The sequence below is a fragment of the Pleurodeles waltl genome, chromosome 2_2 (assembly GCF_031143425.1).
Source record: "Pleurodeles waltl isolate 20211129_DDA chromosome 2_2, aPleWal1.hap1.20221129, whole genome shotgun sequence".
NCBI classification, from domain to species: domain Eukaryota; kingdom Metazoa; phylum Chordata; class Amphibia; order Caudata; family Salamandridae; genus Pleurodeles; species Pleurodeles waltl.
Genome location: NC_090439.1, coordinates 252,341,756 through 252,413,844, shown reverse-complemented (window position 1 = coordinate 252,413,844; position 72,089 = coordinate 252,341,756).

The following is a 72,089-nucleotide window of genomic DNA, read 5'->3' as shown; positions in this document are numbered from 1 at the left end:
TGCTTTCAGTTTTCCGCTTCGATTTCATCAAGACAGCAGTCAGGTGTGCAACAACTTTGACATAAATTCAGAATGTTCATGCTTCAGTCTATATATCAGAATGATTTAATGACTGTTAACGCTAAAGTTGTTCTTTAGAACTCTGTGGAAGACAAAATTAACCTTCTCATTTTATTATTTTCTAAATGAAATAAAGTTTTAAAACTTTGATACAATCAAGGTGGTTTCAGGAAGGCCACACATTTGTTCTACGTATGACTGATAATGCTCAACTTATTCTTTAGAACACTGAGAGACTGCAGTAGAACACAAGTGAATCAACTGACAGTCTGCTCCTGGTGGAAGTGCATGTTTACTGAGAATGCCAGACTTCATTCTGATATGGCTGAGAAAGATGGTGTCAGTTTACAGAAAATATGCTCTAATTTGAGGACCTGGAGCACCTTCCATAACATCTATGTAAAAATCATGAGAAAACAGTTTTCTGACAAACATGATTCATAAAATCCCAGTAGAGGACTTTTTTACAGGGTAAAATCATCTTAGCAACATATGATTTATATTCTAACTAAAGTCTGTTATCACTCTTTATGTGTTCTCATTTTTGTGACCCTCAAACCTGCCATTCACTACAATGTATTTCAAAGGGTGGAATCATGTATTTTGGTCCCACAATGGATGCCATCACTTTCTGGTTGAAGTGCAGACAGGAAATCAGAGCTTACTATGAGATGTGTACTTAGATTCCGCCCAGATATACAAATCTGGATTTCCATTAATATCTCAAAAACTACTAAGCGGATCTGCACAAAATAACAAAAATACTTCTTTCTGGACCAAAAGCTACCTTTCTGCCAAATTTGATGTAATTCCATCCAGGGGTTCAGGCTGTAGTCGTGTTCAAAATCCCTACGGCAAATAAAATGGGAAACACACTTTTTTTACCCACAACAGGACCCTTGGGCACACTTTTTTTGAAAAATGTTGTAAAGATTGTTCAAATGGTGCCAAAGATATAGGCAAGTCAAAAAACACTTTTTTAATGGAAACTAGGTCCTAACTATAACTGCCTATGGGCGACCGCCAGTAAGATGTGTAATTGGATTTCCATGATTGGCATATTTGATTTACTGGAAAGTCCCTAGTACAGGGCACTAGAGGTGCCCAGGGCCTATAAATCAAATGCTACTAGTGGGCCTGCAGCACTGGTTGTGCCACCCACATTAATAGCCTGTAAACAAGGCCCAGACCTGCCACTGCAGTGTCTGTGTGTGCAGTTTTAAACTGCCAATTCGACTTGGCAAGTGTACCCTCTTGCCAGGCCTAAAACTTCCCTTTTCCTATATGTAAGACACCCCTAAGGTAGGCCCTAGGTAGCCCCATGGGCATGGTGCAGTGTATGTTTAAGTTAGGACATATACAAATGTTTTTGATATGTCCTGACAGTGAAAGACTGCCAAATTCGGTTTTCACTGTGCAAGGCCTATCTCTCTCATAGGTTAACATGGGGGCTACCTTTAAATATGATTAAAGTGTAGATTCCCTTTGGGAGCAGATGGATATGTGGAGTTTGGGGTCTCTGAACTCACAATTTAGAAATATATATTTTAGTAAATTTGGTTTTGAGATTGTGTGTTTGAAAATACCACTTTTAGAAAGTAGGCATTTTCTTGCTTAAGCCATTCTGTGACTCTGCCTGTTTGTGGATTCCCTGTCTGGGTCACATTGACAGTTGGGCTGTTTGCACCTCTCTCTAGACAGTGACACAAAGGGAGCTGGGGTGTAGCCTGCATATCCTGATGAACCATCTCTGCTAGGAGGGATGGGAGGAGTGGTCACTCACACCTGAAAGGGCTGTGCCTGCCCTCACACAATGCAGTCTCCAACCCCCGTGTGTGTCTGGGGCCTGGCCTGGGCAAGGCAGGATCACACAAACAAGAGAGACTTTCCTTTGAAGTAAGCCTACTTTAAAGGCCAAAATGGGTATAAGAAGAGCAACAAAACCCCTGAAAATTAGATCACTTCTGGACATCAATAGGAACCTCTGCCAAGGAGAAGAGCTGAAAGCTGAGGAGAAGTGCTGCCCTGCCTGTGGTTTGTAGAGCTATCCTGCAGTTGCTGCTTCTGCCTGTGAAAGGGGACAAAGACTGGACTTTGTTATGTATTTCTGCTTGTGAAGAAATCTCCAAGGGCTTGACCTGAGCTTGCCTTCTGTTGTTGAAGTCTCAGGGCCATCAAAGTCTTCCCCAGCCAGGGCCTGGACTCTCTTCTGAGACTCTTGCCTTGCCAAGTGGTGCCCTATCCAGTTCCTGGGCTCTTGAAAGATGAAGCTAGGAGCAAAAGACTGCAAATCCATGCACAAACTGCCATGCGGCGAAATTGTAGATGCACCTTCCAGCTTCCAGCTGAAAAGCGACGCGCCACCGGCTTCGTAGCTGAAATGTACACTTCACCTGCATCGCAGCTGGAAGATTGACGCAATGCGGCTGGAGAAACGACATGAAACTCCCACTAAAAGAGGCTGATAATGACGCAAACCCCATGCAGCACAGTTTTGTGATTGTCGACGCAACATCGATAGGTGCAGAAAAACAACACAAAGCCTGCCCGTACCCGAGAGTGCCTGTCTGGATCGACACATTGCTCTCCTGCAGAGAGGAAAAACAATGCATGCTGCCCGGAGCGGAGGAGGAACGATGCACGGCCTCGCTTGCGAGTGAGAAATCGACACATCACTGGTCTTTGCCAATGCACACCTGCCTGTGCGGTGACTCAACCCAGGTACTTTTTCACGCTAACAGTGTTAGCTCTGTTTTCTAAGGATTTAAGACTCTTTTTGCTTATTAATTCATAACTTGACTTGTGTATGGTGGATTTTTGTTGTTTCGATCTTGTTTTGTTTAGATAAATATTACTTATTTTTCTAAACCTGTGTTGTGTCACTTAGTTGCTGTGTGCGTTGGTACAAATACTTTACACCTGGACTCTGAAGTTAAGTCTGCCTGCGTGTGCCAAGCTACCAAGGGGGTGAGCAGGGGTTAACTGAGGATGATTCTCCTTTACCCTGACTAGAGTGAGGGTCCTTGCTTGGACAGGGGGTAACCTGACTGCCAACCGAAGACCTAATTTCTAACATATAATAGATACATGTTTTCAATTCAATCGGTCTTAAACAGTGACACACTCTGGCTGCTGGTGCAGGTGAAGGGTTATGACCACAACCCTTGGAATATGAAACAGCAAAGAAGCACTGTACACCCGGAGGCGTAATCATCCAACTTCATTTTATTTCATGCAGATAGAATTCCATCAGACCCCACAATGCGTTTCAGCAATCTATCTTTTTCAAGTGGTTTCTTCTGCTGTTTGCCCACCATGTTTACATCACAGGCTTTTATACTGGATTCTGGGAGTGGTAGTTAAACACTTATTCACACCTGAGCCTGCTGGTGACTTCATTTTAGTGTTTCAGCACAATCCTTATGCTTTTATTCAGTAATAGATGAAATTCGTATTTCTTAGTGTTCATTGTTAATAGCGCTTCGTGCATTTGCAAATATCATTCACATCGCTCCCCAGACTCAAAAGTTATTTAAATTCATCTTTCATCCATGACGTGATTTATTCTACCATCCATGCACAGTTCTTAACGCAAGTTAATAATAGCATCCGAACCCCAAATGCCACTGAATCCTCCTTCAATGGCAGGGCCGCATCGGCACCAACAGTTCTTACTGACAAACACTCACCAATGTTTATTGCTGAAGTTGTCCCAATTTGTTTCAAGTTGCACCAGTCGGGATTGGAGTACAAATATCCAATTCTGAAGTCTCCAAGTTCTAAGTGCACACCCTAGAGATTAGTATCTCCTTGCCCACATCAAACTCCTTGCAAGGTGTTAAACATTCCTGTTGATGCTGGGTGTTGCCACTGTATATTATTTTCAATTCAATCGGTCACAGAATTTCACACTATCTGAGCTTTCACTGGAGGAACAAGAGTTTTGGTCTCCTGGGGTGAGGCAGGCCTCCCCCGGCAATCTCTCCAAGCTAGGAGGCAGCCTGATGGGCTGATGGACTGAAGGGAAACAGGCTTAGTGGCCTGAGTGGGACACAAAGTCCTGTCCAATCTTGTTGCCAGCTGGCCCAGCTCTCCTGAGCGTGGCTTCAGCGGACATTCCATCCTGAAGGTAATCCCTGGTTGCTACGGCAACGATGGGGGTCTGTACATGATTCCTCAGCTCACACACAGATCACGAATATGATCGGTGTAGAGCACAGGTCAATGTAGTTTGTACTTGGTGGTCAAACAGCTAACGTTGGACTCTGTAGAGCATAGTACTTGACCTGTTGGAAATAAAGTCTTTGATGGCCCTAAGAGTTTAACAGGGGTCAAGCCAACAAGCCCTTGAGTTCTTCAGTAGCAAAAAGGTTGCAGAGGGCAGTTTCAATCCTCCCTCAGTGCCAAAGGTAGCAGGGCACCACATCAGAGCAAGTTTGCAGAGTGATAGTGCCTCCTGGTAGTAGAGCAATCAGCAGAAAGCAGTCAAACGCATCAAAGCAAGTAGCAAAGTGACAGTGCCTCCTGGCTGCACAGGTCCTCTTCTTGGCAGTGTCTCCTCAGGACCGAAAAAAGAACTGATTGGATGGGATTTAGGGTCCAGGACCTATAATAAAATGTGCCTTTGAAGTGGGAGAGACTTCAAAAGAGGCATTTGAAGCTCACAAGATCCCTTCCTTTTCTTTATTGACTCCAGACACTCTCCAGGAGGTATGCAGGCCTTTGTGTGAGGAGTGGCAAATCCTATTCAGGTGTAGGTGTCAGCTCTTCTCTCTCATCTAGCCTAGGAGGACCCATCAGCCTGGTAATGGGCCATCAAGATGCAAATGTCACACCCAAGCTACCTTTGTGTGTGATTGTCCAGAGGGAATGCACAAAGCCCAGCTATCATTTGCCCCAGACTTGTATCCAGAGACAGGAAGATGCACAAAATGGTTAAAGAAAGAAAATGCAAACTTTCTAAAAGTGGCATTTTTAAAATTACAATTTAACATCCGACTTCACCATTAGTTGTGATTTTAAATTGCGAGTCCAGAGACACACAACTCCATATTTCTATCTTTTCCCAATTAGAAGTTACACTTCAAGGTAACCCCACAATTAACCTATGGAAGAGACAGGCCTTGCAGTAGAAAAAAACAATGTTAATAGTTTTTCACTACCTAGACACGTTAAGCTTTAAAGTACATGTCCAACTTTTGAAAACACACTACGTACCTTAGGGGTGACATATGTAATCAAAAAGGAAGGTTTGGGACTGGCAAATGGTTACACTTGCCAGGTCAAAATGTCAGTTTAAAACTGCATACACAGGCTCTGCAGTGGCAGCCCAGAGACATGTTTATGGGGCTACTGAAGTGGAGGCACAATCAGTGTTGCAGATCAACTAGTAGCTTTACAGGCCCTGGGCACACAGAGTGCACTTTACTTGGGTCTTACAAGTAAATTAAGTATGCCAATTGTGGATAAGCCAATGTTACAATTGTTTAGAGTACAGAGCAGCTGCACCTTAGCACTTGTTAACAGTGGTAAAGTGTCCAGAATATTGGATACCAGACAAAAATCAAGTCAGAGAACAGGATGTCAGAGGACAAAAGGTTAGGGGAAACCACGCCAAGGATGCCAGGTGTAAATCGTGTCTTCCCCCAGCTGTAAGTGGGTGAGTTACCCACCCCCTTGGGAGTTCTCTTCATTAAGACTGAAAAACCTGGAGAGACCATCATCATTGGCATGGTCTGTTCCAAGGCGGTGTTCCACCGTAAAGCCCATTCCCTGTAGGGAGATGGATCACCTCAATGGTTTGGGATTTTCATCCCTCATCTGCATTAACCATCCGAGGGGCCTGTGGTCTGTCTCAACCCGGATATGAGTGGCAAACAGGTATGGCCTTAGCTTAATCAGCATCCACAGCAAAGCCTACCCTTTCAATCATGCTCCACATCTGTTCCCTGGGAAGTAGCCTCCTACTAACAAGAGCTCTGAGTTGATCCAGGCCTTCTTCATTTAGCTGTAAGAGCATGGGCCCTATGCCATGCTCTGGGGAGTCTGTCTGGACAACAAATTATTTGGAGAAATCTGGGACCTTGAGCACATGGCTTCCTTTAGGGTGTCAAAAACTTTCTGGCGCGCCTCAGTCCAGATCACCTGACATGTCTACTTCTTGTAATTCAGCTCTGTCAAGGAGACAGCAATGGTGCCATTCCCCCTGATGAATCTACGGTAATACCCAGTGAGGTCTTGGAAGGCCCTCAAGTCTGTCAAGGTCTTGGGGGGTTCCCAAGCCAGAATAGTGTCAATTTTGTTTTTCAAGGGCTGTCCCTTGATGTCTCTTACTTGGTGTCCCAAGTAGGCCACAGAGCTCTACCCTATCTGGTTCATACTGGCGGTGATAGTCAAGCCTGCCCTTTGAGAGCCTGAAGGACTTCCCTCGGGTGGCACAGGTCATCCTCACAGCTATACATGAAGACTGCATCATCATCTAGATAGGTGCCACTAAAGTTTTCCAGTCCAGGTAGGACCTGAGTTACATACCTCTGGAAGGTGGCTGGGGCATTCTTCAGCCTGAAGGGCATAATCCGGACCTGTAAGTGCTCTTTTAATGTAGAGAATGCAGATCTCCTCTTGGCCCTATCAGTAAAGGCAATCTGCCAGTTCCAGATGTCAGGTCAAACGTGTTGAGGAACTTAGCAGCCCCAAGCCAATCTATGAACTCATCCATTCTGGGGCTAGGGTGTGCATTAATCCTGGTGACTGCATTGAGCCCACAGTAGTCCACACAGAAATAGAGCTCAGGTAGGACCTCATAGGGCCCTGACCAATGGTCTAGTAGAGCATGGGGTTCCACAGGCTTCACGGGCTCCATGACCCACACTTTTTGGCCAGACTGAAACTCCACCAAAGTGGCATTTTGTCATACCAGAGTTTCATGTCCTCTTGCCTGGTATCTAGGTTCTCATGGGCGAGCTTCCTGAAGCATGTTGTTTGGTTACGTATGGTCAGCGTGCAGCTGACTACCTCCTGTGGGGCTCTTCTAGTTTACTTCCAACCCTCCTTCACAAGAGTGAAAGGCCCTCTCACAAGGTACCCCTACAGGCCTTTAAATGGGTTGTAGCCAACCCTCTTCTGGGGTACGTCAATGTATGCATACAACAGGCATGGCAGGAGGATGTCCCACTTACACCTCATGGTTTCATGTAGACCTATAATCCTGCCTTTCAGGGTACCGTTGAAACTTTCGATGAAGTCATTGGTTTGGGGTTGGTAAAGGGCAATTAATTTATAGGTCACCCCCACTCCTTTCACATTGCCTTCATGTATGTGGGGATGATGTAGGTACCCGGGTCAGATACTGCCTCCTTGAGGAAATGAACATGGATAAATATCCCCATCAGTGCCCTGGCCACCCCAGGGGTATAGTCACTGTCCTCAGGTGGATAGCCTCAGGGTACAGGGTAAAATGGTCCACCAAGACCAGAATGAATCTGTTGTCCAGCAGCCCCACAATGTTGGCGCCATCCCACTCAAATGTGGTTGTAATGGCAGGTAAAGGTTATGGAGGGCCTTGCACTTCCTCTCGACATGCCACTCACCTAACAGGTCTGACAGGACCTTCAGTATGCAGCTGTGTCCTGCTTCATTTGAGGCCAATAAAAGTGGGTGACAAGTCACTCAAAGGTCTTGTCCTGCCCCAAATGACCTGCCAGTGGCACATCATGAGTCAGACCCAGTAGGAAGGCTCTGAAGTACTGGGGGACCACCAACACACATGTTGCACCAGGCTCCATATCCTTAGGCTCACTATATAGCAGATCATTCTCCTAGTAAATCAGGTACTTGTGAGGGACATCTCCCTCTGCCTCATTCTGCTAACGATGAAGACCCACAAGAGTAGGGTACTCTCTCTGCACCTCACAGAACTCTCCCCTGTTGGGACCCTCTTTCGCTGGCAATTAGACAGCTCAGACAAGTTCTGCAGTTCAACTATGCCTTCCCCTATAGGTACCGGGAACTCCCCCTCAGGTTCGATATCCTCCCAAACTTTTGGGAATCTAAGGAGCGGGCTTCCCTTACCCCTTACCATTTCTCTTCTTGCCAGGAATCTGGGCCGTTGTTCCAGGCTCCAGGTCCTTCTGACTACCCTTTCAAGCTGCCATGGACTCTTTGGTCAGTCACATTCACTCAGGTAACCTCATCATCTCCAAGTGTGACCTAAGCTCCACCTCTTTCCAGATGGTGTGCTCCAGGTCATTGCCCAGCAGACAATCCACAGACAACTCACAGGCATGGTTACATGGTTAGATTCACAGCTACCTTCAACAGACCTGAGACTTCCCCCACTCAAAGGGAACTATAGCCACATAGTGCAGTGGCTCTCACAGTTGTCATCAACAACTTGGTGAAACATGTTAGGGACTACCTGCTCTGAAGACACCAAATGACATTTGAGGGTTGTCATGCTGGCTCCTGTGTCTCTCAGAGCTTCCACCCTCTGCACTTTGATGGACACCCAATGACTGTACTTTCTAGTGTTATCAGGCATGTGGGTTCTCTGTGCCATCTCCCCATCACCCAGGGACACTAGGGTTAACTGTATACTCGACACAGCACTACCTAGGAACATTTCCTGCCCAAGCGCTGCGCTAGCTAGCCCTGATATCTGCCCACCAGTGGGGGCTGTGTTTGCTTGGGACACTTAACATCACCCTTGTAGTGCTCTTCTTGCTGACACTCATAACACTTCACAGTAGCCTTCCCTGTTGACTTGTTCTCAGGGGACCACTTCTTTTTCTCAGAGGGAGCCACAGATCTAGTTTCGGGCCCCTTGGAGAACTCCTTACTCTTTTTGTCCCCTCCTTCTTCTGGTGAGGACCATGCCCACCTTTGATGTGATCCCTCTCAGGGACTTTCTTGGGCACCTGATTGCTAACCCTTTAGTCTGCTTCCTTAGCAAGCTGTCTCACTTCAGTGAGTTTACTTCCAATAAGGTGTTGGTGCAGATCTGGAAAACAAAGGATCAAGTGTTCTGTTGCAAACAAATTGTACAACCCCTGGCAATCCTTTACCTCCCTGCTCTTCACCTAACCATCCAGTTCCTTGCAAACATGATCTATACAATCCACCAAGGTCTGTTGGGAAATCTTCTGATTATACCTGAATTTCTGTCTATATTTCTCTGGGGAAAACCAAACTTTCTGATTAGGGTGTGCTTCATGGGGGATTCCTCATCCAATCACTCCCTTCTAGGGCTAGTGGAGTTTCCCTCCTCCACTAGGGATATGTCTCCAGAAAATAGTTACCAAATCTGCTTCAGGGACCTTGTGCATTAGCAGATCAATTTTGTAGGTCTCAAACCATCTGCCTATGTCATCTCCTACCATGACACCAGACTCTTGGGTATGTAGACCTTCCTGTCAAAGGGTACATGAGAATTGCTGCTACTATCACTGCTGGACTCCACCTATCTGGCCATGATGTCCAGCTCTCTTGAGCTCAGTTCCTGAGCCAACATCATTTTCTTTCCTCCATGGCCAATATTTTCTCCTCCAAGGCTTCACTTCTTTTCTCCATGGCCTTTCCCTCCTCCAATTTGAGGTTACCCAGCTCCAATTTTAGTTTCCTCTCCTCCCTCCTTTCCTCCAGCTCCTCTGGGGCCAAGCTATAAGAGGACACACTGCTTTCTGCCCTAGGAGGAACCATGTCTCCTTCCAGGATGGTTATCTCCTATCCCACAGTCAGTCCCAGATTCTCTACTGAAACCAGGTACAGCTTGTTATCATACTCTAAGTCCATATCATCCTCCTCTGGGGTCTCATGTATTACATCACTTGATTCCAAACAGACCCTCAGAGAGTTTTGCAGCTTCTCCTACCTGGCAAAGCTTGTAGTAGAAACCCCAAACTCCTTGAAAAAAATCCTTCAGTTGTTGACCTGTATAATTCTCCAATTTGGGCAACTCAAACTCCAGTTTTGCAGATGTTGGTACGAATGCAGTTATGGGACCTCCAATCAGAGACATGATTGCAAATAAAAAGCAAAAATGCCAATCAGGGAGAACTGAAAAATAAAAATGCCTACTGAAGTAGAAGGGAAGAAAAAAGAAAAGAGATATGCAACAGGACAAATGACTTGAATTGGTCTAAATGTGGTTTGTAGTGTACACCAAATCACTGTAAGGTATTGTACAAACACAAGTCCTAGCTTCACTGCTGATCTCCAATGTTGGGAATTAGGGCCCTCGTTATGAACTTGGCTGCAATCACCACCGACTGCTGTGCTGACAGTGAACAAAAGACCACCAGTGGCTGTGAACTGTACACTGCCGAATAATGATGCCAAAAAGACAAACCTCCAAAAATCCTGCAACCTCCACCCACCGCCAGGGCCAACGACGACGGAAAGCCAGTACACACCACCCCACTACCGCCATGCAGACAAATCCTCCACCGACAAAATAATGATGCACACACCAGCCTGGCGCACAGTGACTGTCGAACGACCATTGGTGGTATGGGCCGTCACGGCAAGCAAAGCAACCCACAAACAACAAATTCACACATTGGCAAGTTTGAAACCCACACACCTGACACACATCCACAACACTATAAAACACACCATACACACCCCACAATACTTTGCAACACCAATAGAACAACAGATATTGACAACTTATCACGCATACACACAAGTCACACACACAAGAACACCACCAAAACCCATACATTCCCCAAACACCATCAAAAGCCACACACCCAACCACACAACAGCACCCTCACCAATACTCCTACAACACACCACCGACAACACACACCATGATACCCCCTAAGCACTCCAGCTTCACAGACAGGGAGCTAAGGACCATGATGCACGAAATACTCAGGGTCGAGCCACAAATATTCTGGGCACAGGTGGCCAGGAAGATGGAGTTATGGCAGACAATAGTCAACAAGTTCAACACAGTGAGAAGCCATCCACGCACAAGGAAAGACATCAGGAAGAGATGGAACGACTTGTGCTGGAAGGTTCGGTCCATGACATCCAGGCACAACATCGCTGTACAGAAGACTGGTAAAGGTCCCCACCTCCTCCCCCCAAATACACCGACTGGGAAGAGAGGGGCCTGGCTATCCTGCACCCAGAGGGCCTCACTGGACTCACTGGAGGACTGGACTCGGGTAAGTAAACTACAATACCTTAACAGTCGCCACATCTGTAATGCATGTATTACCCCACCCCTTTCACTACCACCAGGACCCCATCCCTTTCCCAGTCCACAACATACACACACCCACATCCCAGTCCCCTGCATACCCACAATCCCCCAAACAAATCACCATCCAGTCCACTGTGCACATTCACCTACCCCTGCATAGAATCACAGTAGCACTACAGCACCCACAATTCACTTCCACCCCCACAAAAAATGTACCAAAATGTACACGAAGGGACCTTGCATGCAACTACAGGGGAATATAACCATCAATTATTGAAGACCAGTGCTGCAATTGGCCAAAAAGTACAGGATACCCACATCTCTATTCTCTCACACACAGACACCACAACCCATGCCACCCGGATGGAGATGTCAAGGAGTGCCAGTCCTCCACCTGAAGACGGAGGCCCCACTCAGGAGAGTGCAGAGGGATGTCTGGACACAGATGAAATCCATGGCCCATCCCAGAGTCCTGGACTGTCACCCTCCAGAAGCCCCACCCAGGACACCACTGACACCCCTACCACTTAGCCACCATCATCAGCTCTGGCCAAACTTCCCCACACCAGTGTCACCAGGCCACGGACTGGCTGCCCACATGTATAGAGGCTAGAGTCTCCACCCACCAACAGGCAGGATGATGAAGGGCCCAGTGCAATTGGGACTACCAGACCTCTGCAGGGGACACATGCACAGGGGGCTAGGGCCAATTGGAGGGCATCAGAGGCCCAGGGGGGTGGCCAAAGGATGGATGCGGCAGCTCAGGAGGTGATTTCTGAAGTCCTGGGAGCATCCCACCATTCCCAGGACAGGATGGGCTCTCTATCACCCACCTAGTATGACCATGGGCCTCATTATAATTCCTCTCAGCATCTGTCCTGGGATTCTACACAGGTGTCAGGAGCCATAGCAAGTTGGGGTAGCCATAATCACCTGCAAAAGTGGGTAAAAGAGGACTTGAACACACACATTTTACTTGCACACAGCCTGCCTGTCAGCTATGTAATTGATCCAGGGTCATACACACTCACCTATGAGCCAAGCTCTGCCCCCCGTAGTTGTCCTATCATGTGTGACACACTGCTGTTTCTCAGGACAAATGATCATGGACTGATACTGGGAACGTGGCATTGACATGTGAAATGTACTGATCAGCAGTACACACCAATTGTATATTAATGGAGTGATAGTTCTTACGATTCCTATACACATGTTCATTCACTCTTGTGGGTGTGAGGGCTATATGGGTTCCATCAATGGCACCAATCACATGGGGGATATTAGCAAAGGCATAGAATCCAGATTTGATGGAGGTGAGTTCAGCCCTTTGGGGAAACTGAACAGAAGTTTGCAAGTGTTGAACGAATGCATCCAGGAAATTGGACATGATGTGGCTGAACATTGGCTATGATATCCCTGCAGCTATGCCCACTATCACCTGAAATGAGCCTGTGGCCAGAAAATGGAGCACAGATAGCACTTGCACAATTGTAGTAATGGCATGCTGATTCCAATTGGCCGGCTTAAGGAACAGAATCCATTAATGCACAGAGGTCATGGATTGTAGCTGTATTTAGTTGGTAGGTAATAATGATGTAACTCCTCCATGGTGGCAAGATCTACCAGGGGTCTGTAAACAGATGGGTCCCTCCCTCGCCACATGGGTCTGTACCTATGGGGGAAGAAAGGACACATTTTGAGTGTCAACATACATTTGCATCACATGATGTCACTATACTTTTCAAACTGCGACACATAGGTAATGCACACAAACAGAAAGAATGTGTGTTGGAAAATGGGTTATTGGTAAGGGCAGGTAGGTACCTACACCCAGCAACAAGCCACTAACCTCCACCTAGGTACAGTTAGGTCTCAGTAAATTAATCCCAGCTCAACCCTTGGTAGCTTGGCAACGAGCGTCAAGGCTTAACTTAGGAGACAGTGTGTAAAGCATTCAAATATCACAAAACAGTAATTAAATAAAACACAGGAAACAGTTTAAAAATCCAAAACTACTTTATAAAAATAGTTTATATTTTTATCTTTAAAATGACACAAAAACGAATAAAATCGGATAAAGGGAACCGGAGATATGAATTTTTAAAGAATTATTATTTTTCTAGCGCTTAGAAACAAAAAGCGCCAATCGGGTCATCTGGTTGCACCTCGACCGGGGCAAAGTCAAAGTTTCAGGCCGACCGCGATGGAGCCCTGCTCGGCTACAAGTCGCGGGAGGCCTCAGTTAAAAAGTTACCTTCTGACTTAGCGGGTCATTCCGACCCTGGCGGTCGGTGGCCGCCAGGGCCACCGACCACGGGAGCACCGCCAACAGGCTGGCGGTGCTCCTACGAGCATTCTGACCGCGGCGGTTTAGCCGCGGTCAGACGCGGAAAGCCAGCGGTCTCCCGCTGACTTTCCGCCGCTCGTAGGAATCCTCCATGGCTGCGGAGCGCGCTCCGCAGCCATGGAGGATTCCGACTCCCCCTCCCGCCATCCAGTTCCTGGCGGTTCTCCCGCCGGGAACCGGATGGCGGGAGGGGGAGTCGCGGGGCCCCTGGGGGCCCCTGCCGTGCCCATGCCTATGGCATGGGCACGGCAGGGGCCCCCGTAAGAGGGCCCCTAAAAGTATTTCAGTGTCTGCAAAGCAGACACTGAAATACGCGACGGGTGCAACTGCACCCGTCGCACCTTCCCACTCCGCCGGCTCTATTACGAGCCGGCGTCATCGTGGGAAGGGAGTTTTCCCCTGGGCTGGCGGGCGGTCTTGCGAAGACCGCCCGCCAGCCCAGGGGAAAACTCGGAATACCCTCCGCGGTCTTTCGACCGCGGAGCGTTATTTCGGAGGGGGGAAGTCTGGCGGGCGGCCTCCGCCGCCCGTCAGACTCAGAATTAGGGCCTTAGTCTTTATTTTGAAGTTTTTCTTCACCGGGACGAACCTGCCAGTTGAATCCGACCTCCTGGAGCACTTGTCCGGATACGCAATGTGGGTTTCCTCGGTGGAGATATTTACCTTCAGACTTAGTCGTTTTTTCGAGATGAAAATCCTTCGACCGGGGTAAACCTGGATCTTGATCCGACGTCCGTGGAGCCCTTCTCGGATACGATGGCTGGGAGGTCCCGGTCAACTTTTTACCTTCGGACTTAGGGCCTGATTCTAACTTTGGAGGACGGTGTTAAACCGTCCCAAAAGTGGCGGATATACCACCTACTGTATTACGAGTTCCATAGGATATAATGGACTCGTAATACGGTAGGTGGTATATCCGCCACTTTTGGGACGGTTTAACACCGTCCTCCAAAGTTAGAATCAGGCCCTTAGTCTCTTTTTTGGAGGTTTTTCTTTACCGGGACGAACCACCAAGTCAGGCCGGGTCGCGGTTGAGGCAAGCCGGCTAGAATTTCCGCGGCGGGTCGGTCCCTCTCTGGAGCTTTTTTACAACATTTTTCAAATCTTCTCCAAACTTCTGGGTCTTCACCCAGATGTTCTTTAAAGGTTCTTTTGGGGTCCCCAGCTCACCCCAAGGGTCCAGAAGTTCTGTGATGGTCCTTGGGGGGTGCGGACTTCAACTCCCAGAATGCACCTGGCGCAAACTCCTTTTTGGCCACTGGACAGTGGTCAGCTGGTCACTTTTCAGGGGTTGGTGCAGGGGGACTCTGGCTAGCAATTTTTCACCTGTAGCAAACAGGGAGTCCCTCCTTGAATCAGTTGAAGCCAGGCAAAGTCCTTCTTGTGGTGAAGCCCAAGTGTGCAGCTGGTGCAGTCCTTCTGAGTGCAGGTTCCAGGTGCAGGCCAGGGGTCCAGCAGGGCAGTCCTTCTTCTCCTTTAGTTCTTTTCTTCTTCAAATCTGGCGGGGATCTGAGGTGTGGGGGCAGGTCTGCCAGTTTTATCCTTGCTCCTGGGTGAAAAGCAGGGGGGTCCTGGTCCTCCAATCAGGTACAGGGTCGTTCCCCTGTGATGACCACTTCCTGGGAAGTGTGGCAAAAATCCATCCCAAAAGGCAACAGTCTCTAAAAATCCAACATGGCTGAATCAGATTTTTGGAGGTTACATCTGGCTAAGCCGACCCACTGGTGTGGCTAAAAATCATAAACACACCCCTCTCCTGACCTCTCCTAATCTAATCAAGGGGGCACCTAGTTGTCTGGGGTTGCAGGATGTGGGGGTGTTGCTGGGTGCTCCAGATGTCCTTCTCTGCCTTTGAAGACCAGTTTGGCAGCCCTCCCCCTTCCTGCCTCACCATCTGCTGAGGGGAGATTCTCTCCCCCAAGCACATTCCTTTGTGTGAAGCCAGGCCACTTCACACCTCATCAAGGCAGCTTGGCAAAAGCTGCTGCAGGCTGGACAATCAGAGCACAGCAGCAAAAACAATGCAGAGCTGAAATTGGCAACTTTTTAGGTAAAGTCTAAACTTTTTACCTGAACAAGTTATATTAAATCCAACAACTGGAAGTTGTGGGATTTATTACAACAATTAATTTGATACCAAATTCTTGGTATGCAACATTTAAGGAGACTTTAAAATTTAAAATAAAGTCTCCCCATTCTAGCCTATGAAGGCCATTTACTTCAATGAGGGAAAAACGAATTTGGCTGTTTTTACCTCACCAGGGCTTATAAATCTATTTTTATAAAGTCCCTGCTTATAGTTACATGGCACCCAGCCCTAGGGGCACATAGGGCACACCTTAGGGGTGACTTATATGTAAAAATAAGATAGTTTAAGACTTTGGAAGTACTTTTAATTCCAAAGTCGAATTTGCATATAACTTTAATTTAAAAGCAGCCAGCAAGGCAGGCTTGCTTTTAAAATGACACTGGGCACTTCAGCAGTGCACCTAGGTGTGCACCACCTATGCTGTGGTCCCTTAACCTACATGCCCTACCATATACTAGGGACTTATAGGTAGGTTAACTTAGCGAATTATAATTAGCCTAATTTGCATATCCATTTTACACAGAGCACTGGCCCTGGGACTGGTAAGCAGTACCCAGGGCACAGCCAAGAGTCAGTAACCACCAGTACCTATCCAAAAAGTGTGGGGGTGATCAGGCAAAAAAGGAGGACTTTCCTACACTGCCCCCCCCAGATGAAAGGTGATGGGTACTAACCTACACCCTGGTAGTCCTCATCAGCTAAGTGGAAAAACCTGGAAAGGCCATCTGCATTGGCATGAGCAGTCCCAGGTCTGTGCTCCACTGTGAAGTCCATCCCCTGTAGGGAAATGGACCACCTTAACAGTTTTGGGTTCTCCCCCCTCATCTGCATCAACCACCTGAGAGGTCTGTGGTCAGTTTGTACACGGAAGTGAGTACCAAACAAGTAAGGCCTCAACTTCTTCAGGGACCAGACCACAGCAAAGGCCTCCCTCTCAATGGCACTCCATTTTTTCTCTCTGGGGAGTAGTCGCCTGCTGATGAAGGCAACTGGGTGATCATGGCCCTCTTCATTAACTTGTGCTAACACTGCCCCAATCCCTTCCTCTGAAGCATCTGTTTGCACTACAAACTCCTTGCTATAGTCAGGGGCCAGTAACACTGGTGCTGAACAATTAGCCTGTTTTAGGGTGTCAAAAGCTTTCTGACACTCTGGGGTCCAAATGACCTTCTTGGGCTGTTTCCTGGAGGTAAGCTCAGTCAGAGGGGCCACTATGGTCCCAAAATTCTGAACAAACCTCCTGTAGTACCCGGTCAGGCCAAGAAAGGCCCTGACCTGAATCTGGGTTTTTGGAGCCTCCCAATCCAGAATAGTCTGGATCTTGGGCAGGAGAGGTTGTACATGGCCTCCACCAACAAGGTGGCCCAGGTACACAACAGAGCTTTGCCCTATCTGGCACTTGCTTGCCTTGATAGTCAGGCCTGCTTGAAGCAGGGCCTGAAGCACTTCCTTCAGGTGGACCAGGTGGTCCCTCCAGGTGGAACTAAATACAGCTATATCATCCAGATAAGCTGCACTGAAAGATTCCAACCCAGATAGGACTCTGTTCACCAACCGTTGGAAGGTGGCAGGAGCATTTTTCATGCCAAAGGGCATCACCTTGAACTGAAAGTGGCCCTCTTGTGTGGAAAATGCTGACCTCTCCTTAGCTCTTGGACTTAAGGCAATCTGCCAATATCCTGAGGTCAGATCAAATGTGCTCAGGAATTTGGCAGCCCCCAACCTGTCAATGAGCTCATCAGCTCTAGGTATGGGGTGAGCATCAGTCCTAGTGACTGTGTTTAGACCTCTGTAGTCCACACAGAATCTCAATCCTTTCTTCCCACCTTGGGGATTAGCTTTGGGCACCAGTACCACTGGACTGGACCAAGGACTATCAGAGGGCTCAATTACCTTGAGGTCCAACATCTTAGCCACTTCAGCTTTGATGTTGGCCTTGACCTGGTCAGACAGCCTGTACAGCTTGTTCTTGACAGGCAAGCTGTCACCAGTGTCAACATCATGGACACACCAATTGGTGAGTCCTGGGGTCAGGGAGAACAGACTAGCAAACTGTCCCAAAACTTGCTTACAGTCTTTTTGTTGCTGATCTGTCAATTTGGGAGAGAGTACCACTCCCTCCACTGACCCATCTTTTGCCTTTGATGACAGGAGGTCTGACAGAGGTTCACCCTCCTCCTCCTTCCCTTCATCAGTGACCATTAGCATGGTCATGTCTGCCCTGTCGTGGTGGGGTTTCATCCTGTTTACATGCAGAATCCTGTGAGGATTCCTGGGGGTGCCAAGGTCCACCAAGTAGGTGACCTCACCTTTTTTCTCTAGAATTGGGTAGGTCCCAGTCCATTTGGCCTGAAGTGCCCTAGGAGCCATGGGCTCCAAAACCCACACCAGCTGTCCTGGGTGATACTCAGGCATGGTAGCCTTTTGATCATGCCAGAGCTTCATGAGCCCCTGGCTGGCTTCCAGGTTTCTGCTTGCCTTCTTCATATACTCAGCCATGCGTGACCGCAGGCCTAGCACATAATCTAGCACGTTCTCCTTGGATTCTTTGAGAGGCTTTTCCCAAGACTCTCTCACCAAGCACAATGGGCCTCTTACAGGGTGCCCAAACAGTAACTCAAAGGGGCTGAATCCAACCCCCTTCTGCGGCACCTCTCTGTAGGCAAACAGCAGGCAAGGGAGGAGGACATCCCATCTCCTCCTGAGTTTGTCAGACAAACCCATGATCATGCCCTTCAGGGTCTTATTAAATCTTTCCACCAGACCATTGGTCTGTGGGTGGTATGGGGTGGTGAACTTATAAGTAACACCACACTCATCCCACATGGCTTTCAGATAGGCTGACATAAAGTTTGTGCCCCTATCTGAGACCACCTCCTTTGGGAATCCCACTCTGGTGAACACACCAAGTAGGGCCCTAGCCACTGTGGGAGCAGTGACTGTCCGGAGGGGTATTGCCTCAGGGTACCTTGTGGCATGGTCCACTACCACCACAATGTACCTGTTACCTGAAGCAGTTGGTGGGTCTAGGGGACCAACAATGTCAATCCCCACCCGCTCAAAGGGAGTCCCAACCACTGGCAGTGGTATCAGGGGAGCCTTTGATTTGCCTCCTGTCTTGCCACTGGCTTGACAGGTGACACAGGAGCTGCAAAACTCCCTGACTTTTTCTGACATTTGGGGCCAATAAAAATGGTTGACCAGCCTGTTCCAGGTCTTGGTCTGTCCCAAATGTCCAGCTAAGGGGATATCATGGCTTAAGGTAAGGAGGAATTCTCTATACTTCTGGGGGACCACTACTCTCCTAGTAGCCCCTGGTTTGAGGGCCCTTGCCTCAGTGTAGAGAACTCCATCCTCCCAGTAAACCTTGTGGGTCCCACTGGTATCCCCTTGTTCTTGCCTGGTAGCAGTCTGCCTCAGGCCCTCAAAAGTGGGACACTCTCTTTGTCCCTGGCACAAATTTTCTCTGGTGGGCCCACCTGCCCCTTGCAGTTCTGCCAAATCAGGCATAGTTTGCAGGGAAAGTGTCCCTCCCTCAGAGCTCAGATCCTCCCCCTCAGGGTTGGATTCTTCCTGACCCTCTGTACTTGTTGGGGCTGGCAATCCAGACCCAGTGCCCTTTCTCTTTTTCTTGGAGGCTTGGCCCCTTGTTCCAGGGTCCAAGTGTCCAGCATTTCCCTGTTGTGCTGCCTGTGACCTGGTCACAGCACACACCCATTCCGGGAGGTCCAGCATCTGTGCATGGACCCTTCTCTCCACTTCTGACCATTCAGATGCTTCAAGATCATTTCCCAGCAGACACTCTACTGGGAGGGCAGGAGCTACAGCTACCTTTTTAGGGCCAGTCACACCTCCCCATTCCAGACTCACCATAGCCATGGGATGGAGTTTGGTTCTGCTATCTGCATAAGTCACCTGGTGGAAGACACCACGTAAGACCTGCTCTGGAGAAACCAGCTTTTCTGTGACCATTGTCACACTGGCTCCTGTATCTCTCAGAGCTTCCACTTCAGTCCCATTGACTTTAGGTCTCTGCCTATACCTCTCCATGATGGGAGGTAAGGTGGCCATAGTTGCCATGTCCACCCCACCCACGGATACTAAGGTGACCTCTGTGTACCCTGATTCCACCCCTGGGCCAACTTCCACCCCCAACCCTACACTAGCAATCCCCTGGGATTGCCCACCAGTGGGGGGCTTCTTGGAGCAGATAGCATCTCCTCTTTTATGTCCAGGTTGATGACAATCAAAACACTTGCCAGCCTTAGCAAGCTCCTGAAACCTTCCTGCTTTAGCAGGATCATAATTCTTTCCCTGATACCCTTTCCCTTTAAAAGTGAATTGGCTCGGGGCTCCCCCTCCCTGAGAAGTTTTTGGGGACTCTTGTGAGGACTCTTTGGGCTTTTTATCATCTTTCCCCTGGTTCTTCCCCTGAGAAGAACCATGTCCTCCCTTTTTCTGATCACCCCCTGGGGGTTTCTGGTTAACCCTAGTTCTTAACCAGTCATCTGCTGCCTCCCCCAGCTCTCTGGGGTTGGTCAACCTAGATTCAACTAGATACTGGCGGAGCTTCTCTTGGACACAATTAGTTAGAAGGTGCTCCCTCATAATCAAATTGTACAGCCCCTCAAAGGTACTTACCCTGTGGCCCTGTATCCAGCCCTCCAGTGCCTTTACTGAAATGTCCACAAAGTCCACCCAGGACTGGGTGCTTGTCTTTTGGGTGTCCCTAAACTTGAGCCTATACTGCTCTGGGGTCAGACCAAACTTTTTAGTCAAGCAACTCTTCATACTGGGGTATGAGTCTGCATCTTCCCCACTCATGGTTAGGAGCCTATCCGTCCCAGAGTTGGGAACTAACTCCCAAAGAAGTGAACCCCAGTACTGAGGCTTGACTCTCCTCATCTGGAGGGCCCTCTCAAAGGCCCCCAGCCACTTATCTATGTCATCCCCCTCTACAGAGGCAGGAACCACCCCTTTGGGTAATCTGGGGGAAAAAAACCCACCCATGGACACCTCAGCTTCATTATCGCTGCCACCATCTCTTTTTTCTTTGTTTGCCCACTTTTTCTTTTCTAGGGCCAGCTTATCTGCTTCCAAAGCTATGTATGCTAGCTGGGCCTCCAGCTCTCTTTCTCTGATGGATGGGTTCTCTCCTCCTGAAAGGACCCCCTTCCTACCACTAGCTTTGGGTCTGCCCCTAGTGACTGTATCTACTGAGGACCGTTCTTCCTCATCCTCACTTGGGCTCATATGCCTTCCCTCCCCTGAGAGGTTAGAGCTAGCATCCTCCCCTTTTTCTTCCTCCTCTGGAGTTTCCTCTGTGCCTAGCTCTTGGGCCTCAGCCCATGCTGTCAGGGATTTAATCAGGATTTGCTTCCTGAGATCAGTGGTTGCAGGCAACCCTCTTTCAATACACAACCCCCTAAGCTGGACTACTGTCAGTGTGGGTAGGCTAGCCAGATCAAGCTCCATGGTTCCCTAGTTTTGTGTCAACAAAAAACTTTTTTGCAAAAATTGGAAACAAGAATTTAGAAAAATTACAAAAATTCAATAATTGAAATTAATCCAAATTAATAAAAATAATTTTAAAAAAAAAATTAAAAAAAGTTTTTTTTGCACTAAGACAATTTAAAGGATTTTTAATTTGTTTTACTCAAAACTGTAACGTGATACTGAACACAAGTACAGGATCCCACCGCTGCCACCAAAAATGTTGGAAAATGGGTTATTGGTAAGGGCAGGTAGGTACCTACACCCAGCAACAAGCCACTAACCTCCACCTAGGTACAGTTAGGTCTCAGTAAATTAATCCCAGCTCAACCCTTGGTAGCTTGGCAACGAGCGTCAAGGCTTAACTTAGGAGACAGTGTGTAAAGCATTCAAATATCACAAAACAGTAATTAAATAAAACACAGGAAACAGTTTAAAAATCCAAAACTAATTTATAAAAATAGTTTATATTTTTATCTTTAAAATGACACAAAAACGAATAAAATCGGATAAAGGGAACCGGAGATATGAATTTTTAAAGAATTATTATTTTTCTAGCGCTTAGAAACAAAATGCGCCAATCGGGTCATCTGGTTGCACCTCGACCAGGGCAAAGTCAAAGTTTCAGACCGACCGCGATGGAGCCCTGCTCGGCTACAAGTCGCGGGAGGCCTCGGTTAAAAAGTTACCTTCTGACTTAGCGGGTCATTCTGACCCTGGCGGTAATTACCGCCAAGGCGGAGGTTGGCGGTAGCACCGGCAACAGGCTGGCGGTGCACTGCCGGGCATTCTGACCGCGGCGGTACAGCCGCGGCCAGAAGCGGAAAGCCGGCGGTGTACCGCCGACTTTCCGCTGCCCATGGGAATCTGCCATGGCGGCGCAGCAAGCTGCGCCGCCATGGGGATTCTGACACCGCATACCGCCATCCTGTTCCTGGCGGTTCGCCCGCCGGGAACAGGATGGTGGTATGGGGTGCCGTGGGGCCCCTGGGGGCCCCTGCAGTGCCCATGCCAATGGCATGGGCACTGCAGGGGCCCCCGTAGGAGAGCCCCACAAAGAATTTCAGTGTCTGCTTTGCAGACACTGAAATTCGCGACGGGTGCAACTGCACCCGTCGCACCTTCCCACTCCGCCGGCTCCATTCTGAGCCGACATCCTCGTGGGAAGGGTGTTTCCCACTGGGCTGGCGGGCGGACTTTCGGCGGTCGCCCGCCAGCCCAGTGGGAAACCCAGAATGACCGCTGCGGTCTTTTGACCGCGGTACGGTCTTCTGGCGGTTCCCGCTTCTTAGAATCACCCCCTTAGTCTTTATTTTGAAGTTTTTCTTCACCGGGACGAACCTGCCAGTTGAATCCGACCTCCTGGAGCCCTTGTCCGGATACGCGATGTGGGTTTCCTCGGTGGAGATTTTTACCTTCGGACTTAGTCGTTTTTTCGAGATGAAAATCCTTCGACCGGGGTAAACCTGGATCTTGATCCGACGTCCGTGGAGCCCTTCTCGGATACGATGGCTGGGAGGTCCCGGTCAACTTTTTACCTTCGGACTTAGTCTCTTTTTCGGAGGTTTTTCTTTACCGGGACGAACCACCAAGTCAGGCCGGGTCGCGGTTGAGGCAAGCCGGCTAGAATTTCCGCGGCGGGTCGGTCCCTCTCTGGAGCTTTTTTACAAAATTTTTCAAATCTTTTCCAAACTACTGGGGCCTCGCCCAGATGTTCTTTTAAAGTTCTTTTGGGGTCCCCAGCTCACCCCAAGGGTCCAGAAGTTCTGTGAGGGTCCTTGGGGGGTGCGGACTTCAACTCCCAGAATGCACCTGGCGCAAACTCCTTTTTGGCCACTGGACAGTGGTCAGCTGGTCACTTTTCAGGGGTTGGTGCAGGGGGACTCTGGCTAGCAATTTTTCACCTGTAGCAAACAGGGAGTCCCTCCTTGAACCAGTTGAAGCCAGGCAAAGTCCTTCTTGTGGTGAAGCCCAAGTGTGCAGCTGGTGCAGTCCTTCTGAGTGCAGGTTCCAGGTGCAGGCCAGGGGTCCAGCAGGGCAGTCCTTCTTCTCCTTTAGTTCTTTTCTTCTTGAAATCTGGCGGGGATCTGAGGTGTGGGGGCAGGTCTGCCAGTTTTATCCTTGCTCCTGGGTGAAAAGCAGGGGGGTCCTGGTCCTCCAATCAGGTACAGGGTCATCCCCCTGTGATGACCACTTCCTGGGAAGTGTGGCAAAAATCCATCCCAAAAGGCAACAGTCTATAAAATTCCAACATGGCTGAATCTGATTTTTGGAGGTTACATCTGGCTAAGCCCACCCACTGGTGTGGCTAAAAATCATAAACACACCCCTCTCCTGACCTCTCCTAATCTAATCAAGGGGCACCTAGTTGTCTGGGGTTGCAGGATGTGGGGGTGTTGCTGGGTGCTCCAGATGTCCTTCTCTGCCTTTGAAGACCAGTTTGGCAGCCCTCCCCCTTCCTGCCTCACCATCTGCTGAGGGGAGATCCTCTCCCCCAAGCACATTCCTTTGTGTGAAGCCAGGCAACTTCACACCTCATCAAGGCAGCTTGGCAAAAGCTGCTGCAGGCTGGCCAATCAGAGCACAGCAGCAAAAACAATGCAGAGCTGAAATTGGCAACTTTTTAGGTAAAGTCTAAACTTTTTACCTGAACAAGTTATATTAAATCCAACAACTGGAAGTTGTGGGATTTATTACACCAATTAATTTGATACCAAATTCTTGGTATGCAACATTTAAGGAGACTTTAAAATTTAAAATAAAGTCTCCCCATTCTAGCCTATGAAGGCCATTTACTTCAATGAGGGAAAAATGAATTTGGCTGTTTTTACCTCACCAGGGCTTATAAATCTATTTTTATAAAGTCCCTGCTTATAGTTACATGGCACCCAGCCCTAGGGGCACATAGGGCACACCTTAGGGATGACTTATATGTAAAAATAAGGTAGTTTAAGACTTTGGAAGTACTTTTAATTCCAAAGTCGACTTTGCATATAACTTTAATTTAAAAGCAGCCAGCAAGGCAGGTTTGCTTTTAAAATGACACTGGGCACTTCAGCAGTGCACCTAGGTGTGCACCACCTATGCTGTGGTCCCTTAACCTACATGCCCTACCATATACTAGGGACTTATAGGTAGGTTAACTTAGCCAATTATAATTAGCCTAATTTGCATATCCATTTTACACAGAGCACTGGCCCTGGGACTGGTAAGCAGTACCCAGGGCACAGCCAAGAGTCAGTAACCACCAGTACCTATCCAAAAAGTGTGGGGGTGATCAGGCAAAAAAGGAGGACTTTCCTACAATGTGGTACACCATCAGGCTAATGTGTGCTGAGGATTTTCTGTCATAGTAGTATCACATTGTATACACACTTCCAACCGTTAGTACATGTGTGGGTCAAAGAATCATGCCAGTAATCGACAAAGGGAAGAGAGAATGGGGCCATGGATGAGGCCTCCGGCAAGGCTATTGGGACATAGTGAAAGTAAAATGACAGCCTCCTGCCATGCAGGTATGATAGCATGGAAGTGGCTTCATTTCACTGGCGTTAGTTGTAATGTCGGTAAGCCGTGTTCACCACCGTGGACACGATCATTGGATTACATGGTTGTCAATGGGGAACCTGGTTCAATCATGATGGCCCCTGGAGGTGACGGTGCACACTGCTGCTATAACTACTGCCATTTAGACATACCTTTGACACTTGACTCCTGCATCACGTGAAGGGTAGTACTTCACTGGGTGTGCTGCTGTGTCCTGACTCTGGTCCCTGATATGGTGCGTATCCCAGGGGAACGGGCCCAGTCCTTTGCAGCAGATGAGCTGGAGAAGCTGGTGGACGGGGTCCTACCCCTGCATGCGAAGATGTATGGGCGACCAGAGGAGCAGGTGAGTTGCAATCTGTCATCCTTAGATGTGTGTGATTGTGGCGGATGCCTGTATGCATTTGTGTTCAATGTGTGACTGCCCAGCCGTAGGTTGTCTGGCACTTTCTGCTTGTAATTTGTACATATGCATGTCTCTATGGGCCATGTAAGTATGAAAGGGCATGGCATTTGTGTATGGGGCACCCACACTGACATCTGTTTCTTTACGCTGTGTGTCCCATGCAGGTCAACGCCCATCAAAAGAAAGGCCTGTGGCAAACCATTGCAAAGGAAGTGCAGACCCTGGGGTCTACAACAGGAAGCGGTGGGAGCACTCGGCCAGGAGACTGAAGAGGCCCAGCTGGGAAAGGCCTCCCAACGAGGAAGGGGTGCCCGTCAGACCCTGACCCCCTAATGGCCCGCATTTTGGCAGTGGCACAGCAGCCACAAGGGGGTGAGTACCAACACTGTTGTGATACAACTATGATGGGTGTATTTGAATGCTGTGGGAAGTATGCATTGTAGTGCCAGGCACTTAGACAGGTGTGTCCCTGCAGTCCTGCCCCCCTGCACGTCCTTGGGATGGTATCATAGCTAATTTGGGCAGTGTCTGTAGGCCTATGAGCAGTCCCCTTTTTGTCATCTGGTATTCATTGTGGCCTTAGGAACTTGTAGAAGTTTTGGCTTGGCATGGTCCATCATGGGTTCACTTCACACAGTGTATCAGAGTTGTGTTTCATGAAGGTAATATGGTATATGTTCGGGTCATGCCTACTAGTCAGGGACACATTCATAACGTATGGTATGTCTGCTGAGCGTTCCTGCCTCACCTGGGTGGGAGTGCCTGTGTCCCAAAATGTACCTATTTCAGGGATTTAACATACACTTTTCTTGTCCCAGACCCGTGCTCTTGTGTCCTGTGTACATTAGCAGCATCTGGCGAGGGAGCAGAGGCACCGGCGAGTGGGGATGCAGCAGCCCACGATTCCAAGGAGTTGACCGACACCAAGGGGACCAGTGGGTTGGAGGGCGAGGGGAGTTTCACTGGGGAGGCAACTACCACTGGAGGTAGTGACTCTGATAACTCCTCCGATGGCAGCTCCCTGGTGGTGGTGGACCCTACTGGGCCCACCCATTCTTTGTCATCTTCCACCACCCCCATACCATCACCGCCCTCCTAGTTGCCCACCACCGAGTTTCCTGTGCCCGCTCACCAAGGAGGGAGGGTGTCTCCTTCACCCCAGGCACCTCATGTCCTGCCCCAGTCAGCCCTGCTGCCCTCACAGAGGAGGCTATTGATCTTCTGAGAACCATCTGTGTAGGGCAGACAACCATTGTGAATGCCATCCAGGGGCTAGCATCCCAGATGCAGCAATGCAATGCATACCTAGAAGACATTCACAGTGCTATGTCTGGTCTACAGAGATCTTTTCAAGCTCTGGCCTCCTCTTTGATGGCAGCCAGTGTCCCTGGTCTTTCCGTTCCCCCCACCCACCACCTCTACCCCTTCCAGCACCCCACTCCCTTCACCCATCCCAAGCACACATGCAGACAGCCATTGACACAGATGAACACACAAGAAGCACAAAGACAAACACAAGCAACACACTTCCCACCACAGGCAGGCACACACCCAACATACCAAAGCACACACAACAACATCCACCTCCACCAGTGTGCCAACCTCCCCGCCACCTTGTCTGTCTCCTCAGCATGGACATCCACAGGCACTACACCCTCAGTCACTGCTGCTGCCCCCATTCATGCAGTCAGCACAACAGCTAACATCCAGACATGCAACCAGACACCACACCTTCACTCACCACGACTACATTCACTGACACTTGCAACACACTCACCAGACCTGCAGACACCCACACAACATCCATCTACACCGGCAGCTTGTCTTCTCCCACTGTGTCCACCCCCCTCCCAAAACACTCAAACGTTTACACACATCCACACAACACATATCTACTACACATAAGCATACTAAACAGGCACCTGCATCCACATCCGGCACACCTACACCTGGGATAAGCACTCCCTCAACCTCCACTCAAAGACCTGGCTCCTGATCCCCTCCAACTGCACCAGAAGCTTTTCCTCTCCTGTGTAGACTTGTTTGAACCCACTAGCCCACCCCATCTTGTCCATAAACATTCCCATGCCCTTGCCCAGTTCACTCCTTTCTTGTTTAAGTCTTCTCCATTCCCGTGCCCTTTCCCCAGGGGGGAAGAAGCCTCATATTGCCCCAGGTTCCTCTCCCACCCCCCAGTCCAGGCCTACTCCCCCTCCTTCCAAGGGCAAGCCCAACCACCCTCTACCTCCCAAACCTAAGCTCAAACCCCACCTTTCTAGACCTGACCCCCCACCACAGCAACGCCCTGACCCTGTTCCCTGAGGTGCCTGGCTGCCCCATTGAGCCCCATTCCAGTGGAGTTTCCTTTGCACACGTGGGACGTTGTGCAATGTTTCACTGTGGCGGTGTGGTGTGCACAGGTGTGTACATTGGTGCAGGTATTTGTTGGCATGAGTCTTGTAAGTAAATTTTTGTTATGGTATGTGTGGCTGTGGGAGGGGGGTGGGTGTGTAACTGTGTCCTTTCTTCCCATGTGTACTAGGCTGCGGTACTTACCTTCATCGTCTTTGTCGCTGGTCACGGTCCTGGAGGAATATGGCAAGGAGAAGCACTGGCATTATTTACAACTCTTGCTCCATGCCTGCATCGGCCTGGTCTGTGTACCTGCGGTGGGTGTTTCCTTTAATATTGTTTGTTTTTGCCACACTTTGCCTGGCGGTGTTTTCTGCCCCAGAACTGATGGCGGTGTGGTATTTCATTATTTGGTGGGCGGGTAGGGCCTTTCCGCCGGCCTGAAGGTGGCCTCCTCCGTCGTCGTCGGAAATGCAAAAATGGCAGTGCTTGGATGGACCGCTACTTCTTTGTCATTGGCTTCATTATTTGGCGGTCCTGACCGCCAGCCTGTTGGCGGTAGTTACCACCACCTCTGGCAGTGCAGTGTTTACCACCATGTTATAATGACCACCAAGGTCTCTAGTTGGCAGAGGTGTCCACCCTGTCCAAGAAGGAACCACAATTCTATTGAGGGTAAGTCAGATATGTACCTTAAGTTAATCTGTGCTCACCCTGTGATAGCTTGGCACAGTACAGTAAGGCTTAAGTTAAGAGACAATGGGGGTCATTATGACCCTGGCGGAAGGCGGAGAAGCGGCGGTAAGACCGCCAACAGGCTGGCGGTCTTTTTTTTTTATTATGACCATGGCGGTTACCGCCATGGTCATCCGCCGGTTCTCCGTTCCACCCGCTCAGGTCTCCAGCCCGGCAGTCGTCACTATACCGCCGGCGGTATTTGGACCCGGCTGACTGCCATGGATTTCATGCGGTTTGAAACCGCCATGAAATCCATGGCGGTAAGCACTATCAGTGCCAGGGAATCCCTTCCCTGGCACTGATAGGGGTCTCCCCCATCCCCCACCCCACCCAACTCCCTCCCCTACACCCCCCACCACCCCTGCCACCCCCCAAAGATGGCAGGACCCCCCTCCCCACTCTGACTCCCAACATCACACACACATACTCACCCTACATGCACGCAGGCACCACCAACACACATACACGCACACACCCCAAAATACATGCCAACAGCCACACACACAGTTACACACGCACACCCACATTCAGACATACACGCACACATCCATACAGACATACCTACAGACATACACACACTCATTCCCATACACACAACACCCCCGCAAGCATATACGCACTCACACCCCCCCTACATACACACACGCATACCCCCATGCACCCACACAACACCTCCCCACCCCCCTCCTCTCAAGGACAATCGACTTACCTGGTCAGACTATCCTCCAGGAGGGGACGGGAGCCACAGGGGCTGCTCTGCCCACACCACACCGTCAACAGAACACCGCCACGCCGAATCACAGGACGTGATTCGATGGGTGGTGTTCTGTTGAAGTGGCGGTGGAGGTGGAACAACCTCCACTACCCCCGCCGCCCGACAGTATGGCTGTTGGCGGCTCTCCATCCGAAAAAGGACGGAGAGCTGCCAACAGTCATAATACGCTGCATGGAAAACCGCCTGCACTGGCGGTCTTCAGCACAGCGGTAACTCGGCGGTCTTGAGAAAAGACCGCCGAGGTCAAAATGACCCCCAATGTGTGAAGTAATACAGAGACACAGTGAAAACACCACAAAAAGACTCCATACCAATGTGCAAAAATAAAGTATCTTTATCTGGATAAAACTGAGTAAAAGTGATGAAAATCTAATCACTATTTCTCAAGTGATACTTAATTTAAGCAGGGATGCAATTGTAGTGCTCTAGAACACATGCACATCTCTTAGGATTATTACGGTAATTCTAACCCAAGTACATCAGTATTCATCAGGGAATAGGGAAGCAAGACTGTCCCAGTGGGGTAATTGAAAGGAAGGCAAATGGTGTTTCAAAGGCCCTCCCTGCTGTCTATGGCACGCCGAACGGCAGCTAGAACCACACAATCCCACAGCAATCTCTCTGAACTGAAAGGTGGCCTGACAGGCTGTCAGGCTGAAGGCAGATAGGTCCTAACATAACTATAAGTTGAGCCCTCCCTATGCACTGCTAATTACCTGAGATATTACATCACCCATGACATCTTCTTTGACATCATTGATAATATCACTGTAACATTTGCAGTAAAATTATTGATGAACAAACTATTTATTATATGTTCTTTATTGTTAAAAAAGGGGTCTCTAGTTGGCAGTCAGCTCCCCTGCTTACCCCCTTGGTAGCTTGACACAAGCAGTCTGGAGTATCTCAGAGGCAATGTGTAAAGTATTTCCACAAACACATTTAGTAACACAGTGAAAACACCACAAAAGGACTTCACACCACTTTAGAAAAATAGCAAATCTTTACCTAAATTAAACAAGACCAAAATGACAAAAAATTAACATACACAAGAAAATATATTACTTTTTAATATTAAAAGAGTCTTAGTCCATAAGAATCAATGGATGCGTTCTTTCAGCTCAAAGTATCTGATATGCGTCAAAAATAAAGCCACAGGGCTGAGGGGGCCTCAGAAAAGCAAGCAATGCATCGATTCCTTACACGCAAATGAGGCCGTACGTCGATTTGTTCCCTGCCCGGAAGCGATGCATCTATTCTTTTTTTGCAGAGAAGGGATGCATTGACTTCTAGACATGCAGCCTCGGGTCCATGAGGTGATATTGAAGTTTTGGCTTCACAAGCAGGATATACAGCTAAGTCCAGTCTGTGTTCTCTCTATGGCAGAAGCAGCAACCGAAGGCCAACCCAGCAAAGCACACACAGCAAAGGAGCAGTACTCTTCCTCACAGCTCTTCAGTTGTTCTCCTTGGCAGAGGTTCCTCTTGACCCAGAAGTGTTCTGAAGTTGTGGAATCAACAGTCCAATACTTAGACTCATGTCTGCCTTTGAAGTAGGCAAACTTCAAAGGAACTTCTTTGTAGTATACAAGACCCTCCCTCCCCCTCTCCTGGCCCCAGCCACACTCCAGGTTGCTGGAGACTGCATTATGTGAGGACAGACACAGCCCTATGCAGGTGTCTGCTACTCCCACTATTCTAGCCCAGGAAGACCCATCAGGATATGCAGGACACACCTTAGCTCCCTTTGTGTAACTGTCTAGAGCAGAGGTCTTCAAACTGGGGGGCGAGCCCCCATTGGGGGCGCCAAACTCTGGGCAAAAGAAATATTATACAGATAACATGCCTTTGTTTTAAGCAGAAGCATGTTATTGCAGTTTTAAAAAGGTAACAGTACTTAACTGCAATGTTTAAATAGGTTTAGACCTATTTAAACATTGGCATCTTTCCAAAATAATTGTGAAAAATTCTGAGGGGGGGGGCCCAATGATTTTTATTTTTCAACTGGGGGGGCGCGGCATTAAAAAGTTTGAAGACCACTGGTCTAGAGTGAAATCACAAACAGCCCAACTGTCAGTCTGACCCAGACGTGTATTCAGCAGCCAGGCAGAGGCACAGAATAGTTAAGAAAGAAAATGCCCACTTTCTACAAATTGCATTTTCATACTCACAATCTAAAAACAACTTAACCAATGTATTTTTAAATTGTGAGTTCAGAGACCCCCAACTCCATATCTATATCTGCTCCCCCGGGAAATTTCACTTAAACAGTATTTAAAGTCAACCCCATGTTAATCTATGGGAGGGATATGCCTTGCAATAGTGAAAAGCGAATTTGGCAGTATTTCACTACCAGGACATGTAAAAAAACACCAGTAATTGTCCTACCTTTTAAATACAATGCACCATGTCCATGGGGCTGCCTTGGGCCTACCTTAGAGGTGACCTACATGTAGTAAAAGGGAAGGTTTAGTCCTAGCAAATGGTTGCACTTGCCAGGTCAAGCTGGCTGTTCCAAACTGCCCTCAGAAACACTGCAATGGCAAGTTTGAGACATGTTTACAGGGCTACTCATGTAGGAGGCACAATCAGTTCTGCAGGCCCACTAGTAGCATTTGATTTATAGGCCCTGGGCACTTCTAGTGCACTTTACTGTGGGCTTACTAGTAAATCAAATATGTCAATCAGGGATAACCAATCATAATCACAATTTAGACAGAAAGCACTTGCACTTTCTCTCTGGTCAGCAGTGGTAAAGTGCCTAGAGTACCAAAACCAGCAAAAACAAAATCCAGCACACAGTCAAAAATACAGACAGGGAAAACCACACCAAAGATGCCAAACTTAACATATATATACACTGACACTTAATGACATGGATCCTGACTTATTGTGGCCGCAATGGGATGATCAAATACATTAATGAACACTTTATTCATCTATGCTGATAGGAGGCTTGCAACAGCTATAGAAAAAATTAAGGACTTAGAAAAACACTGGGAAAATATAAGAAGACTGAGGAAGAGATACAATGTTTTGAGGAACTTGATAGAAAATTGGAAACACATGAAAAGGAAGTCCAACAAAAGAAGTGAAAAAGTTTAATAGAGACAAAATGGATCACACTGCAGGGAGGGTCTACACGTTTGCTAGATGCTTTGTTGCAGTGCATCATAGTGAAATAATGGATCAGATCAAGGATCAACAGGAAGGACCATCAATGCGACATGCTCACCAGTTTGAACGTAGGCATCCACCATCTATCCTTTCAGATGTGGAATGACATAAAGCCAACGTTATACAGGATACTTCAGAGATCCCGAGGTTAGGACCAACTATTAGGGAATGCACCATCTCCAGTGTCATTGAGCAAGAAAGAACCAGAGTAGGAAACCTAGATGGAACTTTGATCCTAAATGCAGATTCTAGGGGCCCTACCCAAACCATAATGCTAACCCAGAATGACACAAGGTCTCTAGTAACTAGATGGAATACAACAAACCCTGAATTTACAGGGGCGATGGATACTACTGGAGACAAAGATGCAGGGGGACTTATTGGGAGTTGTTCATCGACAGTCGCAACGTGTAACACGAACCCTATGAGAAACCCATCTATCACTCCCCAAACTTCGACCAACGCATTGCAAGTCCGAGATGACATTTCAGCAAACATTATTTGCTGGAATACAGCTGGGCTCGAGTATAAAATGGGAATCACTGACTGGGGCCATTTTATAGATGAGCTCAAGATATGCTTATTCCAAGAGACATGGGCCTTGGAGCCCAAGTATAGATGTGGTTTTAAAAGTTATTGGGTTCCAGCCTGTGAGGTGACTTCTGGGAGACCTTCAGGTGGCTCACTTATATGGGTTAATTGTTCACTTAAGTGCCGGGTTGAAGAAATAGATATGGGCAGTGTAGATCTGCAAGGCTTAATACTAGCGACCCATAAGGAAAAAACCCTATTATTAGTAAACATATATAGCAGGGGTATGGGTAGCAATTGTGAGTCTGATGTCTTGACTGCATTAGACAATAGTTTAGCCAGCAAATCAACCACTCATCATATCATAATTGCAGGGGATTTCAATGCGACTTTCGAGCCTTACCCAGTGGCCCAAGAACTTCACGTAGAAGAGGATATTTATTGGGGTATTCCACAATTAACATCGAATAAAAGTATTTGAATGAGCAGAACAGCCTACCAAATTGTTGACATGACACTTTCATATGGTCTTCGTGCCTGTAATGGTCGCTCTCGCTCAGATGTTAAACCCTGCCCCACTTCTAGGTGAGGAGCTTATTGGAGCCATATCTACTGTTTTTTATTGGATATCTGTTTGTGGGGACATATGGCCGATATGATGGTAACGGAACATGAGGAAAGTGACCATGAACCACTAGTTTTATGTACTAGGGGTTTGCTGCCTATATTAGAAGCCTGTGACCATACGGATTATGTACAGCAGCTTGCCATGACCAATAACAAACGCAACATTAAGTGGAATGCTGTTAATTCTTCATTGGGCTCCCTTACATTGATATACAGCCTTTTAGCAGAACGAATGGAGCATATGCTCCGATTACATGAGGATGGGGATAGGCTTATGGCAGCACATTTAGATTTATTCAACTCTCTCCAAAATCATTTCATCAATGAGACGGCTAACAAAACAAGGAATAAGCGCAGTGAGAGATGGTTTAACCATTCATGTAGGGAAGCTAAGCTATTGAGGGATCTGAGAAGGGGGGCTAGAGATCCTATAAGGCAATCAAGAGAGAGCTATAAACAGGAACTCATCAAGGCCCGTAGGAGCTGGGAGGAAGCGAGGTGGGCTGCTCTTCTGGATTCCGCAAGAGCTAATGACACCTCCAAGTTCTGGAAACTGATTTCAAACGATTGTGGTGACTCCCGTCCTCCACCTGGTACCTCAATCCTCCCTGTAACTTGGGTGAAACACTTTGGGTCTCTTTATACAGAGGCAGATGCATCAAATTCCAGGGAATTGGTTGAAACCAGGAAATCTGTTGTACCACCAATTAGATTCACCTTGGCCGAAACCAAGGCAGCAATAACCTCTCTGAAGTGGGGGAGGCCCCGGGTCTCGACAAAATCCCTGGTGATCTTTACAAATCAAACTTCGAAATCTGGGCCCCTTACCTGAACATGGTCTGCAACACAGTTGCTGCAGGAGCATCCATTCCCCAGACATGGAAGGGAGCTGAGATAGTTCCCCTCTTTAAAAAAGGCAGCCCTAGCGATCCTTCTAATTATCGCCCAATATACCTACTCGATAAGCTCCAAAAACTCTTTGCAAAGTAGATCTTGTTCCACTTAGAAGAGTGGATAATAGAGAATGGAGCCATCTCCGACTTACAGGCAGGGTTCAGACCTGCGACTAGTACAATAGACCAGGTCTTAAGGTTTCTAGCAATTAAATGGAAGACAGTGGTTGGAGGAGGAAATCTATATGTGGCCTTTGTTGATCTCAGATGGCTTTTGACCTGGTTCCTAGAAACAAACTATGGCTGACACTATCTAATATGGGTGTCCCCAAAGGTCTTCTAAACCTTATAGTTCGACTTCATGACAGTACCTTTGCCCAAATCAGGAGCGGTAAGGATGGTGAATTATCTGACCCAGTTGCTATTGAAAGAGGAGTTAGGCAAGGCTGTGTCTTAGCACCCACCCTCTTCCTTTTAAATATAAACAACTGTATTAAATATTTAACCAACTGTAATAATGATTTGCCCAAGTTGGCAGGCAAGAAAATTCCAGGTCTGCTCTATGCGGATGACACCATCCTACTAGCCAAAACTCCTTTGGAATTGCAAAGTCTTGCTAACCAATTCTGTTTGTTCTGCAAAGATTTTGGTTTGGAAGTTAATGTTAACAAAACCAAACTTATGATATGTAGCTCCAGGAGAACAAAAGCTAAAGCGACCATTATAATGAATTCCAATCCTTTGGAAAGGGTCACTGAGTATGATCACTTGTGATCAGATTAATGGATTCGGGCAGTTGGGTCGCAGCTATCAGAAAAGGGGCTCATATAATATGCCAAAAGGGGGGGGGGGCTAGGACGTGAAGCTAGGGCTGTAGCCAGTCTGCCCTTGAATCCTATCCTTGAAATATATAAAATTCACATCTGAGGTGCTGCAGTGTATGGGGCAGAGCTATGGGGTTCTCAAAGGCAGTTGGATGTTCTCCAAATTAAAGAGAACTATTTTCTCAGGTATATAACCAGGTTGGGGAAAGGTACACAGATGATCCCTCTCAGACTTTATCTCGGAACAAATAGTATTAAAGATGTAGCAGGTCTGAGACCTCTCTTATATTGGATCCGCATATGGAAAATTGAAGAACTGGAATCTTTTCGAGAGGCAATAAAAGATCTCATAAAGACCCAGAATAGCTGGAAAAAGGTAAGCTGGCTGAGGGAGATGAAATTGGCCTGGGACGAATTGGCCTTCTCCCATTTCTGGGAGAAACACAAGTCGATCCCCACTAATGCTATTTCATTAGTTAAACAGAGATACTTGGAGAGGGCCAATGCGGAGATCCTTCATAGTAATGGGGTGGGCCGATTAACTTCTGAGTTCCTGCTTGTAAAACAAGAACCATGGCCTGAGCAACTTCTTGACCTTCCAATACCTGCTTATGCCTGTGCTCTATTCCTCAAGTTTAGATATGGAACTTTACCAGTCAACAGTTTTACTGCTCGATGGTCGAAGAACAGTTCCGAGGCAAATAGATGCTCAAAATGTAATACATTGGAGGAATCAATCGAAAATGTTCTGTTTTTTTGCCCCCTATACAAGAGTCCTAGGGTGAAATGGATTATTCCATTGTGTAAAGCTTTGCTATTATATGACCGAGCTAACGCCTATACAATTTGTAAATATGACTCGTCTACATTGATTGTAAGCAGGGTCACAACATTTTTGACAACAGCTAGGTCTATTCATTATAGGGCCACTCTCAGCGTTTGACTTCCTATGTTGAGCTTTATAGCAGGTATAGCGGGGAACAACAGATGGTTATGATTCTTGGATGGTTTATCCTCTTTTTCCTGTTTCTATTTAATGGTTTTAGAGATGACATCTTCTCATTAAATCTTATTATAACTTATAGTGACAATATTATGATACCAACAGCATTTGCTTTCACTATTTTTAGTTTTCATGGTCAATGGCTGAGAGAAAGCACTTATCTGTCAATCTATTTACTGTATTATAGCACACTGCACTTTAGATTGTCACGATCAAAACAGTTTTTATGACTTACGGTTGAGATATCGCATCTATTCATAAATCTATTTACCGTATAATAGTACATTGCACTTTAAACTGTTAGTATCTGAATTATTTTAATAAGAGTAGTTTTGGCTACAAAATGTGTTTTTCCTTTTTACGCTAACGGTATATTGAACCGTATATTAGTTGTCTTGAAATTATTTTTATACAGAAGTCTTGATTCTATGTATTTATACATGTATTAATGGTTAAAAGCACATCTCATTTAAAATAGCTGTGAATGGGAATCCAATATCTTCTAGCAGGAGCTTGCTGAAATGTGCTGACGATCGGTTTTTAAGTAGGCCAGGAGGTTTCCTGTTATTTATTTCTTTTAGACTATGAAGAAACCAAATGTTGTTCCTGTTTTTAGTATTTATTAAGAGCTTTTTTATTTATTTCTCGTTTTTCTTCTTTTTATGTACTGATGTATGGTTGATTGTACTCTAATGGTCTAAATTTTGACAGAAAAAAGAGAATTGAATTGAAATTGAACATCAATGTCATAAACCAAATTGGACTTCTCAGGGGAAATTAGATTACTACAAATGCTAACTTGAATGAGATGCAGAGAAATCACAAAGCTAGGGAACCAGACAAGCCAAACAGAACAAGGCAGAATTGGAAAAGGAAGAGGAGGCAGGGCTGCAAAGAAGTAAGATCTAGTTCAAAGGATAATCTTGTGATCAATTTATCCTCAAAGATTTTGCACAACAAACACATTAATCTCTTAAATAAAGGGCTGACATTCTGTCCTAGTATGGGAATGGACCTAGCAACAGGGTGGGTTGATTTATATAAATATTGCAGTAAATTAAAATTGAAAGAATATTTTCTGGCTAAAACATATGTGAGCAAGAGATACAGGTGGTCATTCTGACCCTGGCGGTCTTTGACCGCCAGGGCGGAGGACCGCGGGAGCACCGCCGACAGGCCGGCGGTGCTCCAATGGGGATTCCGACCGCGGCGGTAAAGCCGCGGTCGGACCGGCACCACTGGCGGGGTCCCGCCAGTGTACCGCGGCCCCATTGAATCCTCCGCGGCGGCGCAGCTTGCTGCACCGCCGCGGGGATTCCGACCCCCCCTACCGCCATCCAGATCCCGGCGGTAGGGGGGGTCGCGGGGCCCCTGGGGGCCCCTGCAGTGCCCATGCCACTGGCATGGGCATTGCAGGGGCCCCCGTAAGAGGGCCCCTAAATGTATTTCACTGTCTGCTGCGCAGACAGTGAAATACGCGACGGGTGCAACTGCACCCGTCGCACAGCTTCCACTCCGCCGGCTCGATTCCGAGCCGGCTTCATCGTGGAAGCCTCTTTCCCGCTGGGCTGGCTGACGGTCTGAAGGCGACCGCCCGCCAGCCCAGCGGGAAAGTCAGAATTACCGCCGCGGTCTTTCGACCGCGGAACGGTAACCTGACGGCGGGACTTTGGCGGTCGGCCTCCGCCGCCCGCCAAGGTCAGAATGAGGGCCACAATGTGCCTAAGGCCCTGTCAAACTTGACAATGGAAGATATTGCCCCAATGCGGGTTTTGTCTTGCCTGGAAAAGGAATCAAATGCATCCCTTACTGAAAATGAAGATGACATCTCAAATTGGCAATTTTGCAGAGGAGTAGAAGTTGAGAGTGACAAATCAGTGACAAGTGACTGCACACTAAAATCCAAATTCTTCCCACTGTTGCCACCTGGGAAAAAGCTGGATTTGTCTCAGGAAATAATGGTGAAAGATCTAAGAGGTTTCATTAGAAAGAAAAACAGAACCACAACTCTCAACCTAACAACATGATGAACGATGATTGGTGGGCATTGAGAGATTTGCAGGAAGATAGTAGTATTGTTATTAAGCCATCTGATAAATGGGACAAAATAGTTGTGATAGACTGGAGCCAATACTGCCAAGAAATCATGAAGCAGTTAATGGATTGAGAAAATTATGAGAGATTAAAAACTCCGACAAGGAGAATTTTGGAGAAGTTCATGATAGATTGAACAAATGGCATGAAAGAGGATAGTTGGAGGATAAAGAATTGTTGTATTTGAAGAAGACCCATCTGATAACACCAGTCATATACGTGTTACCAAAAATGCATAAAAATATGAGCAATCCCCTAGTTCCTCCAATAGTTAGCTCTTGTGGCTCCTTGTTAATAAATGCCTTAAGATCTGTTGATATCGTCTTGTTTTAATATGTAGCATCACTTCATCCTTTATTAGAGATTCCATGGATTTATTGTGTCGAATAAATGGCATACCATGGAAAAGAGAATATATAATGGCAACAGTGGATGTTGTGTCTTTGTACACTTCTATAAAAGGTGAGGATGGACTGAAGGCATCTGAATACTTTTTATGAAGTAGATAATTGAATTTAATGGAACATATGCATATGTTGTTGGAAATTATGAAGTTTTGCCTCACTAATAACATCTTCATTTTTTAGGGAAAATATTTCATCTAAAACAAAGGTTAAGCTAAGGGCACATATTTTGCCCCAACATATGCTAACTTAACAATGGCACAGTGGGAGGCTGAACATGTGTAGACAGAAGAGAACAGTGAGATCCTCAAAAAGGTCATCTTGTTGATCTGTTTTATTGATGAACTGTTCCCAATTTCGGAGGGGAAACATTCTTAGGCCCTCATTCTGACCTTGGCGGGCGGCGGAGGCCGCCCGCCAAAGTCCCGCCGTCAAGTTACCGTTCCGCGGTCGAAAGACCGCGGCGGTAATTCTGACTTTCCCGCTGGGCTGGCGGGCGGTCGCCTTCAGACCGCCAGCCAGCCCAGCGGGAAAGAGGCTTCCACGATGAAGCCGGCTCGGAATCGAGCCGGCGGAGTGGAAGCTGTGCGACGGGTGCTGTTGCACCCGTCGCGTATTTCACTGTCTGCGCAGCAGACAGTGAAATACATGTAGGGGCCCTCTTACGGGGGCCCCTGCAATGCCCATGCCAGTGGCAAGGGCACTGCAGGGGCCCCCAGGGGCCCCGCGACCCCCCCTACCGCCATCCGGATCTCGGCGGTCCGACCGCCGGGATGTGGATGGCGGTAGGGGGGGTCGGAATCCCCGCGGCGGTGCAGCAAGCTGCGCTGCCGCGGAGGATTCAATGGGGCCGCGGTACACTGGCGGGACCCCGCCAGTGGTGCAGGTCCGACCGCGGCTTTACCGCCGCGGTCGGAATCCCCATTGGAGCACCGCCGGCCTGTCGGCGGTGCTCCCGCGGTCCTCCGCCCTGGCGGTCAAAGACCGCCAGGGTCAGAATGAGGGCCTTAATCTCTTTAAATCACAGTTCTCTAGGGCTACAGTTCACATATGGAATGAGGAAGGAGTCTATAACTTATTTGGATATAGATGTTAACTTTGACAATGAAAATATCTGCAGAAAGCTGTACCATAGGCTTACTACCTGTAATAGTATTTAGTTTGCAAACAGTTCACATTCGAAGGCACTCAAGTGGAGTGTGCACTATGGAGAATTTCTGAGGGTCAAGAGGAATTGCTCAGAGCCAAATGACTTCAAGATGCAAGTGACATGTTTTCAAGATTGATGAAGCAAGGCTATCCAGTGTTGAATGACGATTCAAATCTCATTAGATAAATTATGGATTAAAATCGCTCTGAGAAGTAAATCAAAAAAGCTTTGAGGGAAAACTGGAATATTATTAGAAAGCATGAGGAGTGAAAGAACTGGGTAGCAGAACATCCAAATATAACATACATAAAAACATCATCATTAAGTGACTTGTTAGTGAAAAGTTATTTGCATGCACAAAAGATGGGGACAAATAGTTGGCTAAAAAAAAACATTTTTTCTTTTTAAGTGCTCAAAATGTAAAGTATGTTGGTATGGTAAGAATATGACAGAGTTACAATGCTTTGATGTGTCCATGAGGGGAATAAGAGAACAAATATTGTGTGAGACCTCATTTGTAGTTTATATTCTTGAATGCAGTTGTGGTGAAATATACATTGGAAGTACTGTGAATAAACTGAAACTATGCATACTGCAACATTTGAGAGTGGTGTCGAATAGAGACTATTGTTATGTGATAGCAAGACATATTTGGGAACAGCTTAATGGGGAACACAATGGTTTGAGCTACTATGGGCTCCATCATACTAGAGCTAGTGTGACAGGAGGATCTGAATACAAACGCTGACCTTTATGTGCACTCTTTGAATGCAGGTTTTTTGTGATGTAAAAATTTGGAGTATAGAAGGTCGGTGGCTGTAATATAGCAGGATTTATACTCATATTCACTCCCCTCTCTGGTTTTCTTCCCCTTTTCTCTTTTCTTGTCTCTCTTTTTTCTTCTTCTTTTTCGTGCTCTTTCTTTCTCTCCCGTCTTTTAAGTTGAGGGCTGTGATCAGTCAGTATTTCACGATGTGGATAGTTCATCTTCTATGGTATCAACAGGATGCAGATTAAGGGCCTGATTCTAACTTTGGAGGACGGTGTTAAACCATCCCAAAAGTGGCGGATATACCACCTACCGTATTACGAGTTCCATAGGATATAATGGACTCGTAATACGGTAGGTGGTATATCCGCCACTTTTGGGACGGTTTAACACCGTCCTCCAAAGTTAGAATCAGGCCCTAAGTGTTACATATCATTGGCTGGCTTTTTCAGGTGAAGTGGGTAGTGTAACCATAGAAAGGATGTAATGTTAAATCTGTTTTTAATCTATAAAAATATGCTAGTACTTTTCTGTGTGAATTATGGTTATGTATGTGGGCATGAAGTGGCAGTGAGGTACAGATGAAATTCGACCTCAGCTTTAATGTCTTATATTGTTCTTGGTTATAAACATGTGTTAAGCATGTTTTTTATTTGCAATATGCATTGAGCACTTTATTGCTTCTTGGTATCAATATGCATCCAGTGCTTTACTGTTCTGAATATTTAGCACTTTATTACCCATTCCTCTCTGCTTTTTACTATTAATATGTACTCAGTACTATACTGATTCTTGTCCTCAACATGCATCCAGCACTTTATTGTGTATGGGCATATTTGATGGAAAACATGGATGTAATATAAATATTTCCTGTTTTGTTACCTTCAACCTTCATATTTATTAATAATGTATAGTATAGTACTGTACATATACTATTGAGAAAATGAATTGCCAAAATTGGATGAAGTGATTGGCCAGATTTAGGGATATAAATTGGTGTCTATGTGTTCCTTTAAAAAGTGGGGGGATGGCTTTTGTCCCTTTAAATAGTGACTTGACACTCCATCATGTGATGGCCCAGTCGAAGGCTTTCTGCCTAAATGCTTAGGCCAGTTTGTATGTAGAGCCTTGCACTTTGCACTTTTGTGATGAAATATGAAGAATAAAAATCTCTTGAAAAATAAGCATCAAGTTTGTACGGGGTTGTGCAGTCTCCTGGTACTACCAAGAGAAATGGATGGAAGACTGGGGCAGTTGATTTAAGGATGAAGTATCATATATGTATACATGGATAGGTATGTATATGTACATTTATATTTATATGTATATTTGTTCAGTCACCACCAGGTAGTTATAGTTAGGACTTTTCTTTTTACCATAGACAGAGTATTTTTGTGCAGGGGGTGCGCAGCCCCGCGCAACCCTGGGGACCACCACCTCCCTCGGCCCAATGTAATATGGTATGCAGGGAGGATGCATGGCCCCGAGCTCCAGGCATCTGCCACCTCCATGGGGGAACAAATACAGACCGCTAGGCCTTGAGGACCACCACCTTCATGGAGCTATTTTAGTTGGATGGGGGCTGTTCCGCCCCCTCAAGGAACCACTGATAGCCCTGGGGACTACCACCACCATGAGTTGGTTTCTGCTATGTCCAGCCCTGGGCCTTAGCTGTTTGCTCTGACTTGGCAGGAGCTTGGCAGGAGCTTTGACAACTCCCACCACATCAGAGCAAAGACTCTGCTTGCAGTGAGGGAGTGCTGTCAAACAGCTATTCCTCTCTGCAAGCGGAGGTTTCCTTTGTTTCCTTGCTCATGGAGATGCAGGCAGGGAAACAGAGGACACAATGTTCTCAGAGTGAGGGAGCTGCTTTAGCAGCTCCTTCCCTGTGACAACAATACAGGCTCCCACAGGAGGTGGGGAGCTGGTTAGGACAGCTGTGGTTTTCAGGATACCCCAACGATCCCCAACATTGTGACTCGGTGCCCTGGAGGGCATTCAGGTCACATGACCAGGCCCTGGGGAATGGAGTCCCCGAGGCTGAGATTGGCCCTGGGGACGGGGCTGGCATCTCTCCTCCATCCCACAAAATGAAAAAAATTAGGGTTGGCCCTTAGGAATGGAATCCCTTGGGCCAAGACCAGCCTGGTGAGGGAGTACATAAAGCCCCCCCAACAAAAATGTGAATGTTTAGGCTGGACCTTGGGTAATGGGTCCCTGGGTTTGAGATCTGCCAGGGGAAGGGGCCCTGCAGCTAACCCCCTCTGCACTGAAGGCAGTGAGTAGCACAGGGTTGGGTGGGTATAGGGGTAGGCCATGCATTGTGGGCTACTCGTGCTGCACATAGCTAAAGGCCATGCACAGTGCGGGGTTGGTCGGTTATAGGAGTTGTCAGCAGGACCTGGCTGCACTGGTGCCCAGTCAAAGGCTGTGAACAGCCCAGGCTTAGGTTGCTATAAAGGTTGGCTGCAGGCCACCTCCCATTGCGCAAGGCTGAAAGCCATGGGCAGCGCGAGGTTGGGTGGTTATAGGGATTTGCCATGCACCATGGTGGTTGGATTAACGTACAGTAATAAAAATTAATTTACATTAAAAAAAACATAGAAATTCACTGAAAAAAACAAAGGTTACTTGGGTGCTGTAGTTAGGAAATAAAACTAAAAACGCAGAAATGAAATTTAAAAAAAACAACGCTTACAGGAACGTTATAGTTAGGGTCACATTTTAAATGTACAAAACCATAGAAATGTACCTGTTATAGTTAGAGTTATTTCAAGTAACAATATCTTTTGCCCTAAGATAACTACAACTTGCACCTTTGCCATGCACAGTTTTTCGTCAAAAATGCTACTGCAAATATTACATTGATATTAATGATGTTATAAAAAATGAACCTCCCTAACCACCCAACCACGCGAGAGAGAGAGAGAGAGAGAGAATGTGAGAAATTGAGAGAGAGAGTGATTTAGGCTCTGATGAATGGTTTACTCACAATGATATATTTACAAACAAACTAAAATAAAAAATGATTTTGTCAATTAAAAAGAGCGATGTCGCCTTTCAGTATGTAACTTAAATATTTATAGTTGAAAAGAAACTGAAGCAGGAAACAACCACAGACTTACCTAGACTAGAACCTGTAACTTTTAGTGTGCATGTCTGAGACCTTAACCACTGGTCCAGAGATGACTCTTTAATGCATAGTATACCAGACTTAGCTATGACATTCAACCCACCAGTTTTGAGGGTAAAAAGACTTCAATGTTCCATCACAAGGAATTTTTAACAGTAAAAACACTAGAAAATAAACTGACACACTAACAAGGGCTACTAAGATTTGAAACTTCAGCCTACTGAATGACAGCACAAGTCCTTGACCATTAGGCCAGAAGTGACTCTGAACTTCTCTGCATCCAAACATAACTATAACATTCGTACCAAACATCTTGCTAGTCTGACTCTTTCAAGGCACTGTATGGACAGACAATTGCAATGACATTCTCTCTCTCTCTCTACCATCCCTTTATGGGATGGAGGAGAGAGAGAGAGTGAGAGGATTGCGGGAAGAGCCTCAAGACCCTGCAGTACTAGCCGCCACCCCATGTCCTGCAGGAGCTGGCATTTCTCTCACAAGCACGGAGCTGCTTCAAATAGCAGCTCCTGCTTGTGGGAGCAATGTTTTCATCTGTTTCCTTGAACTCATATCTGCATGGGGAAACAGATGAAAATGGTACATTCTCTAAGTGAGAGCTGTTTGACAGCCCCCCATACCCCAGGGACATAGCAGGTGCAGGCCCTTGGGGTGGCAGTCCCCAGGGCCATTTATGGCTCCATAAAGGGGCTAAGTGGCCCCTCTCCAATGATTCAATTAGCCCCTGGAAGGCGGTGGTCCCCAAGGCTGCTGGGTGTCTTTGCATTTAATTTGTTATTAGCCCCAGGGAGGTGGTGGTTCCCAGGGCTGCAGAGAGGTTGAGTGTCCCTCTGACATTCCATTTATTATCAGCCCCAGGGATATGGTGGTCCCCAGGGCTGCTGTGGGGGCTGCAATGTATTTCATTGAACCCAAGGGAGGTGGCAATTCCTGGTGGATGTGGGGGCCAGGTAGCCCCCCCTAATTGTATTTGTTATTAGTCCTGGGGAGGTGGAGATTCCCAGGTCTGCAGCAGAGCACAGCAGCATCCTGCATTTAATTTGTTATTAGCCCTGGGGAGGTGATGGTCCCCAGGGCTGCAGGAGGGGCTCACAGCCCCCCTGTACTCATAATTTCAATGCCACAAGGAGGTGACAGTCCCCCGGGATGCAGAGGGCTACCCCGCCCCCCCTCACATTCATTATATGTCTGGACGGTCCCTCAGGAGGTGACAGTCCCCAGGGCAGTGCCCTAGGTGGGGAGCACCGTGTCTCACCTCCTTTATATCAAAATTCCCCCACTCGGAGTCTTCTTAAAAACAAGCGCAGGAGTGGGTGCTTGTTTTTTTTTTTTTTTTAATTCAGAAATTCACCTTGAGTTTGAGGCCAAAATAACAGAAAATGCTTTTTTGCCCCGGCAGGCTCCCTCTTGGCCTAAGGGGTCAGGGTGCCCCTACCCTGGCTCTTTTTTATTTTTTAATACTTTTTTTAGAACTTGGCACTATTTTTTAACCCTCTCACCTTTAGATAACTACATTTAGTTTTTTATTTAATATTTCAAAAGGTATCAAACAGATTTACACCCAATGACAAACAGCACTCTTTCTGGACCAATAGCAACCTTTCTGGCAAATTTGGTGTAATTCTGTCCATCGGTCCAGGATGTAGTCGTATATAAAGACTTTTTGAGAATAATAATGGAAAACAATTTTTTTGACCCCACCTTTTTTTCAGCCCCCGCTTGACGGGTCACCCCGAAAGTTACCAGGTACAATACTCACTGGAACACTTTTCTTTAGAAAAACTTTGTGTAGATTTGTCAAATGGATCCAAAGACATAGGCACATCAAAAACACCTTTTCAATTGAAACATGGTCCTAACTGTAACTACCTACTGGTGACTGCCAGTGGTTAACAGATATATATATATATATATATATATATATATATATATATATATATATATATATATATATATATATATATATTGATTTTTTTCTCCTGTGTATTGAAGCCAAAGGTACATCTGGCACCTTGCACTCCCTGCAGTGGTGCTTGTCTCCTCGGCCATTCCATATTTCCATTTATCTTCTCCCCATCAACAGAAGACACTGGGACATGCTCACTGTGGTATTTTGTTGTGCGAACAGGGCGATTCGGTCTCACTACATTGATCACGGGGTACTTTCATGACTGCGCTACAATTTTTTTAATACAAATTGTCTTTTCAAGTTTTTTGTGATTCAATGCATAAATATTTTACCTAGTGGTAGTTGCCACTAAGTAGTTATAGTTTGGACCTGGTTTCCATAGACAGAGAGTTTCTTGTTTTGCCAATAGCTTTGGTGCTGGTTGACAAATCTTCACAAAAGTTTCAAAACATATACTTTTGTAAGTTCAGCTGCTGTCTTGAAAGTTTGGAGGTCATCCGTCAAGCGGGGCTGAGAAAAAAGGGGGTCCCAAAACGCTTTTCCCCCCATTGATGTTTCTATACAGTCTTGAGACACTCCTGCAGTCCAAACTGCTGAATGGAATTACACCAAATTTTGCAGGAAAAAGATGTTGTTACGCAGATTGTGCTTTTTGTCATTTGGTGTAAATCTGTTCAGTTGTTTAATAGAAATTAAAGGTATAAGTATCTAGGGATGTGGATCCTCAGCAGATCCGACTGTCCCCGTGCATATATCTGATCTGTCCATCACTTGTTCTTTTTGCATTTGTCACCCCAAGTGGGAAGGGTATGCCCAGACGCGGGTCCCTTGCTCCATATGCCACTGGAGTCAAGCTAGCCTGGCTGATGAAGGGTGATACCCTGAAACAGGTCCTAAGATGCTTTTTTCCAGTCCATGGAGGACCTGGCTTGGCAGCTCGGGCTTAACTGTTCCCATAGGGAACAGGGCCAAGACTGATTTGCATATGACTGGGTCCAAACTGGAATGGCATGGGTAGCAAAAAAACAATTGATTTAGGTCCAGATCTCTGTACTGGGGGTGAATGTTTGACATTGTTTAGCATTCCGTACATCAATTGTTCTTTTTACATATCTGATTGGCTGCCATCACTTCAACAAGGAAGTTTTGGCATCCATCTTGGGACTTGGCATCAGATAAGTCCCAAGAAAAAAAGTAACAAAAGCAAAAGGGGCCCGAGTAGGGATACTCTGATCCCATAGCTCTGATACTTCGGTCCCAGAAGGACTCCACCAGGACTTGAAATAAAAAATAATTTCACGTTGGAAAAATCAGCGGATTAGGATCCACAGATTTTCCTAACGTTTAACAAAAAAAAAGGTGGCTTCCTGCCCTTTTTGTGAAGTCTCCAGGTGGGCCAAGTCCAGGGAACATGAGAAAAAAATTAGGAGGGGGGCACATGGGGCTGCCGTCCTGGGCTTGCCACAGCCCCGGGGACCGCCACCTCCCCGGGACATCAATCAAATTGATGCAGGAGAGCCGCCAGCCCCCCACAGCCCCGTAGACTGCCAGCCCCAAAGGCCCCCTGAAGGCCCTCGTGGTCCTATCACTCCCCCTCTCACTCTTCCATCCCATAGTGGGATGGAAGAGAGAGAGCAAGAGATTGACGTCGTTGCATGGAGAGCCCATTGTAATAACAAAGTGTCAAAGTAGCAAGATTTTTGGTCCGAATGTTATAGTTATGTTTCGATGCAGAGCAGAACAGAGTCACTTCTGGCCTAATGGTCAAGGTCTTGTACTGTCGCTCAGCAGGCTAAATCCTTGTTTTAAAAAATAAGGCCAGTTGTTAGAGTTTGGAGGATGTGGGACATCTTTGAAACACTGGCAGATATTGTGAGAATCATATTTAGAGTGTATGGCCAAGTATACACTCTAAGGGCCAGATGTAGGAAACAGTTTGCATGTCGCAAACAGCTAATCTCACTGTTTGCAACATGCATACTGCACTTTGCAATGCACAAAACCCCTTTTGCGATTCGGTAACCTGGTTACCGAGTCGCAAAACGGGTTTGCAAGTCAAAGTTAGGAAGGGGAGTCCCCTTCCTAATTGCGAGTCGCAGTGCAATGCCAGATTGCTTTGTGACCGCGAATGGAGTCGCAAAGCAATCGCAGTTTGCACCCATTTGAAATGGGTGGTAACCCATTCCCAAAAGGGAGGGGGTCCCCATGGGACCCCTTCCCCTTTGTGAATGGAACTGCAAAAAAAATTTCAGAGCCTGCTCTGAAAAAATGAAATGAAATGAAAACTTTACATTTTTCATTTCATCTCGGGCTGCATTACTAAAAAAACTGATTTATTAAAAAGCAGTCACAGACATGGTGGTCTGCTGTCCGCAGCAGGCAACCATCCCTGTGAATGCCGCCACTCGCAAGGGGGTCGCAAATTGCGATCCACCTCATTATTATTAATGAGGTGGGCCTTTGCGACCCCCTTGCGAGTCGCAGATGGTGTCAGGGACACCATCCTACATTCCAATTTGCAGCTCACAAATTGCGAGTCGCTCTGACTTGCAATTTGCAAGTCCCAAAATTGGAATCTACCTACATCTGGCCCTTAATGTGGTAGAGAGGTCATCTCTCCATTTTAGTGAGTACACTAATGGGCATATTTACAAGAGCTGTGCACCACTGGATCATCACCATTTTGATGCTCCAGAGGCCAAGCCTCTCAACCATATCTATGAGAGCACGCAAAGCTACTTTGCATGGCCTTTCATGGCCTATAGATATAGAGTAATACAAGGCAGTGCAAGTTGCTGTGTTGTCTTACTCTTTGCCAGGGGGCATTCCATGGGCGTTGTGGTGGGTCCCATGCAACACCCATGCATTTTGATGCTGCTCCAGATTTACTTAATGATATAAACCTGGGGCAGGGCCAAAACATTACACCTCCCCAGAGCAGGCATAAGAAGAAGAAACATTTTATTTATTCCCATTTTCCTCTATGTGTGCTGCATTCTGAAAGAGGAAAACACCTCTCTCTATTGTTTTTGTGCATGAAGGGTCCTCCTTGCTGGACAAAAACAATCCTGGTTGCAACCCAGCTACCATGTCACAAGGGTGCATGCGTTGATGCTAGGGAGCAAATTCTGTCCAGCGCAGGCAGAGAGGACAGGAATATGGTGCATTCCTGTCCCTTCACACTGGTACAGCACAGCAAGAAGACTTGTGACGCTGCCCTACTACAATTGCCCATAATTATGGGCCAAAAAAAGCCCATCAGTTTTTAACTTTTGGTTAAGTGTGACCTGCAATCCAAATGAAAACATTATTTCTCCTTCTAGTGACAGACCTCTGCAAGGGTGATAAACCCATCTGCTTCTAAGAGCATTGTATCACTCTACCCTGGAAGCATCCCAAAGCTAACAAACAAGAGTTGACTAACAAAATACTAAACAATTTCTGAGGTATTATACTTCAACAAGACCCAGGAGAAAGGAGTGGCCAGCCAAGTATAAGAAAATGTTGAGCGCAAGCATTTTGTTCACTTCCTACAGGCCTCAGGTCCATGCTTGAAAGAAGAAAGACTGCAATGGCAAACTTTAAGGAGCACCACCTTTTTGTCATGAAGGGAAGGAACCGGCCTCTATTTTTCTTGACCTCTCTACACTACTATTCTGTGACCCACATCATCTTTATAAATACATTACAGGAATGGTTAAGTATTGCTGATGCAACCTTACATTGGTTTGGCTCTTACCTCCCAAACCAAGCCAAAAAGGTGTGAATTGTAAAGTCTTAATCATCAATATTATGGATGACGTAGGGGCTTCCCCCTCCGCTAAAGTGAAACAAACTTGCTCCTACTAGAACACATTTTAAGCTCTGCAGAATTCTGCCAGTGAGCTGAATTGCTCTACGTGCCTGTTCATGTTTTTCGTGCACATTCTCGCCTTGAAAATATTGTATGAATGGCACCACGCAGTTTGCATGGGTGCCCCCATTTTGTTTTCTCTATCTTTCTGTACATGGTGCTGGGCCTAACTTTAAACCACTGTAAATCTTTGCAATCCCACCCTTTTCTAAATTATCCACTCCTCATTTTCTTTATTTCATCAGAGTGTGTCTTTCTGTTCGTGTAATTTATGTTTCTGTCATTTTTCTGTGTGGTTTTTGTGACTTTTTGAACACTGTTTTTTTTTTTTTCCTTTTTCCTTTACGTCTTTATATTTTTTTACATTCCTCCATCCTTCTATTTGTTCCTCTTTCTTTTTTCCACCCAGCACCATGGCAGAGCAGGATGGCAGAGGGAGTGACGGTGCCAGTTTGGCTGCTAGCCAATTACCTTGCGGATGTTGGCGCCACCAAGGGTTGCAGCCCGCCCTATTTTTATTGAGGTGGAGGTGGCATCACTAGTTTTTTTTATGCAGCACCATTTCCCCTCCATGCTGGCAGCAAGCTGCAGGTCTGGCAGCGGTTATGTCCTTCAGGAGTATTGACGGCTGTGGAGAAGGGTGTGCCTGTTGGTGTGTGGACACACTGGGATCCAGAGCACCCAGCAGCAGTTGACGTACTGTTGGGTGGACAGACTGGACCACGGGCAGGACCTGTTTGATCTGCAATAGCAGTGTTGCTAACTCTCAGAGGTAAGTTAAGTTTACATTACGACAAATATTATGTGATGCAGTTTGAGCTAGCCAGGTGCTCAGTCAGCACTTCCTAATTGTACTTGTTGGTGCACATTTGGGCTGGTTATTTAAGAAGCCACGCAGACTGAGGGCCTCATTATGGGTTTGGTGGGCAGAAAAGGCTACCCGCCAAATTCCCATGTTCAGGAGACCGCCAGTGCAGTTTCCTTCCTGCTGGTCCTATTATGAGTTTCCTGCTGGGCCAGTGGGTGGAAGCACAGTTTCCCCCTGCTGGCCCAGCGGGAATTGCACAACAACATTGATGCCAGCTCGTAATAAGGCAAAGCAGACAGTGATTTGCGTCATGGGACTGGCCCGGGGGCCACCGCACTGTCCATGCCAAGTGCATGGGCATTGTGGGGGCCCCCTTGGGGCCGCCGGCACCCCATCTATACCAGCATTTACATGGCGGTGAAACAGCCATAGAAACGCCGCCAGAGAGAGGGGTCATAATTCCCAGAGCAGTGCTGTTTGCAGTGCTGCCCTAGTGGATTGAGCCCACTGACACCATCAGGCCAACGGCCAGTGGAAACATGGCGGTGCCAGTGGTCCAACCATGGCATGTTCACCACAGTGGCAGTGGTCCGACCGTGAAGCTGGCAGTCTGAAGACCTCCAGCTTGTAATGAGGGTCTTAGACTCCTCCTGCCACCAGGAATAAGATAATGGTAGTAATAGTGTTACATCAGTGAGTTAACATTCCGCTGTCTGTGCCTTTCTTTATGTAGCTTATGCAGGCCCTCCCAATTGCAATCTCCCTGTGTTGAGTAGTATCATAGTATCCATCTATGCATTGAAAAAAGGGCTAATGAGTTTGCCCATCAAAGGTAGTTGAGAAGCAAAATTAATGTGTTAGGAAAAGGTACATAGATGAGAATGTAGTTTAGGAAATTTGGAGTAGAGCTTAGTTGTAGGAAATGAATAGGTCAACTCAAATCAAGTCAATACTAGTACTATAGATGAATGAAAGTTCAAGGTTACTGTGTTTGTCTTTGCTGTGAAAATATTTTTACGGAGATTAACTTTATCACTAATCTATTTTTTATGTTCTTTATTTCTTACCTCGGCTCCCAAGGGGAAGTCAGGGGCAACGTCTGGGATGGATTCAGGAGACGAGGGTGCCAGTGCCACCACCAGTGCAGCAGCTGGCAGATCTGCTAGCTCCTGTGAGTCTTCCTGTTATATTATTATTATTTCCCTGACTTTCACCTCTCCTCATTTCGAAAATTTCTTCTTTTATTTTGAATGTGTCTGTCTACCTTTTTTGTACTTATTTTTGTTCTACTTAAACTTTGTTAAATTCTTGTTATCCCTGTATTTTTTAATTTTCATGTTTTTGAACCTGACTTCTTCCTGTATGTACTAGTATGTAGCTTTCATCTGCTTTGTTACTAAGCTTAGCTTTCCCTTTCACCATTATGGGGGTCATTCTGACCCCGGCGGGCGGCGCTTGCCACCCGCCTGGTGGGAATCGCCATTTGTCTGCACCGCGGTCAAAAGACCGCTGGTGCCATTCTGACCTTCCCGCTGGGCCGGCGGGCGCTACCCAAGGTAGCGCCCGCCGGCCCAGCGGGAAGGAGCCCTGCAACACAGAAGCCGGCTCCGAATGGAGCCGGCGGTGTTGCGGGGTGCGACGGGTGCAGCTGCACCCGTCACGCTTTTCACTGTCTGCTAAGCAGACAGTGAAAAGCTTAATGGGGCCCTGTTAGGGGGCCCCTGCACTGCCCATGCCAGTGGGGCCCCTAGACACCCGTTACCGCCAGCCTCTTCCTGGCGGTGACAACCGCCAGAAACAGGCTGGCGGTAAGGGGGTCAGAATCCCCATGGCGGCACTGCTTGCAGCGCAGCCATGGCGGATTCGCCCAGCCGGGGTTAACCCGGCGGGAAACCGCCGGCCCCGGTTTTCTGACCATGGCTTTACCGCCGCGGTCAGAATGTGCAAGGAAGCACCGCCAGCCTGTTGGCGGTGCTTCCGTCATTCGCGGCCCTGGCGGTCTTTGACCGCCAGGGTCGGAATGACCCCCTATGTATCTTGTGGACTGGTACTGTAATACTAAAAGGACAGATTTTTAGGACAGGTACTCTACCAACAAGATTGCATGCCCAAGTCAGCTTTCTACGCATGTTTGTAAAGGTTTTCTTTTCCTTCCTCATGCCTATTACATTTACCAACCAAGACCTCACCATAAGTCCTCCTGGATTGACCAAAATATTCCATCCCTTCATTGCACTTCAGTGACTTAGCTCTGCCCTTCCATTATGAAAGTTTGCAGTTATTTTGGCTACCTGGCTTTTCTACCATAGTTAACCGACAAAATAGCCAAAGTGAATGATAGAAGAAAATCAAACTGTAGTGATTTATTTCAGTTGTATTTTTTTAATTAATTCTTAAAAAATAACCAGGGTAGGTGTATCCAGCATCTAAAATGTGTAACTTTTTTTCTGCCACACCGACCACCAGTACAGGGCCCACGGCAGCACCAGTATGCCAGACCTGCCAGCGGTCAAAGGGGGAGAACTAACAACAGCAGAGATGGGCACTGGTGAGTCGTATTGCTCTTAAATATTGACAATTACTAGTATACCTACTGCAAGGGCATTGCTTGTGAGCCCTCTGCTTAAGCGGCTACAGCAGGGTTTGAGTTCTTAATGGTCCCTTCCATCTGCAACTCAGCAGAAACAAAGCTCATAACAAACAGACACAACAAATTATGGGTTGATGGAAAAGTGGACAAAGGATGGACAGCTAAAAGAAAGAGTGGGTGAAATGGTATATGTGTGAAAGGATGTGTGGGTCAGTGAAAGGAAAAGAAGCATAGGTGAGTGATAAAAAATGCATGGGAGGGTGAAAGGATGGAGAAAAGGGGTGAAAAGATGCCTCAGTAGGCAATTGGTAGATAGGGAAAAGGATGCTTGGGTGGGGATGGGTGGATGGTAATGAATGATGTATGGGTAAATGGATGGATAGGTGAAAGGGTGATTGAAAGGGTGGATACTGGATATGTGAGTATGGATGGATTGGTGAATATATGGACAGCTCGATTGGAATGGTGAAAGACTAGATGAGAGAGACAGTGCACAGCTTAAATGGTGGGTATCAAAGCATGAATAGATGAATGAAAAGATGAATGGATAATTGCTTGGATAAGGAAGTAAGGGAACTCTTCTGGAAAGGGATGCTTCTGTTAACTTAGGTTGCTTGGTTTGCATAGTTATTAAAGTGGGGGTATTTTAATTTTCTGTCTACTCCCTTAGCTCATTGTAGTAGTTAAGCAAGGCATATATGTATCCTCTCATCCATCATTACACTTCCCTCCCCATAGTTCACCCAGGCTACTCTGACGTAACTACAGCATGGTTCAATTCAGCAATACAATAGTGTTAACTGTGTGATGTGCATCTGCTGCAGTTAATTGAGCATTTGCAAAGTTGTCAATGCATTGCAAACTTAAAAAAAGATGTGTTTCCCTTCCCTCAGAGCCCCCTCTGTCACCTTCTAGTATTTTAGGTCTTTATTCTTTCTGTTCCCAGCCACCCAAAAAAAATTCAAAACTTAATTTGTCATGCACCACATTTATGTAAAAGTGAGTAATATTTCATGGCTTCTATAACCTATTCATGCCAGTTCAAATTTTACCCTTTTACATTCGTCAACTACAGTGAGGCATGTGTGGGTAAACAATTGGCTCATAATTAGCCACATCAAATTCCAATGGACGTAGGGGACCAGAAATTTACTGCTACTGTGCCATTCTATTTTTTTTTATAATGTTTGCAGAGAGCATTGTTTATAATTTGTAATTTTCCCTATTTTTTCTGTAGCTACTCCTGGTGCACATCATCCTACTTGCCAGTAGGTAGCAGCCCGACTGCGGCAGCAGAGGCTCGAGGCCACCTTCACCGAATATCAGTGGTTGTTGTCTCTTTAGAAGGAGAAGGACGAAGCCCAGGAATCTGCCAATGTGCCCGCCAGTCTGAGCTCCATCAACCATCTGCCAGTGCTTACGGTCTCCCAGCAGCACCATCAGCACTGCCACCAGCTGGCATCAGCCCATTCATATTCCACTACTGCTGCCTCCCTCATGCTTGGCCACAATTTCCAGCACGGGGACTGCAACACTTTTGCACCTGGACCGTCGGGTGGCACACATTGAGGCAATCCTTGTTGAACTCCAGATTTGTGTGAAGAATGCACTTCTTTGGTCACTTTTAAATTTTTTGTTTTGGTGGGAGTAAATCTTGTTGTGGGCGGATAGGGTTGGAAAGTGAGTTGGGACTAGGTTTTTTGCACTTTGAACTTTTTATTCAGACTTTTGTTGTGGTCTTTCATTGGACTTTGTTTGGGTACAGGTCGATTTGTTTGGTATAAGTTGGGCCTGTTGCTGGTGGAAATGGTGGGTTTTCTATTTGTAATATTAAAAGGAGATGATTTATTTTACTCCATTTATGCGTCAAATCTTTATTTCAGTGTTTTAGTTTGCAATGCTGTCTTTTAGTGTAGCCTGTTTTTTAAAACTGCTACAAAAAGTGTATGTCAGGTATTTATACCCTTGCTCTACTGCCCTCAGTAACTATGTTGGCCATTAAGTGGTGATTGCCATTGCCTATTTTACCTATAAAAACCTACATACACACAAACAACATCTTCTTCAGTAGAAGTGAATTACAAACTAAATTAGTTCACTTAAATACATAGTTCTTCTCTTACCTGAATAGATAAAGTGAGGGCTACTACCTCAGTCATCTTACTGCAGGATTTTCCCAAGATGGCATCATATCTTAAGGTGGTAGTAGTAGTAGTAGCAGCAGGCTAGCACGCTAACAGGGAAGACACAAGGTGTCACTCCAACGTAAACATATTCCACCTTCATGAGTAATCAGAGTTCTATATATCACTGTCAACTAGATTAAAAGAAAACAGAGAGTTAGTGGGTTACATTATATCATAACTAGACTGAGACCAGACTACCATGATGACATTACAAGGAACACAACAAAGAAGACCTGATATGATAATACAAACAAGTAAGATCAACTTCTCCTGAGCAATGGAGAGCTACGGTTTAATGAAAACTTGACTTTGGAAATTAAATCCTCGAGTCAGGACAAGTGGGCTCAGAGTCAGGAGTGGTGTGGACAAGGTTAAGCATTTATTCAACAACCAATAAAAGGTCTGAATGGTGATGTTGACGAATGATGTATGGGTGGCTAAATGGGGCCAATATGGGCTAGGTAATAGAAGATCATGCAGTGAGTTGGTGTCACTTTCACGACATCTGCCCCAGCAAGTGCCTGATCTATTTATGGAGCAAAATTAAGTTATTCCTCAATAAATGTCATACAGCCCGGAAGAAGAAGGATAAGGGCTCGATTAATGGATGAGAAAGGGGTTTTGGGGAATGGTGTGACAAAGACAAATACTACACAAAAGCAACAACAACAATATTCATTGGGAAACTGAGCAGCACACCATCATCAACCTGTGGTGGAAGGAAATGTAAGACTGAGTATGACACAATTCAGTTAAATGCATTGCAAACAGTCCTTCAGTCCCAGAAAGACCCAACGTAGTATATTTCCAAACGTTCTGTCTTCTAGGTTTGAAAAATATAAATTGAGGAGGATTGAAGTTAACCCACACAGTTCTAAAAATTCTGATTGTTAAAAGAAAAATGATGCTCTGTTGAAAAATTGAATGGTGCATCTTCAGTTTTCTCAGAATGTCCGTCACTCTTGGGTGCCTGGCTGAAACTGTCTGGTAGGTAAGCTGGAGTGCTGAGCTTTCGCCAAGTTTTGTTCATGCAGGAGAGAACTAGAGGAAGGACTGCATATTGAAAAGCAGGTACTGTATATAGAGTAAAGGAAAAGGACAGAAGAAACAAAGTAAGCTTCACGAGCAATCAGGAGTGTACCAAGATGTCTCAGAGGCAGAGCAGGAACATAATGAGGAGTTTCACGTTTATGCCAGCAATGTAGCAAACACACACTCAGCAGCATTTCCCAAATCAATGCACCTTTCTCCAGTCCACAGAGCTGAGTGAGTAGTAGGGCTCAAATTATTCATCCTCGTCATGGTTTTACCTTGAAGTCAATAACTTTTTCCTTATAGCTGTTGAGGTAGTCCCACCCTGAATACTTCTATCTTCCTCCACCTGATTCTGAGTAACTCCATCCCAGCCCCAAGGTGAGCGAGGTAGACCTGGGTAGTAAACTACTGTTGAAGAACAAAAACACAGGATTGGAGTATATTGTGTAGATTTGTGTTTGGTAACTAAAGTGACTGGTCTGGTCTCTGAAGAACCAGAAAAAAGGAGTGACCCTGTAGGTAAATTGTGCTAATTTTGAAGGGGCAATAACTTTCAAGAAAAAATGATCACCCATCAGCCCCCAAACACTGCAAATCATTGAAATCACGTTTACAAATGTGTTGTACTCCATCCCTCCCTATCTGCCACCACATACATCATCAATCATCACTCACAATCACTCAATATATCATCACTTATTGGTGCAATAGTAGTTACCTCTTCCAATCCAAGCATGCCAGTAGGTACAAAATTATATATCCTCAAACAACAATAACAAGTAAGGAGGCATGGAGAAAAAAGAACACATGCAAGTCTATGGCAAATCAAACTGGCTGGCTGCACAAAATGGCCACCAACTACAATGGCAAACAACAACAGCACGCAAGGAGACATGAACAACAGAGAACACATGTTAGCCCATGGCAAAGTCATACTGGCTAAATTTATAAAATGGCCGCCAGCCACATGCTCATACAACAACAGCGAGCAAGGAGGAATGGAGAACAAAGAACACATAAAAGCCTATGGCAAAATCACACTGCTGGATGCACAAAATGACCACGTAGTCAAACTACAGCAGTAAGCAAGCAGGCATTGGGAACAAAGAACACATTCAGGCCTATGGACATGGACTACACAAAATTGTCTCTGGCCATATGGCATGGAGAACAAAAACAAATGGTGGACAATAACAGACACCCACATACACACTCACACACACAGACCAGAAAAAGAAAGCATGGTGGTAACACTGAAGAAAGCACTAACAATAATTAACCAATGCAAAATATAAAAATTAAGTGAGCTATAAAAATGTTACCACAACACACATCCTTCTTTGCCATCAAGTATTACCCCACATATATATATTTTGCAGAAAAAAAATAAGTACAAACAATAGCCAATATTTTTAGTTTAATCCAATGCCATCCCTGTCCTAAATGAAGTTTAAAAACCATATACAACAGAAACATTTATTTCATGCACTGCTGATAAGTACTGTGCCTACTCGCTAGAGGACCCATTGGAATTTTAGGCCACACAGTAAAATAAATTAGTATTGCAAATGTAACAAACATGGAGAAAATGTTTTGAGCTGTGCAACAATTTTCGTTTACAAAACATGAAAAAATCAATGAAATGCAAAAAAAAACTAGGCCCCTACTTAATCTTCAGGCCATTCACCATGATAAAATGTAAAAATCAAATAAACGTAAAAAGAAATAATGGTGCACGCCCTATCAGATAAACAATACCCTTATACAACTGTGTTTTTTAACTTATTTGTGGGAGATCACAAAAATAAAGTCCTTAGATCCAAAGGTATATATACAGTAGACAAAAACGATGATCCTTCCATCTTGAAATACAAGTGAAATTGACTAGGAGAAGGACAAAGCAGTGGGAGGACCCTGCTGGGCAGGAACAGGAAGTTGGAGTCACTGGGGCACTTTCTTACTGTTGGGAAAGAAAAGTTAATAAAATGGCTTCTCACACTAAAAAACAACTTGAATGGTCCATTGAAGAAGAAAATCCATTTGTAACTCTATTTTCAAGTAGATTTAGCTTCTTCCCAAGTTGAAAACCTACTCAAAGTGCATTTGCAGAAATGAATAGCACTATATCCGTGGCGTCATGGCCGGATGCCACACCAGTGGTTGCAAAATCTTGCACATGCTCACTAGCAGCCTGAGAATAATGCACACAAGTGGCAAAAACTAATCTTGTGAGCACAAAAGGAAAATAATTAATTGCACTTCATGCACATGGCGGAATTCAGGAACTCCTCACTGCTCCACGTAGCACAAAGTGTCTGAATTCCAAAAACTCTACATCAAATACCCTTCCAAATTTATGGAAGCTGCACTTAAATTAATATTCAACCAAATAATGATTAGGTAAATAAGAAAAAGATCACACAACTCTCAGACCACAGTTTCCACTTGATGAACAAACATTTCTGTGCCTTAAATGATAAAAAACGAGATCCTCTTTCTGGGATGGTCTATTCATCACATGCTTTCTTTTAAATTGCCTGAAATCCTGAGATCACCCTCCAACCACAGCACATTAGACAATACATTTGGGGATGGTATTTGATGAAGAATAGCTGGGATCATGCAAAGTAACCACTAGGAGTTACTCACATTGGCTTTGGTGATGGAACAGCTAGTTCTCTGCAACATGAAGCACCCAGCAAAACAGGCTAACATGCTTCAAAGACTACACATATAAGCATCTTGGTTCTGTCTAAACCTTCCAAACGTTGCCTTGCATAGTCAACATTGAAGGCTCTCTGCTGGTTTCCAGTACAATAAAGAGTTGAATTAAAAATCCTTTATTAAGTCCACAAAGTCTGCTAGAATAATAATCCTTGCTACTTGCAAAATCTGGCTGCATAATTAGACCACAACTAAGGGCCTTTGACCAGCCAACAAATAATTGTAAGGAAACTGTGGTTTTTGCAGATGTGCCCCTCACTTCTCACCCCTATTTGGATCCCTTAATGTTGTTTTGTTTTCTGTTAGCCAGGCTCCATTGTATGTGTGCTTTCCCTAAATTGTTTGTTAAAATGGTATTTCCATGAATGCCAAAACTTTACTTGTTTTGTCTCCCCCTGTATGAATCTGGTGTTGAGGGACGGCTGGCATGTACCCAGAAGGCACACTAGAGGTTGCCCATCTCTTTGCCACCCTTCTTTGTGCTCTGGTCGATCAGCCCATGCATTTTCCTGCAATTGCTGTCCCCAAGACAGGATTCTGACCCCCTGCCGGGCAGGATGGATGCTTTCACAAATCAGGAACAAAGGCTGTGGTAGAAAGGAGGTCACACCTCCCGCCCCCCAGCTGGGCTAGTGAATAAAGCCATCTGAGCGGTGAGCTTCAAAGGCTTCACTGCCCAGATAGCCATCTGTGCTGTTCCTGGGTGAGGAAACAGCCCTCCCCCTGCTCCCAGGAATGTTTGCTCTTGGACAGGTGGTAAATTAGGTATGCAGGATTATGCACATTCCCAGCAGGCTCACCATGCCTCTAGGGTGAGAAACCTGATCTGTGCACTAAATTTCGATTTCTGCCATCTTAGGAATGGCAGAATAGAGGGTTCTGGGTAGTTAAAGGTGTCCTGTCCCACTGGATGTGGTCACCTCAGGTGCAGATTAGCTGCAGGAGCTAGCTGCCCATTGGTCACTAGTCTCCACATCTCTACTCCCCTAGATCCAGGATTTAAGGGAGACTCCAGACACTAGAACCTCAATTTTTATGGACTAACTTCAAAGAAGGACAAAGAGAAGCTCAGCATCACCGATAATTGGACACTGCCCATTGCACCAAGGCGAAAGAGGGGTACTCTGTCCCTTAGGCAACACAGTGGGAACTGCATGAACAACCCTTGTCCTTGGCTGAAACTTGTCAGTTCTGACCAGGGAGACCCCTGTGAAAGTCAGAAGCTCCCTCAGCCTCCCTTGGAGTAGTGGCACTGGTCCCCTTCAAACTGAAGGCAAAAAGACGCTCTGATACCAATGAACCACTGGCCATCTGGCCCGCCGAAGGATTAGCTGGATTCAGTTGATGGAGTTCATTGTGGGAGTTGTAGTCCAGCCTTCCATGAAGTTACAGGCTGTTACCATACTCCACAGGACCTCCAGATGCCTCCAAAGCATTTTGCTGTGCTTACCGCTACCAAGGCTTTTTGATCACCAGTCCAGTTACTGACCCCTTAACTCGATGCTGCAACAGGAGAGCACTGGCCATCACTTGTGACTGACATCAACAACCATCCCATAACTAAGTTTTTGCATCCCCTTTATTTTAGCACTGTGTGCATGGTAGAATCAACACCCACGCGAGTCCCATTCAGCTCCCCTGACAGCCTGAACAACTCTGGACCCCAGAATCCATGGAGCAGGTAAAAGTGATCTGACTGCTGTGGCCTAGTGTCAGGAACTACACAACCTTAACCCTGCAAGGGCTTCCCTCAGCTAAACCTCCAAGTGGTTGTTTGTCACCAATGGCTCCCTGCCACTGACTTCAACGTGAGTCCCATTAACCACCAAAGATAGCCAGGACAACTCTGTATCCAGATGCCCCGGGCCAGGTTAAACTGAAATGACTGTTGTGATCTGGTCTTAGGGACTGCACAACCTTAACCCTATAAGGGTCCCACACAAATTGCGTTCTAAGTGCATTTTTGCAACCAGTGATAATTCTCCCATAGACTTCAATGCAACATTTAAATGCTAGTTCTGCTGTAATTTAATATTGCTTCTAAATTCTATAACTCTGATTATAATTGTTCACGTCTGTTCATTTGGGTGTCTAAAGTAAGATAAAAATAACCTCTATTTTTGTAAATTGGTGCCAGATTTCTTTCGAGTCGTGTCAATTACTTATTGTCCATGTGCTGTGAAATGTTTAACAAAGCCTGATAACTCTTTGCCACACCTCCAGGAATAAGCTAAATATTTACTAGTGTGAATCCAAGGACCATCTTTGGAGTACCGTGAGAGTATTGCATGGTAAGGACTAACTTCCCACACCATATAATATTCTACCTTCCTACAATAATTAACAAAAGGACTCTAAAATGGTAGAAGCATGGATGCAGACCTCTAGGCTCTCAGTGTCCTGTACTTAGGATCTCCTCAGCATAATCACAGAGAAGAACAAAACTAGATCCAACTCCTCACAATACAACTTTTTAGCCTGTCATCATTTTAAACACTAATGATAACATGAACAGTTGAGGAATACTGGATATGGCTACAACACCTCACATTCAGTTGGACTGTACTTACCCTCACCTTCCTCTATTTTTCATTTAACACAGGTTTTCTTCCCCACAACGCTCTGTAGTGACAAGAAGATGGCAAGCCCATATTTTACAAAACATTCTCACTAAATAATATTAAAGCAGGCTATTTGTTTTAGGTTTGTTTTCATAACTGGCAGCTACCCAAGGGCAAGGAGGGAAACGTTACCTTTAATAAAACTGACAATCGAAAAAACACACATCATATGACAAAGGCTTGCACAGTCATGAATGAATTACAATTTCTGTAAACACGAATTAACTGTTTCTTGGCAATTCTGGTAAACACTAATCCTTGAGGGTATCATACAAGGGGAATACCAGTTCTTGGTGGCTAAAAGCCCGGGAGAAATACAAGAAAGCGGAATTTCAGAATCACTTATTTTTCTAGATTTGTCTAAAAGCAGGAGTTTCCAGCCGAATGCAGAATTTCAGTTTTCTTCGAATGAAGGCCATTGATGGGTGCAAATGGCATATTTGCAAGGCTCAAAAGGCACACATGACAGTCCAAAATTGCACCTGTACCATCGTTGACCTCTCACATCAGAGTTTGCTCATTTTGTGGTGTCTTACCTTTCCTACTGCCTCAGTGTACATTTTGTAAGAGTATTTGTAATCTATGATACTAATTCAAATTACGTTTGTGGTAAAAGGTGTACAAATCCTTCTTACTCATGTATAAGTTATGGCCTAGTTTTAGCAACCACAAAACACAAAGGAAATTCTAAGATTTTTTTTCATTAAAATAAAAGGACGAATGTACGGTAACCATAAGCATATAAATGATAATGATAATGACACTACGGTTGGTGGGGGTATTAATGTCAAGAAATGGCCTGTAATTCGTCATCTAAAGAGAATCATTTATCAAATTATAATGTTATGGCCATTTGCCCACGGCGCTGTTTGTTTGTTTATAGATTATAATTCATGTCTGTCAGTGCTAAAGATCACAACTCCTTCGTTTTATCAATTTTAATCAAAGCTTACGCTCTGACTCAGTGTATGAAAAAACATAATGTAAATGTAATGCGCCTGTCACAACATTGACTAATGTCCGTCTATCAACTCTCTTGCCTGCATGACATAACTGATGCTTCTATGACCAAAGATGCCCAATGATTAAGTGAACCAACATGTTTACAAGCGCATCGTCGTATAAAACAGGTCACACTAATCAATGTCTCCCTTTTTATGTGCAAATAAAGTAGATATCATATTCTTGCTTTAATAGGGCTTTGGTGAGATTAATGCCGGAAGCATACATTTTTATGATGGACTGATATTTTTCTTTAATTAATGAAAAGAAATGTCTTGATGTTTATTTAGAGCTCAAACAAAATAAACTGGTGACTATAAAAGATTTTACTAAGGAGAGAATGAGGGCCATATTTATACTTTTTGATGCAAAACTGCACTAACGCAGTTTTGCATCACAAGGTTTAGCACCTGGGCTAGCGTAAAAAAAATGACGATAGCCGGGTGGGGGTATAGGAGAATGGGGTTTTGCAGCAAACAATGACGTTAGGCTAGTTAGAGTAAAAACAAATGCCTTTAACCAGCCTAGCTTCATTTTCTGAAGCAATACCATTCATACCACATGACTCCTGTCTTAGAAAAGACAGAAGTCATGCCCACCACCCAATGGCCAGCTCAGGGAACCATGGTCCTCTGGGCATGGGCATTGGACCCTGTGCATGCAGGGGGCCCCAAGGTGGGCCGCTGATGGCACTTAAATTTAAAAAAATAAAATACTTACCTATACTAACCCTACTTGCCTGGGATGCAGTCCCCCATCCTCTGGTGGCCCTCTGGTTTGGGTGGGGGTGTTCCTGGGGCTTGAGAAGGGCACCGGTGGACCCATTCCATGGGGTGTAACCAAGGAAATGGGTCCACAGGTGCCCTTATGCCTGGTCTGACCCAGGCATTAAATAATAGTGCAAGGCAAGATTCGCACAATTATTTAGTCCCTCTTCCCACCAGTGCGTCATTTTAGCACAGGGAGAAAAATAGGGAACTACAGGGTTAGCACCATTTTTTAGATGGGAACGCCTACCTTGCATCTCATTGACGCTCGGTAGGTTCACACATCTAAAAATGGTGCAAACCCCAATATTTTGGAGTTAGATGGGTCTAACGTCAAAATATAAATATGAAGTTAGTTTTGGGCCGAACCTGCGTAAAAATATGACACAAATTCAGCGCAAATGGAGCATAAATATGCCCCTGAATGCACACAAAGGGGCCTATTTCTAAGCCCCTGGCGCCACCCTAGGCCACATTAGCGTAATTATTTTTTACACTCATGTGGCCCAAAGTGGCCAAAATCCTTGCGCCATATTTAAAAAATGGCACAATGCATGAATTGCACAACTTTGTAACCCTTTGCGCTACATTAGGCCTGCGCCAGGCATCATGTATGCAAAAGGGGAGTTTCCCGATTAGGGGAGCTTAAAAAATGGTGCAAGGAAATCAAACAGATTTCCTTGAGTCATTTTTTACGGTACTTTTAACTCCTGCTCAGAGCAGGTGTTAAAAGGGGACTTCCATTATTTATAATGGGCCCCTGTGTACTCTGCAGGAGTAGCACCAATATTTTGGTGCTACTCCTGCAGAGAACATCAATAGCGTCAATACAAATGACGCTATTATCCCCAACCCGCGCCAAGGTGCGCCTTACCTCAGAAATGGTGCACACATGGTGGCGGTGGGTTGATTCTAAAGGGCACAAAGAAAGTGGAGCTGAACTAGATGCAGCACCTCTTCCCTTAAATATGCCCCAAAGTGTGATGAAACTTGTTAATGACAACTTTGAAAATATTTTATTTAATTGTATTTAGTGATTTTTGAATTAAACAAATAACAAGTACAATTGCACTAAACGATCCAAAAAAACAACTTAAAACAAGAATTGTGCGTCATCTGTGTTTCATGGGAGATCAAAACAGATGAAACATGCATCCATACATACATTTGGAAGCATAATAAGGGAGGTCTGAATCATAAATGCAGGGGTTTTGCTTAGTCAGTATGATCTGGAGGGATGTGAGTCTCAAATTTCTCAACTAAACATCAGTGGGCCATTGGGTGAATGTGTAACGTGACCAAAGTTTGGATAGACTGTTACCATGGTAAGCAGGGTCAGTACTGATGTGCATTAGGGAGGCCTCTGGGGCTGATTTAGAGTTTGACAGACAAGTACTCTGTGACAAAGGCAATTGGGTAGCCTGTCTGCCAAACCTAAGGTTTCCTGCCTGATTATGAGTCGGGGAAGACTTCAGGTTTTATGCTGGCAGAGTAAACTTTCTCTGTAAGTGTAAAATGTCCCTTGATAGCCCAACAGAGTAGATACAATAGGAAGTAGCCATCCAATCATTGTCAATGGATGGTGAGATTGCCTTTTTTTTTACTGACCGTCAAAAATTCCCCCCACATCACAGGAGAAGACTGCTGTGGGGTCATTAGTTTTCTTTTAATTTTTCAAAAATAAGGGCAACCCAGATGCAAAATCTATTCAAATCTAGACCTAAATATACCTTAATGTTCATGATAAAAAAAATGATCAAGTTAAAACCACTTAGTGATTTCGGGGTGAAAAGATAAAAACCAGCACAGATGTAGCAGACGTGACTGAGGGACTCCAGACCCAACTACCAAACCAAGAATGTATTTATTTTGGGGGGGTTTCACACCCCAACACCCACCCTTCAGCTATGCCCCTAAAATCAACTAAAGTTAGGAGGTCATGCGGGAGACAAGCTATACAAGGGAATGCAACATTCAGCACAAACAATAGTTAGCCACAAGGAACAACAGTCACAACACTAAAAGGGAATCAAGTGGGCTAGAAGAGGAATCCATTGGACAGAACGTTCAGACACTGGTCACAAGACACTCACTGGGGATCAGAGGTAGCGTCCTCAAAGCAGTGAAAGACTTGGGAGTTTGTAATCATTGAGTGTACCCAATGTGGTTTTTCAATTCTGACAGACCCATCAAATTCAATGTTAGAATATCACAATAAGATAAGTGAAATAAACTTGAACCGAGATTTACAATGGACATGTGGTGTAAGAACATCTAAAATTGAAAGAAAATGGTCAGATGAAATCCTAGAATGGGCAATAGTGCCTGATATCTAAGACCATAAAGGAGTGTAACAAGGTAGCATTCCCAGACATGTGTCGAACTTTATACTGGAAAAACAACAGATGATAGATGGAATGCAGAGCAAGTCAAACATTCACCCCCAGTCATAGAGCTGTGTTTAATCCATCAGGTTTCTTGCTTGTCATGCCATTGGACCCAGTCATATGCAAATTAGTCTTAACCCTGTTCCCCATGGGAACAGTCCAGCCCAAACTGCCAGGCCAAGTCCTCCCTGGATCAGAAGCTCATAGTTTAATAAAAACATGAGAACTATGGATATTATAATCAAGCTTGAGTGAAGCATAAATGACAATAATTTAGTTATCATAGGTATCTTTAAAACAAGAGTATAGAGTGCACTTCCATGTCCATGTCATGTCAGCGAGAGAAGGGAAAGCTAGCTTTTACCAGGTTGCAGTGTCCCATAAACAGACAGTAGGATATGTTATATGGTGACGCATACCATGTCAAAAAGTGGAAAGAGGACCTACTGGGCCAATATACATTGCAACCCATCCTGGCTGGTTGTAAAGCAGTGAATGTAAGTAACAGTGTTTTAGCATTTTTCTGTACAATATGGAATAATTGTCAAAGGAGAATCAGGCAAAGATCAGCTCCAGTTTCATCATCAAGTAACATGCCTCAGAGGAAGGAACAATAAGGCTATCATCAGAATTCTGGAATAAGAGAGTATTGATTTTAACCCATGGACCCTAGCATCTCACAGCAAATCAAGGATGACTCTGTCCAGCAATGTCAATCACATCTGTGCAAATAATTTGTGAATGTTCTAAAAGCAATAAAGTTCCTTCAGTAGGGGACTATGTGGGCATGAAGCGAGTCAGAACGCTGAAACATCTTAATATGGTGTGCACCCTGAATGTCAAACCAACAATATCAGTGGGACAGAAAATCAAGAAAAAAATATTGAAAACAAATTTCAGCAGATAAGTAAGATTTTCTATACTTAACTCAAGAAATATTTACTACATGGTACATATATGTTCATTGGACATAGATGTGGAGCAAGCCATAGTAAATCTATACATCCCTGTATGCACTTGCTTTTCAATATTTCATCCCTCAATATTCTGACATTGATATTCTTGCCTCTTGATATAGTTGGTGTCAATATTCAGTAGTGTAACCCTTTAGAAGTATATGCTGAGCTCGGTTAACATCTTAACTGCTTGTACATTATCAGAAAGTGCAATGCAGCACAGAAGATATCAATTGGAAACTTATTGAAAAGACTTTTCTGACGAGTGATTTATTTACAGGTCCCAACAATCCCCCACAGAAAAGACAATAGATATATGAATATGATACATACGCCCAGGGCTTGAACAATAAGGTTGATTGGCACCAGATGAAAAGGGTGGGACAGATGGTACACCTAGTACCCGAGGCTACCACTCAGAGAGATTCATACCTAGTTTTTCCAAAGTTCAGACAGAAGATACTCTGATTCTGTACAAATGAGACTTTGGGAATTAAGTTGTTAACACCACACTCATATAGCACAATCCACTACAGGTGGCAAACATGATCTAATTAGTCACTCCTGTCTATGTGTTTTTTGCAGCTGCTCTTCAATAGACAGTTTTTTGTGTACACTGCATGCTGCTGACTTAAGTGCATCCAAACTTTCTAGATTCCTGAGGAAAACCCAAGCACACCCCTTTCGTTGCATACCATGCAGGCAACAAGATCTTCAAGATCGTGGACTAAGTTGTGTATAAAAAGGTCTATCATCTTCCAACCCATGAGACAATTCTAGTAAATTAAAAGTGCACATTATCATTGAAACACATAAAGGGAGATGTTTTTCCCTTTTTAGCTTTGTCTCACCTACAGGTGGAGGAGTTCATTAGATTTGACATGTTACCAATGCACACACTGTCATATATACTGCATTCATACAATTCATTGATACATAAATAGAATACAGAAAAGGGGGCCTTTGGTCAGTCCTCTTCAACCATTGGCCACTGGCATTTTTCAAAAGATGTCAATGGCTGTCTGGGCCATGTTAAATCCATGGTATTTCATGGAAGGTTACCTGAGACAACTAGTCCCGTGAGTCAACTTCGCCACTGCTCTGCCACCCCCTTGCTGTCTATCAGATTCATCCCCTTTGTAGCTTGGCACGAGCAGTCAGGCCTATCCTAAAGGCAATGTGTAAAGCGATTGCCCAACGCACACAACACACATGATGCAATATCCCCATGATAAAGGAAGCACAATACCAAGTTATATCAAAATAAACTGTATTGTACAAAACATCAATGGACCAAACAAAACATGTCAGAAATACCCTGCAACACAAGCAGTTGTCAGAACATTAAGCAATTACTGGTACTCTGCCAAAACCAGCAGTAGTCACATGAAACACATAGTTTACCGGTTATTCTGTAACATAAGCAGTAGTCTGGAAAACAATACACTAGGGATGCACATATCATGGAAAGCACAGATCACAAAAAAGGTCAAACAGTATCATGAATGTATAAGGTAGGAATCAAATTGTGCCAATGTCACCATAACATCAGGACTGCACACATCATGGAAAACACATGTTATCAACAAGGTCAGACAGTATCATGAATTGTACAGTAAGAATTACATTGCGCAAATGTCACCAAACCACCAGAAATGTCCAGGACCATGAAGCATTCTTTGCCTGTTCACAGGCCAAGTCCCTGGGGCCAGCACTCCTTTCGTGCTAACTGAAGCTCCAAAAACCGGCTCTGCGGGGACGGGGCCTCTGGTGAGGTTTCCCTCCCAACCCCAAGCCCTTTCACAGAAAATGAGGAAGGGGGAGGCACACACACCCTCCTTTCCAATAGGGAGACCTCTTCCCACAAAGAAAATGCTCAAAGGGTGCAAATCCCCCAAATCGCCCCTGAGACCACGACCGGCTCTCGCGGGGGCAGGAAAGGTCACTGGACCTACAAACATCAGAGTGCTCATGCTCCTGACGCAGGAACAGGGGAAGAGGGACTTACCCTCACCTCCCTGAGTCCTGCTTGTTAGGGTGCCCCTCGTCAAATGGGGTAAACATGCCTGCTCTACCCCTCATAGATCTGACAAAACCCCCAGACATAAGACAAGGCATTTCCAATGTAATCCTATGAGTAAGGCACCACTCACAGCAGTGAGAAACCAAATAGGTTGTTTGTCAAAACCAGGACAGGCCACACAGCCTGGCACATGTCCTGCCATATACATATATATAACGCCCTACCCATAGTGCTAGCTAGGGCCTAGCTTAGGGATGACTTACATGTAGTAAAAGGGGAGTTCCTGGTCTGCAAGTAAATGTAGATGCCTGAGATACATTTGAAAGGCCACTTCTGTGGTTGGCACAAGCAGCTCGGCAGGCCCACTTGTAGCATTTAATTTACGGGCCCTGGGCATAAGGATACTACTGTACAAGGGACTTACAGGTAAATTAAATGTGTCTATTATGTGTAAGCCAATCATACCTACTTTAGAAGGGAGTGCACCTGCATTTTAGCACTGATAAGCAGTGATAAAGTGCTCAGAGTCCTAGAGCCAACAACAAGAGGTCAGAAAAAATAAGTGGAGGGAGGCAAAAGGTTTGGGGATAACTCTGCAAAAAGGACTAGGTCCAACATACCCCATTCCTGGGTTCTCACTATCCAGGTAATATAATAACCTTGTTATCATATGAGAAAACCTCCTAGTACTCATGCCTTGATGAGTGCACCAAACCCCAAAAGAGCATGTGGCGGGCTCTGATACAGGTGGACATGGAGGATTGATACATAACTACACACATTTATCTTCAGCATTATGGTCAGGAAGCTCCAAAACATTTATTGCATTTACTTGGATTTGAGGAAAATGATTGTAGGCAAACTGAAAAAATACAATCAAGTTTAAGTTTGTGAGATGCTCCTTTAGATGCTCTAAATTAAAAATGCTCTGAAACTTGATTTTGCCAGGTGTTGCAGGAAGATTTTATACAATAAAGAAGTAATTAATTGAAGTGATGTCTATCAGCTTATTGAAGTGCCACTCCACATGTTGGTAGAGGAGATGGTGCAAACATTAATCATGAATATTACTCATGTCGCTTTCTTTCAGAGTTGGTGCACTTGGTAAGGGCTAGTTCACTCAATTGCAATTACCTATATGTTTCTAATCTGTCTCACCTGTTCCAACTTTATGATTTTTTTTTTCCAAGTATTCTAATCGAATAAACTTCATTGCATAAAAACCATTACGTAAGTATCAAACTACATTCTAAAATACAATGAAGAGAATAAAAAGAGAGAGGGAAGGGAAGGAGAGCTGTAAAATATTATTTTCTCGAAAGTTTTGCAACAGCTCATAAAACCAATGGGCTGCAAAAGATGTACTTAAGAGGCTGCCAGAAGCCAGTATTAAAAGTGGAAGAAGTAAACTGCTTGGCAGCAGTTGATGAGTGGGCGCAGCACAAAGACCCCTTACTCATGTGAATCTACGTGCTTGTAGGTCAGTGAGCTGCACCCAGAAGGGAAATGGACGCAGTGTCCAATCCATGGCATGCTGTTTCCGAAAAACTATCTGTTAACAATGTTAGTAAGTAAATGCATTTGCCGAATTTAGCCAGGCGTTACATGGTTTCCAGAGAGAATAGAAGGTTTTGCGCATCTGTGAGTGTGCGTGTGCTGTAGTGTAGAAAAACTGGCCTCAGACTCATGGGGCACTCTTTATGCATTGCAGGACAAAAGCACAGCACATGAACCAGTGACTCCTTTTGTAGTCACAGTCTGCGTTGCATGATGTGTTTGAGCAATATCCAGCCAACATTCAGCTCTCTTACATAAAGGGGCACCAGTCGGCCAATAGCACTATTTTTAGGTAGAGTTTCTCAAGTGGTTAATGAAGGTACAGTTGTCTAATCTGAGATGTATATGATGGAATTAATGGAGCATAACTGTCCTTCACCAATACGGCCTTAATATATGTTTCCCTTGACCGCTTGTATAGGTATCTTTTAAGGCAATTTTGATGGCACAATAAAGGATTGTATTTTGAGCCCAATATTCTGTGTCTATGTTTACATGATTGTGCCCTAAGTTACTCCCAGTTGTGAAGATGGTTTTTTAGATCGCCATCATGGTATTTTTGAGAGCAGAAAAAGTATTTCGCAATCGTGGCCATGCATTTGAATCTTTGTATTGCGAGGCTAAACTGTCTGATTAAGGTGTTCCACATGCGGGAAGGTATTACTGCAGTGGCGTTCCGTCCATTAGGGCGGAAGGGCCACGCCCCCCACTTTTGCCTCTAATGAAGAGTGTCTGTCAGGCTGATTAAAGGTCAGCCTGGCAGACACTCTCCATGTTCAGCTCAGGCAGCCAGGAGTGAGACATGTGCGATTTGCGCACACTCCTGGCTGCCTGAGCTGAACTTTGCTGGGCTGAGGAGATCAAAGCTCAGCAAAGGTGCCTCGAGGCCCTCCCCTGGGTGACAAGGAAAGCATCACCAATTGACACTCTCCCTGGGCGCTTCAGTTTAAGCCCTGAAGTGCCCAGGGCGAGTGTCAATCAGTGACACTTTGTCACAGAGTGGGGTGGGGTCAGCAGTCTCACTGACCCCATCCCACTCTGTGACGAGGCTGGGACTGCTGCCTTCCCTCATTGGCTGACTTAAGGTCAGCCAATGAGGGAAGGCAGCAGTCCCAACCCTCCTGGAGGCTGAAGGTAAGTGTGTGTATGTGTGTGTGTGATGTTTTAAATTGAATGTTTGGTGCATGCGTGCATGCTTGAGTATTTTGAGTGTTGTTAATGGATGTGCGTGCGTGCGTGCGTGTGTGTTTGAAAGAATGGGTGTGTGTGATCTTTTAAAATGAATGGTGCGGGCGTGCATGTTTGAATGGTATGAGTGTTGTTAATGGATGTGCGTGCATGCGTGTCTGTGTGAAAGAATGAGTGTGTGTGTGTGTGTGTGTGTCCCGCCCGACCCCCTCCCTCCTAAAGCTGCCTGCCACCACTGTATTACTGAAAGACTTGCTTATAACACATGCATTGTAATTTGTCTTATTCTGTCTGAGCAGACCAGGTTATGCTTGCTCAGCATGGTTGATGGTGGGCATAAGTTGTGTCCTAATCACCCTCCTGATGGCCTCAATCATCGGGCTCTCGAGATTTACAAAGGGCATTTTGGCTGTCTTACCTTTGATCGCCATCTTTTGCAAGAGTATCTTGGTTTTCCTGTGTTGCAGAACTTCACTCTGAGATAATTGCGACTCCGGACACACTCTAGCATTTAGGACCCTAGCTGCTCCTTCTTGACCCTTTTTTCCTGTTAGCACCCTTGTGTGGCTGTTATGTATTATCCATATAGAATCATTACATATTGAGAAAGCCTATATTAAATTCCTGCTGGCAACTATGCCTGATGCACTGAGGTGATCACAGGTGGTAGCCTTGCAAATGAAGGCCACTAATGTAACCTTGTCTGATATTGTCATTATAACAAGACTAATAACAATAATAGCTCTTGATGAGTTGTATTGAACACTAGTAGCTCTCATTACAAAAAAGGTTTGAGACCCTTGACTTGGTTTGAGCCCCTTGACTTAAACAGCCTGCACCTGATTC